The following is a 72,089-nucleotide window of genomic DNA, read 5'->3' as shown; positions in this document are numbered from 1 at the left end:
TTTTTCATGCTCCCATGAGATTCATCCATCCGCGGTTGGATTCACCCAGTCTTGTTCTTGCATCGTTATCTTGTAGATGCAGTCCAAATCATCATCGTTGTCATAGTCACCCACTGGCTTGGTGTAGCGTGATCCTTCTGCATGGTCCAAAGGTACAACTATGTGCAGAGACATTTTGCAAAAATCATCTTGCGCTTCTTTAGATTTATCACCCCATTCATGTCAGTGGCCCAATCTATTCCTAATAGCACGAGGTAGGGATTGTTGTCATCAACAATCTCTATTACTTCGAAGTCTGCTAGCACTCTTGCTCCTTCGATATCCACTATGATTCCCTGCAATCTCCCCACAGGTAGGATCTTTTGCTGGTTCGCCATTCGCAGTTGGATAGGAGACCACAATAGCGTAGGCCTTCCCATCCGATCCCATGTCTACTTTGGTAGAACGTTTGTGTCCGATCCTAGATCCAGAATCACTTGGTCCATCTCATATTCTCCAATCTACGTGGTCAATCTCATTTCCCTTCTCATTTGTGTCGTGTGATTTTCGAGCTTCTGGACTACACGCGGTTCTCTTGGCATAGTCCCAGCACATCTATTATGAGTTCCTGCAGCCCCTTTATAGCGTTACTGTCATGCAACAACTTCATGCATGTTTCCAGGAACATTGTGAGCACTAATGGGTCCATTTTTGGCTTCGGTCTGCCTTTCCTTCCTGAAGTGGAGGCATCAACGAAACTCTTCTTGGCTTCCATGAAGGTTTCCTTAGCGCTCTCCAAATCAAACTCTGGTTCTTTTGTTGGAGCCTTGCAAACCCAAGTACTCTCTTCAGGTTGCTTGCCTTTGTCATCCCCTATCGTGATTCCACTTTAGAGCACAATATTCACATTAGGGTCTTCCTCGCGCGACTTAGACCTCATCATTTGTAGGTTCTGAGTCGGGGGAGGTTGGAGCACTCATTTATCGCGCAACCATGCTATTAGTGTGGGACAATCCTCCTTATCATGATAAAAAAATGTACAATACAAGCATGATGGATGCATTGGATTCATACAATCACGAGCATAATGTCTCGGCCCTCTGCAATTGTAACATATCAGCTGTCTACGACTTCTTCTAGGTCCTCCTCCACCTCGGCCTCGCCTGCGCCCCTGAAATCTAGTTCGCGCCATTCCTGTGTTCTGGTCAAGGGCCCTGTTTCGGCCTAAACTCTGTAGGTAGGAGTCTGATCCATCATAAGCTCATAACTTCTACAGGTGTTCTCATCATGTCCACTGATCTACAAAAAGTACATAACAACTGTTGTGAATTCTATGTGTACTTCTGCAATAAATGACAGTTATATGTAGCATGCTTTCCTCCTATTTGACAAATCACGCACCATAATGCACATGCTGCGCTAGGTCCTGTTTGTGCCTCTGGTCTCAATGGAATTGGTCCTCCTCTCGCTAGGTAATTCACAAACACCAGGCAGTGGTCCTTGTCATGTCCCTGACCCTTGCACTTTATGCACCATAGCTCATTGCGCATTTTTGGGTGAGTTGTCCTGTCTTGCTTCAGACACTGCATCTCAAGGCACAAATTTTTCAACTGCGCTTGAGTCTGCTGAACTCCCAGGTTGGGATCCTATATCGGGGTCTCATGTAATCTCATTGCGATCTCCAAGGTCTGGGCCTAAGTTTTTAGCCTCTGTTGTGACAACACATTCCTTAGATGCGGCATTAACGATGCTACAAACCATTCGTGTCGTTGTGCATACATCAATGTCATGTTAGCTTCGCGAATTATGCACTTCAGTCTCTAATCCAACTCCCAAGGGATATCCTATGGTAACATTGTGATTTCCTTGAACCCAATGATCAACTATGCCTCTGACCTCAGCCTGCTAAATTCTTTGTTTAGCACAGTTTGGATATCCACGATCCCCACATTTGGATTGTCATTGGAATGCTTAATGTATCAGGTTAGCGCGCGATCCTGCAGAGCGCTAACCAATGTCACTTTCTTTATATTATCATTTGTAACACCTTGTGCTTCCCATACAACTTTTATCACGAACCAAAACTGGTTTGGATCTTCATTCCCTACTCCCTTGAACACTAGCAACTTTATCGCGCTCGCCATATTGACTCACGGTGGTGGCGGAGGTGGTATGGGTGAAGATGGTGAAACTGGAGGTGTTGTGGGTGGGGGTGGTATGCGCGGAATCCTATGCCTTATCAAATTGATCACACTTCTTGGTGAGCCCTTCGCGAGCTCTTCCTTGTTCCCTCGCAGAGGTGAAATTAAGGGGCTAGTCTCTAGTTTTGCACTACCTTCATTTCTGTAGATTCTCCCACTTTGCGGAGCCCTAAACATCAATTTATTTGGATAACCCACTTTTCACACAATAGCATTTTAATCCAAGTGTTCAAAGACTTAACGTACTTACCTCGCGGTCCTTTGAGGAAGCATCACTCTACCTTGCTATCTCTGACTGAAGTATCTACCGCGAACTCAGTGATGAATGCTCCTATAATTTGATTGAGCCAGTGATCAATAGTGCATGCGATCTTATCCTCCAATGCTTCCAATCTGTGCACCAACTCTAGAGTCCACACAACAGGTTTGTCGAGCTTGCACCTTCCTTGGCTGTCTGCTAGCTTCGCGATCCACTCATATAGCTCAGTAGGGAAGGATGCAAAGAAAATTTTGTTGATCTCTATGTATAAGTAGTAGTCTAACCACTCTTCTTTTGATAGTCGCGGATTCCTGTTCTCCTGTACCATGAACTCGTGAATCTTCCTATCCAATCAATCCTCAATTCCTTTCTTAGTTGGATTACAGTGATACGACATTAGACATCTCTATGCAGATCCTGATCCTGACAACAGAACCATTTGTTGTCTTGTTGGGGCTCGACCTAGGTTCAAAGTTAATTAGCCAAACAAATCCCTGTACTACTGGCCCTTTCGACAAAATTCCATGGAGCGTAAAATGAGGTCTCACCTGAAGTAGTATGGGGAGGTGCTGGAACCAAGTTTTCACACCCTTGAGAGGTTTGAGGTTTTGATGGGGTCTAACGTTAGTCCCTTCACGCACTTCCCTGTCCCTCGCGCCCTGATATACCTGCCTTCGCGTAGCCCTAACCAGGGATTGTGGGGCTTCTATGTTGTTGGAGCAGCGCTCTGCACTATTTCCTTAAGTCCCACCTGATATCTTACTTATCTTCCTACACCAATTAATTTTCTTCACGTAAATGGATGCCTTACATTATAGTTATTTATACAACATATTCATGAGTTTGCGCAACAAATAAACAATTAACTTGCAATTTATACACAATAATACATAAAACAGGAAAAGATACACTGAAATATGATAACACTTCTCTTTATTACTACTTCCAATGGTTACAGACTCGACCTGCCCTGCGCACTTAGTTGCAAGGGTCTGCGCACTCAGCTGTGGACTACTAGGCCTTTGCGCACACAGCTGCAGAGCCTTCTCCTACTCTACGACCGAAAGACACAATCTCCACTTTGACTCAATCTCTTATACTCATCATGCTTATATCTTTTCTTTCTTTCTTTCTACACTTAGAGCCTCGCTCTATTTATACAATTCCATGGTACATGGACCATGGGTAGGTCTATCAAGTCGACATTACATTACAAAAACAAGGGTGGACAACCCTATGACTATATTATGACTTTGTGCTTTGCGCTCATAAATCACGGAGCCTTTACAATGGACTTGTTCAAAACTTGGGCTTTAAGCCCCAAAACATGCCTTGGGGGGATTCCACGCCCAACACCTAGGTGCAATCCCTTTAGGGCCTACAGTAGGCCTTTAAGGCATTAGATCCCCAGGTCATAGGCCTTAGGGCTTCTTCTAGCTCCTCAACCCCTTCTTTCCCTAGGCTGCAACCTTATCAGGGCTTGTGGAAGGCCTCTAAGGCCTCCCTCCCCTTGACCGCAGACCTAACTTGCCTTGTTCCCTAGCCCCTACCTTTCATTGGCTAATTGTTGGCCTTCTAGCCTTCTTATTAACTCTCCTTTTCCCTCTTTCCATCTTTGTTTGGTTAGTTTGGTTTCTGAGCTAATATATTGGTGTTTACAATGATTTTTAAGTGAATATTTGAGCTAACATTGGTGGATGTAGATAGCCTAATCATTGGAGAAGTTGGGATTTTTTTTTTCAAGGCATTAAGGCCTAAGGTTTTGATCTCTAAACCCTACTGTCCTCATTGTTTGTTACAACAAAATAATCATTTCACAATAACAGTAAGAAACATATATAAGTGTCATAAAATTAATTAATAAACCTATCTAACACATTGATAAGTCACTTGAGCATATTTGACATTCATTGTTTGGCACATTTCATGATGTTTTCATGATTGTCATAAGCATAATAAAATCTGATATAAATAGTGACATAAGCTTTTTCTCATTTATTGCTTTCCATTTTAGGTTATCTCATCTAAGTCAAAGAGAAATTGATAATTTTGGGCATTGTTTTGGGTCTTTTGGGAACAAATAATCTATTGCTATCATAAAATATTTCATTATTTCTCATTGAACATAAGTGACAAAACAAGTTTCATTGTTTCATGCTTATTGTGTAAAGTAGTGTTTATATTAAGTTGTTTTGTTGAGAACTAAAATTTGTTGTCTTGCAAAGTTTCATAATTCCAAATTTGCACAAATAAGCTCACTCTCTAAAATCACTTGACATTAATATCTTGTTATATGATTGAGTATATTTTAAATTGATTTGTCTCTATCAATCTAATTGGCATTGAAGTAACTTCTTCTAATTGTGTTTGAAAGAGAATTAAATCATCTAAAATATAAGTGTTCTTAACTTGAGGATTTGTTGAGTATCTCTTGAATCATTGGCATTAAGGACTCTAATTGTAATTGTTTGGAAAAATTCTAATTGTATAATAACATTGATAATCTTGGCATATTTATATTGTCTCATTGGCTAATTTTTCAAATTTGACAAGTGCTCTAGCTTCTTTACTTGTTATCATTGTCATGATTTCTCAGTTAATATCTTTGTGGATGATAATTATATCTTGAGCCTATTGGTGATTTTTCCTTTAAGAGCATTTATCTTGCAATTATCTCGTCATTTACACTTACGCAATTGTATCATGGATATATCTTGTATCTTGTTGGCACTTGTTAAATTGGCACATACTCTTACGGTTGAGATTGTATTTTTTTTTCTATTTCTAAGTACTTATTGTCATAATTTAAGGCAAATCATAACTGAAGTAATTAAAATATTAACAATCTCACCTTAAGAAAACACTCAATAATCTCGCATTAGCATCCTAAGACTAGTTTTGCATTTAATAAACTTACCTCCAAGCATAAGCTTGGTTGATCGAGAATACGACCACCTTTCTCATCTAGCTTAGGGAGCCTAGCACCTATTTAGTGGTTAACACAGTGACCTTTCAATCATCAGAGCCACAGTCTCTATAGTGTTGAAGGCACTAGGTGGCTAGTACCTAAGGGGAGGTATCTCTTTCTCACAACCTACTCTAGAGACTAGCTTCAAAATAGTTAAGAGGAAGGATACACCTAGAATAGGCATCTAATTAAAATAAATCAAGATTCTTGCATCGCACCTAAATCATAGGATTTTCATAGCATATAGAATAGTTAAGCGTTCAGGCAACAATTTTTCATCTGGTCATTTGGTGTTTAATTGATCTAAAGGAAGTAAATTGACTCCATTAGTCACTGGTCTCATTATGAATTCAATCTAATATATAAAAGCTTGTTAAATCAACCAAGTGGCTAGGCCATTCAATCGTGTCTCCCAGACTCATTGATTTCCAACTTTTCCTTCATTTCCATCTTCCATAGGTACTACCCCCCATAGCCCATTGTTTGGAGACTGCTAGAATGGAGCGGTTAGGGATCAGAGTGATAACCCTTGACCTGATTTGTTGTCACACCTTTCCTGTACAATCTAAGAGACAACATTTCCTATCCAATTGTATAATTTTGGAATTACTTTTCTCTAGAGTGGTGTCGATTTTCTTATAAAATTACCATGGAATAACATTAGTTGAAGCACCAAAATCTACTAAATATTTATGCACATTGTGATTAAATATATCAAAAGTAAGTAGAAAAGGAAATGTTTGTAATATAGAATGAAATCCAATACTTGTTGTGTTAATTACAACCTTGCTAGTTTCTGTATCCTTGGTCTGAGAAACTGATGTGGTATTACATAGTGGACACGTTGAATGTTTGGATTATTAGCTCTCTTTGCTCGGAAAGTTGACCCATCTCATAGAGTGTTGCATTTGTTTGAGTCTTCTTCATATTCTCAAAAATGTTGTACTCCATTGCGCCACTTTCATTCTTACCTTTGGTTGCGTGGGTTGAAGGTGAGGCCTGAAAATACTTACTAGATGCTTTGAGGGCTTTTAAATTTGATTTTGTAGTTCTTGATACATCTTTGGTTGGTTGGTCACTTTTGGGTTAAGAAGCAAAATTATGATTGTGGCTCCTTGGAGGAAGTATCTGTCTTAACAAATATTTATCATTTAACTACTAGTCCTTTACTTCCTAATTTGTAAGATCTAGTGGCCTTAGTTGGTTGTGTCTCTACCATTGATACTTCTCCATTTTTTTGTGTCTCTTTGTCAACCACTGTATCCCACAATAACTTAGTTGAACCCATGTTGGATTTATCTTCTAATGGGGTAGATTCTTATTCCTTTAGTTATTCATATTGGTCTTTGATAGGCTAATCCTTAATTACCAGAGTCACAAAATTTATCCAATATGGGCAAGTTTTATCCGAGTGGTTTTCTTGATGATATGTGCAAAGATGATCCAATATAAGCTCTTCAATATTTAAGTTTACATTAGATCTTTGAGAAAATTTACCTAGGGAGTTATTTTTGCATTTAAAAAATAATTTGAAATTTTGATTCTTAAAGAAATTTCCCCAACATTTTTCTTCAAATCTAAAACTTTGTTGGTTAACTTCTTCATCATTTTAATGACACTCACTAGGTCACTAGCCTCTTTCTCATTTGGTTTATTCATGGTTTTTTAGGATTCTTCCCACTAGCCTTTGAATCTTCTTGTATGTGGTGTACACCAATAGAGAGCATGTCTTTTTAAACCACCAATGCTTTAACAAAATTTTATGCTAATGTTTCCTTATTATCCCTTTTCACAAAAAATGTTATTTTAGAATGTAGGGCTACTATATAATATTAAATAGCTATTGAATCACAAGGAGGTACATATGAAAGAAATTTATTTAGGATCATGGCTAAGCATTGGTTGAAATATTTTTCTATTTTTTCTCCATTTTCTCTTCTCCAAATTTATCTATAAATGCCCTTTGAAATTGCTCCCAATTTGTAATAAAACGCGCTTGAATATTATAATACCAAGTGGTGGCTTTATTCTTGAAATTGTAAGGAAATAATATGCACACCACATCCTCATATTGAACACTCATTAATTTTAAGGATGGGTAGAAATTCTAAATATGGCCTTCCATGGAAGTTTATTTATCTAGGTCAAATTTTGGAAGAAACTTTTCTAGATGCCAAGGAAAATCATGTAAGGGACCTTGAAGGTTAAAATGCACTTGATCCATCCAAGCCAATTTATTAACATCCATATTTTTGTCTAAATTCTAATCTTCACTTTCCAAATTAGTATGTTCTGCTTCACACTTGGGGTTTTCCACCTAGAGACTCTTCGACTTCCTCATTAGAGGGACTAAATAATTGAGGCTTTTCAATAGATTTTACTAGATCAATCAAAGAAGCGCCAACTAGGTATTAAATAAATTCAATTAATACACCACGACCAATTTTTGGTCTCCTTATTGCACGCCTGTGAGGTAAAAGACTAGAAATAAGGAGTACTAAGCTGTTTTGCATAAGACTAGGTAAAAGGTTTGAGAAATATTAGATATTCTTGTGTGATTTCATATAAATGTTCAAGACTCTTGGGAGGATGTAAATATTCAAGATTATGATCTTCGAATGCCTCAAGTTTATATTGAGGAGAAACAAGTTGATTTCTATCTTGATTAGATATTTTAAAATGATAAGAGTGGGGGAACCTACGATCCATGCAATTGTGACCCTCTTTCTAGCACCAAAAATAATTAACAAGGAAAAATGCACTGCCAATGGTTAGGGGATCTCCTTTGTATGAAGCCTCAATTAGAGTTCACATTTTTTAGGATAGGATTCCCATATGGAATGTTGGCTCGATTGTCATATCATGTTTGAGTGAGAATTTGATTTTGGACAGAGCAATAAAGATGAAAGGAAATCTCAATAAGGCTTCCGATGAGATGTAAGTTAGGAAAATTTGTGGAGATATCTTAAGCAGGAGATACAAATAATATTACAACAAATTAGAAAGTGGACATCAATCTAAAATAAAGAGTGATACCAAATTTTATTTAAGATGCATGAATAAATAAATATACTAGTTACCAATTGTGAATTAGTTCACAATTAATAATCAACTTGAAAACATATATAAAACATCAAATAATTCCAATAAAATACTGATACTTATTCTTTGAATAATTATTTTCTTCTTCTTTGTTATTTATCCCCTCTGTACACACACTGAATCGGTTTCCAAACCCAACAAGAACTCAGTGCCTTCTCTTCTCTTCAATCACATACACATACTCTAACTATGGTTAAAAATACATACATACATACATATATATATATATATATATATATATATATATAAGACCACAGTCATGGGACATGTATTCCAAGCTGAATGGTGCAAAAAAACGTCCTAGCGGGGTGTCAACTCAGTTTATTATGGCTAAGGAAATTGGCAAAGGCTAAAGCAAAGGATTTGGAAAGGTATGAGGCATTTATTGGCATTTTTTTTATGAAAATAAAGGAAATTAGGAGAAAAAGAAGGTGAAAGGTCACAAGTTGCATTTTAGGAGAAAATTAAACGAAAATAATGGAAAATGAGGAAAATAGAGGCCTCATTGATAAAAAAAAGGCTTCTGAGGATCAATTGGCAAGCTTTTTCTTAGGATTTTGACAAGCTTTCGTGGATCTCTCTTCTATTCTCTCTCTATCATACTCTTGGACACTTAGAGTTTTCTTGGAGCACTCTTGGAGGAGTGTGGCATACTTGGAATTTGGAGCAAGAAGGTAAAGGAAAAGTAGGAAAGCAAAAGAGGACATTGGGATTAATAGCTATGGTGGGTTTTTATTCCAGGTACCGAGTTGCATGTATGATTTCCTTGCTAATTTTGGCATGCATGGCACATGCATGTGGTTTCTTGGTTATGATCTGTCATTGACATGGAGGATTGCCTAAATTGATAGCGGTTTTTCCTAGCCTTATCATTTCCTGGATAGCCATGGTGTTGTGTGTTTTACTTTTTTCCTCTAGTTGGTTCTCATATTCCTCTGGCTATGGGTGGAGTTATTAGTTCCTAGAGCCTTGGTTGGACAAACGCTTTGGAAGCCCTGTAATGACTTGTGTTGAGTTACTAGTCTTGGAGCTTTGGCTGGAAAAATGCTCTAAAAGCCCTGTAATAGCTTGGGTTGAGTTATTAGTCATGGAGCCTTGGTTGAACAAACGCTTTGGAGCCCTTAGTGGGTTGAGTTACTAGTTTTGGAGCCTTTGTTGGACAAACAATTTGGAGCTCAATAGAAGTTGTGGGTTGAGTTATTGGTCCTGGAGCTAGGGTTGGAAAAGTGCTCTGGAGCCCAAAAATAGTCTTGGGTTGAGTTAATAGTCCTCGAAGCTGGGTTGGAACAAACTCTCTAGAGCCCTGGAAAATTTAGGTAGAGATCAATTTGGTGATGTTTAGTGATGTATGACCATGAGGTGGAATCATTGGTTGAGGGTTGAGGTGTTTTGGCCTCTAGAAGCCCTAGATTATTTTTATTGATGTGTTTTTGAGATCCCACATTTATGCTTGGAATATGGCACAGGGGTGACTGGCTAAAGAGAGACTTGGCTCAGCCAATCTATGTTAGGTGGAACGTGGTAGTCCCATAATGGATTGGATTTTGGATCATTAATATGAGGTTGTTTATCCTTGTTATTTCATGAGTATTATGTTGATTTCTATGTGGATTATATGGTTGTTATTTCCTTGGTATTTCTATTGTTATTATGCTGGTTATGCACATGTATTATGACAATGGCTATGTATGGCTCTCATTATCTTTTCACTTGTAAATGAATGAAAAATGTATCTATGGCCTAAAAGATGATAATGCAACTAATTTGATGAGGAAACAATGCCTCATAGCGAGTCTTAGATAAGTATGAGAACCTTACGCTTAGTTCTGCTATTAAGAGTTGTAGATTTCATATTTGTGATATGTTTGATGAAATGCCTATCATGGCTAGTAGGGGTCTAGTCTATTCCTTGTCAATATTTTTGCAAATGTATCATTTTTTTGTTGTATAAATTCATTTCTAAGCCTACCATTGAGTTCTGGGTAGTGACCTGGGCTCTGGACTTGAAAAGTCACATAAATTTGGGAGTCACAGGCATAGGTCTAAGGAGAAAAGTCCCTAGGTGCAAGCATACCCATGTTGTGGGAGCGTCTGGAGCCTCCTGGATGCATGCTTGTCTATATCAAGGGAGCTTCTTGGGCTTTAATGGTCTAAAAACTCAGTGGGATGTAGGGGCTGACTACCTAAGTGGTTGGGATGGCTCTTGAGAGTTTTGTTGTTGATGTGGATGGTTTGTATGGTGTGTTTTTGTCGATTCCACTTCCTTAACTAAAACATAAAGAGTTGAATAATATCATACTAACTTCTCGTTACATGTTTACCCTAGTTGGACGATTACTTGGGTAGATGTGGGGGGAGGGTGTTACAGAGTGCAATTAGAGCATAGTTCACCCCTTGGACTGGATGGGCGGTGTGTTGGTCATGCATTCATGTCGGTTGCATATGTGTTACTTATTCTTGTAATCCATGTTCTTGTTGCATTTACATGATGTCGATCATGGTTGTAGTGATGTCGCCATGTGAAGGTTGATGATGTTATTGTTAGGATTCTTTATTCATGAATGCATGTCATTTTTATATGCATTTGTTATGCATGTTAGTGTCCATATGTTATAAATGCATGCATTATCATGGTTATAGGTATACATGTATAGTAGTTCAAACATACTTTGTGAGGTCATTGTATGCATTTTAGGTCATCATGACATTGTTGGTTATTATGATGTTGATGTGTTGGATGAGATAGAGCAGGAGATGTAGATCACCATAGCGAGATTGCATCACTAAACTTTAGGGTACGGTAAAATTGTCATATAGGTTTGTATGGTGCGCATGCAGGTATATGGTTAATGGTTGTTATAATAATTAGGGTTACTTATATACATGTCATCTTATTGTTGTTATTCTTACATGTATGATAAATTCTAGTTGATTAGTGTAGTCATATGTACATGTGTCATATAGTCATGAATGATAGTAACCTATTGTTGTATGAATTGTGGTCATATGCATGATGGTTATATTCATTTCATTGAAGATATTTATGTTACACGTATCATGCTAACTTGGATTGGCCTATGCAAATTATTATTGTTATGGCATTGATGTATGAGTCGACTTATTTGTGACAGTGTGTTGTACTAATCTAGACTAATTATGCATATGTGATTTTTATGCATGAATGACAATTGTTTAGGAGCTTATGATATGAACATGACTATGGATATCATTACCTTATTTATGTTTGAGTTGATATGTTGTGAAGTTATATCGTGCTAATTTGGATTGATTGTGCAGAAAAGATGGCCTCCCCTAAGATACATTAAGGTATGAGTTTTATTATGTCATTTATTTGGTGTTTGAATGTTTGACTATTTCGTTTATTGGTGTTTGAGTGTTTGGTGTCTATTATGTCGTTTATCTATTGTATGAATGTTGGATTACTTGAATGATATGAGTATGTTTCAATAAGATTTCTTGTCGAAATGATCTTGTTTTAAGATGGTTTTACTAATACATATGTGTTGCGACAACCGATATGTACTTGAGTGTAAGTAGGTGATAGTTGTAGCATTATGTATTATGACTAATGAATGTGAGTTTATTGTTGAGTATGACATGGTTGTTAGACTCGGTAAGGGTTGATTTCAAATTAATATACATGATGTCTCGATCTTTGGAACGTGAGACTGACATGTGTGAGTAGTTGCAGTGAAGCATGCTTGGTATTAGCTTGACAAGTTAATAGTTGGGAGTTGTGACAGTGCATAGTAAGACCTAATTGAAGAAAGGAAAATGTAAAAGAAAGGAATTGGGTGAAAATTCTTTTGGATATGTTTGGAAACCACAATTCAAAATGAATGAGTGCTTTGCATACAAGAAGCCTTCTTAACATTGAATTTGTATGACATTATGAGAATATGTGTTATATTCATAAATATGTATTTGACAGGTGTAACAACTAGTTCTAGTTATGGCTAGATTCGTTAAAGTTAATTTTTGAAACTATGGTAAAATTTCACCTTGGACAACTTAAATGGTTGAGATAATTATTTTATTAGATTACTCTTTTTGAGAGGACCAAAATGGACCTAAAGATCACCCAATTTGGTCAAGCAGAAGTTGAGTTATGAATTATTTTATTCATACATGTATTATGGAATGGGTCGGCCCTAACCACATGTGTAATTGGGTCAGCCTTAACCCCAAGTGGACCCTCAAGAAAGCTTATAAATAGAAGATACCTCAAGCCCATTTGAACACATTCAATCAAGTTGTATTCTCTTCTCTTTTGTCTTGGTTCGTACAGGTTCGACAAAAGGAGTTCATGCAAGGGTTTGAAATCACAGGCGTGAGGTTTGCTCTGAGTTAGGGTTTTATGGTTTCTGCATGCTAGCACAGAACAGGGAATTTTAGTCCCTAGACTTTAGCACAGAACAAGGCATTTTAGTCCTTGGACACTTACACATAAGATGGCATTTAGTCCCTAGACGCTGGCACACAGTGGTCATGACAACGTCTAGAGAGCCTTAGACATTGGTACCGAGGCTTATGGGAGCATCTAGTGCTTTAGAGGTATATCTGAAGGTGTCGGTTCCCAGATGCTCTCATAGAGTGGTCCTGAGAGCATCCAGGTTGTCTTAGATGCATGCACAGTAACTACATGGGAGCGTCCAAGGGTTTTTGGGCAGATTTGATAAGTTGGTCCTTAGATGCATGCATAGAATGACCTAGGAGCATTTGGGTTGCCATAGACACTCGCATAGCTCCTCCTCTCTACATCTAAGACTCAAAGATGAGATTTCTATATTCCAAAGTTTCTGCTCAGTGACATCAGTATACAAAAGTTGACTTCAGCATGAGGGTTTTGATTTCAAGCATGATTAGGTCTCTTTCATGGATATCATAGTTGTTTTGATACATAGATAAAGATATGGATCATTGTACTCTCTTTTTCTATATCATTTGATGATGATCTAAGAAGAAGAAATTTTTCAAGGGTTTCCCCATAGTGGGTTTTTCCTTGGTCTCGAACCAATCTTGGTGTCTCTATGTGTGTGCATGATTTTCTTCTACTGTTCCTTTAATGTTTCAATGAACTGATGATGATGATGATGATGATGTTTTTCTTTCTATATAATTTCGTATGATGATGTATAATTGTGTACATTTGAATATTTTAATGATGATATGGGGTGAACTTAATGATGAAATGAAATTATCAAAGTATATAGCCCTATGAAAATTTAATAGTCAAAGGATTGGAGTCCCTTGAGAGATGACATGGATGTGTTAATTTCCAAGCAACGTGCTTGGAACAACAAGGTAAGCTAACTTGTGTATTGTTATGTTTATTTATGCACTGACAATTATGTATTTATGACAATATGATGTAGGGGATTGCATGGCAAAGATATTGCCATGAAATTCTAAAGAAGGCTTAGGTTGAGCTTTCCTTTGGAAGCACTAGGAACCATGGGGATTGAGTCATGGTTTTAGGTTTTAACCCTGTATAAAAATTACCTACAAATGAATTCTTAAAAATAGAAAATAAACAATGGCAAGAGCATAAAACATAAAATGGATATGCACATATATATTCCCTTGAATCCCAAAATTGGGACTACCAGATTGCTTTTTCATTATATTCCTTTCAATGTTACAATACATATATATACATGTCGAATCATCCACAAACTCCAATCCATTAATCCTGGATTAGAACATAATTGTAGTTCCCTTGACTAGATCTACAAAATACCATGGGCAAAAAACCATCATGCCCAAAACCATGTGCAAAATCCATGCACAAAACCATAGGTAGGTCATCCCATGTAATATAAGGTCCAAAAAAATTTTGGGATTGCACTGGACCCCGTGTAGGGGAGCTATCGACCCTTGCAAACCCCCCAATAGGGGGGATTCCCCCCCCCCTGTGACCCCCCACTATGCTAGGCGCAACGAAGGGGGGCTGACCACCCCCTCTCTAACCCCCCGGCTTTGTGCTTGGGGATAGTCATGGAAATAATATAACACACACCCCCACTTGTTGTTTTCTTTCCATAGGGGACCATAGGAGAGCTTAGTCATTAGTCCAACCCTACAACACCCATTGTTTCTCTACACCAAGAGAGCTTCTCAGTGCTCACATACTTTGTCAATCCATTTGCATTATTCTTTAAAGTGTCCACCTTTACCAGCAACACCCTTTTGTCCTACACCATATCCCTTACAAAGTGATATTGAACATCAATGTGCTTTGTCTTTGAATGATAAGTAGGGTTCTTTGCCAATAAAATTGCACTTTGGTTGTCATAGTCTATCCTTATAGCTCATTGTACTAACCCCATACTTGAACACAATCTCTACAACCAAATCGCTTCCTTGCTTGCATGAGTGGCTTCCATGTATTCTACCTTTGTAGTTGAAAGTTCCACTCCAGACTGTCTCTTACTCATCCAACTGGCTGCACCTCCAAATAGGTTAAACACATACCCACTTGTAGATATTCTCTGATTGAGATCTCCAGCCCACTATGCATCAACAAAGCCACAAATGTCCAAAAATTTAACCAATCCTAGTCCTCCTTGGTAGCATAGACCATAATCACTAGTGCCATGCAAATACCTGAAAATCTGCTTCATTGTTGTCCAATGATCCTTCCTTGGTTTTGACATAAACCTTCTCAATACTCCCACTGCATGTGCAATATCTGGTCTAGTATAGACCATTTCATACATTAGGATACCGACTGCACTTGTGTATGGAACACGAGACATGTCCTCTTCCTCTTCTCATGTCTTGGGACATTGTTTACCACATAACTTCACACCTACAGGAATTTGAACCTTCACTGGTTTACTATCCTGCATACTAAACCTCTACATTATTTTCTCAACATACTTCCTCTAGTTTAATCAGATCTTCCTTTTTGCCCAATCTCATTTAATTTACATGCCCAAAATATAGTTTGCAACACCAATATCTTTCATGTCGAATTTTGAGGACAAATGGGTCTTCAAATTCTGGATAATTTCTTTGTTATTTCCAATCAGCAACATATCATCCACATACAAGACCAAATAAATAACATAGTCACCAATTAATTTAAAATACACATAGTGATCTACTTTTCTTCTGGTGTAGCCAAGTCCTCGCATAAACGTATCAAATTTCTGATACCACATCCTTGGTGACTATTTTAACCCATACAAAGACTTTTTTAACCTCCATATCGGTTCTTTCTTAACCTTCACTGCAAAGCCTTCAGGTTGCTTCATGTAGATCTCTTCTTCAAGATCCCTGTGAAGAAATGTTTTCTTCACATCCATCTATTCTACCTCAAAATCAAAAGCAGTAGCAATAGATAAAAGTAATTTAATAGAAACTATCTTGGCAATAGGAGAAAAATATCACCAAAATCAAAACCTGGCACCTGGGAATAACCTTTTTCTACCAACCGATATTTGCATTTCTCCACCTTTCCTTTTTCATTCATATTCTTCTTAAACACCCATTTTATTTCAATGGGTTTCCTTCTAGCCAACGAATCCACCATATCACAAGCCTTATTTTTGTCCAAAGAGGTTATTTCATTAACCATGGTCTCTTTCCAGATTTTTCCATCCTCTGAATCTATTGCCTCCCTCACAATTCTGGGACCATCATTAGTAATAGATAAGGAAAAATTTGAATAGAAATCATATGGACTATACCTTTATGGCTGCCTTCTTTATAAAACTGATCTTCTCACAGTTGGAGTTTGTGGTTCTTTATCTTCTGATTCCTCTGCTGCAGTAGAGTATGATTCTTCCTCGTTTAGCTCAAACTCTATCTTCTCAGGTTCCTTTGGTAGGACGTCATGTTTAATAACAACTTTCACCTCTCTAAACACCACATGGTTGTACACAACCTTCCTTGTTTTCGGGTTCCAAAGTTTATAACCTTTCAAACCATCCTTATACCCAATAAAGATGCATCTTTGAAATTTACTATCCAACTTGGTTCTTTTCTCCTTTGGAACAGGTACATATGCATCACAGCCAAATACCCTCAGATGTGAAAGAGAGTGTTTCTTACTAGTCCATATCTCTTGTGGAGACTTATCCTCCAACATTGATGAAGGTGATCTATTGATCAGGTAACATGCAGTCTCCACTGCCTCTGCCCAGAATTCCTGTCCTAACTCGACACCACTAAGCATGCTTCTTGCCTTTTCAATCAATGTCTTGTTCATTCTTTTTGCAACTCCATTTTGTTGAGGTGTGTATGAAGTAGTATTTTTTTGTGCTATACCACACTTTTTATAGAACTCTTAAAATTATTTCTTGCAAAACACTCCACCATTATCTGTCCTCAACACCTTTATCTTCTTCTCTATTTGGTTTTCCACTAGAGCCTTAAATTCTTTAAACTTGTCAAAGACTTCAAATTTCTTCCTGGGGAAATATATCTATGTATTCCTTGAGAAGTCATATATAAATGATACATAATACATAGACTTACCTAATGATGGAACCGACACAGGTCCAAACACATCACTGTGCACAAACTCTAATATCCCTTTTGCCCTCTTAGCAGCAGAGGGGAAACTCACCTAATTCTCCTTCCCATATACACAATGTTCACAAAAATCAAAATACAGAGAGAAATTAGATATACCTTATACCATACCATTACCATGAAGTATTCGAAGGCCCTTCTCTCCAATATGTCCAAGCCTTTGATGCCATAGCATGGTATTTTCTCCAGAGACCACTATATTTTCTACTCCACTTTCAGGAACCACAAAATTGTTGCACCCATCAATAAAAGTGCTACCTAGAAGATTGTACAGAGTTCCAATCCAAACTCCCTACATTAATACCAGTGCTCTACAAACCATCTTGCAGATATCTTTCTCGAACACTATTTTTATACCTAGATCACCAATATTTCTTACATAAATAAGATTTCCGGCCAATGCAGGAATATGCAGAACACCTAGTAGTGTTCTAATCCTTCCACCTTGCAAATTCAGCTTGACATTTCCCCATTCGATGATTCTAGCATTCCTAACATCCCCTAAGAATACATCACCACCAACATATTTCTCATACTCGAAGAACCATTCATTGTGGGGAGTGAAATGGAAGGATGCACCTAAGTCAATCAACCATGCCTCATGATCTACATGTGTACTTGAAAAATAAGCCAAGTACACATCTCCACCTTCATCTAAGTTGGTTTTCGCCTCTACAAAAGGAGCATCATCGGATCCCTTTCTTTTCTTAGGAGCTTTAGATCTACAATCCTTTCTAAAGTGCCCTTCCTTTCCACATTTCCAGCACACCTTTACAAGTTTTCCTAGAGATTTAGATCTCCCTATAGATTTAGATCTCCCACTTGAGGACTTATTTTTGTTTATGTTATGGGACCGTCCTTGTAATGACAAGGCATCATGATTCTATCCCTCCATAACTTTCCATCTCATCTCCTCCAACAACAAGCATGAGACCATTTCATCAAATTGTAAGGTAGTTGTACTGCTACCTATTGCAACAACCAATCTATCGCATGAATCTGGTAGAGAACACAACAAACCGATGCACTTATCTTCATCTGAAATTTTAATATCAATAGATAAGAATTAGCTTACCACAGTATTAATGGTGTTCAAATGTTCTTTCACTGAGTCTCCATCCTTCATCATCAGGTTATACAACTTTTTCCGTAGAAATATTTTATTCACTAGAGACTTAGATTGGTACAAAGTTCTTAACTTGTCCCACAAAGCCTTCACCGAAGCTTCCCTTGATACATTCAACAATAATGAATTTGAGATACACAACCGTATTGTGCTCTTTTCTTTCTAATCCAACTTCTTCCAGTATTTATCGGACATTTTCATTGGTTTAGTACTCAGATCTACTGTGATCCACTGGTCTTTATCCAGTAGAAGATCCTCTATATTGAGTTTCCACAACTCAAAACTTTGACCATTAAATTTATCGATCTCTATCTTTCCATTTATTTCCATCTTCTTTCACCACAAGAATCGATCCTGTAGATCTCCCATTGAACAGGGTCTACCACAGGCCCGAGAAAAACCCCTCAGTAGCAAAGGTGTGCCCTTGAAGCCAAAAAAACTATGATACCAAATGTAGATTTTAACCTTGTACAAAAATTACCTGCAAATGAATTCTTAAAAATATAAAATAAACAATGCTGAGAGCGTAAAACATAAAAAAAATTTCACAAAGATTTTCCCCTGGATCCCAAAACCAAGACTACCAGATTGATTTTTCATTATATTCCTTTCAATGTTACAATACATATATATACATGTTGAAGCATCAATAAACCCCAATCCATTAACCCTAGATTAGAACATAACCATAGTTCCCTTGACTGGATCTACAAAATACCATGGGTAGATAACCATCATACCCAAAACCATGTGCAAAATCCATGCACAAAACCATAGGTAGGTATGCCCACCTAATATAGGGTCTAATTTTTTTCCCTAGGCAGTGCTTTGGACCATGTGCAAGGGAGCTATTTCCCCCATACAAACCCCTCTACAGAGGGGGCTACTGTCTCCCTTGTAACCCCCCCCACTGCACCTGGCGCAACGAACGAGAGGTTGCCCGCCCACCCTCTATTTCCCCAGCTTCGTGCTTGGGGTTAGTCATGGAAAGAATATAACACACACCCAAAAAAGATGTATGTTGAGTGTCTTGTGATTTCGATTCTAAGTGATTTGTTTTCACTTGATTTGAAGCTTTGTTTATGTCTAGTTTATGGCCATACCACTTTGCTCGTAGTGTCGTATTGTTATTGGTTTTCATGGTTTTCTTCTAGTTTGTGTTTTTTCTTGCCTTTTATGTCTTGAAGGTCTTGGGAATTGGTTGGGAAAGAGGAAATTTAGTGGAGCTCAGGGAGAGCTAAATGAAATCCGCCAACTAGACAGCAAGAGCCATTTCGCAAGTCAGCGGGAAAGCCGTAAAGCCATCAAAGCAATCCATGTCCTGCCCCACCCGGCGAGTAGTCAATAGCAAGCCAAGCCATCCAGCCAATAAAGCAAGCCAATAAAGCAATCCATCCAGCCAGCCATTCAGCCAGCCATCCTCTACAGCAACAGGAAATGTAAGACTCAGATGAAGTTGGTACATGTATAAGGGTAGTTGAAGGCAAGAGTATGATATCCATTTGGACTGGTTTGGTCCATTGGTATAATTGGACAATGACAAGGCAGTCGTGGGAAAGGTAATCAAGAAAGGTAAGGTGAATGTATTTGAGACATCATATGCCTTGGATATTTTGGGAATTATTGTTCTCGATGTTGCACATGTGTTGCACGCATAAAAGGAGTTCTCTTAACCCAAACCTTATGATATCTGGTAATTATGTTGTGATCATGATTGTGCTTATGTATATATATGTATACATGTATGCATGTATGTATGGATGTCATTATCTGACAGGATCATGATTTTTTTAAGATAATGTTTATGTATGTGTATCTATGTATCTATGTATCTATGTCACTGTCTGACAAGGTTTTTAGGGATCATTCTTGTGGAGGAATTATTTCTTATGTGGGTGAGTGGCATGAATAGATTCTTGGTTCACGGGGAATCAAGTGTGAAGAGTATCATGACAGATGTCTGAGGTCAGTATTGTGTGGATATGACTTGATATTATGTGATTATACTATGTCTATATTTATGTTATGAAAGGTTGCATGGTAGAGACAATTTGGTTTTGGATGTATAGTACTACTGTTGTGTATATGTTGTGCATGTTGTATATTCAGGGATTGTACCTATGGCGATCTGTACATGTAATATATGTAGTATTGTGTACATATGATGATGTGTGCCTATTGTAGGTATGGTCTTGTGTGTACATTGCATATGCAATGCTAGATATAGATGGTGCTATGTAAATGTCAGATATGCAGTGTTGTGTACATATTGTACTGAGCACATGATGGATATGAGGTGTTGTGTATATATGGTGTTGTGCCATGTTGGATATGCACCGTTGTATACATATGATGCTATGTTCATGTTGTATATGCATCATTATGTACATATGGTGTTGTGTGCATGTTGTACATATGGTGCTATGTACATATGGTGCTGTGTGAATGATTGTACAAGTGGTGCTGTCAATATGTGGTTCTGTGTACATGTTGTACATGTGGTGTTGTGTGCAGGTGGTGTTGTGTACATGTCGTACATATGGTGCTATGTACATGTGGTGACATTTACATGTCATGCATGTGGTGTTGTGTACATCTGGTGTTGTGTACATGTGTGTACAAGTGGTATGATGTACATGCGGCATTGTGTACACATTATGTAGGTAGTTTCGTGTACGTGTGATGTTGTGCACACATTGTGCATGTGGTGCTTTGTATAGGTGTACATGTTATACATATGGTATTGGTGTAAATGTGGTATTATGTGCATGTCATGCATGATGTGTTGCGGGCATGCGATACTATGTATGTGCATTGTGTAGTTGTGGTATCATGACATGTGTACTCATTGTGTTGTACTTTGTGTAGTACATATATTTTGTTTTATTGTACACCAGGTGTAGGTACATGTATTGTGTGGTTTTGTACATCAGGTATAGATGTATTGTGTTATGTTGTACACTAGGTGAAGGTACATGTATTGTGTGGCATTGTACATCGGGTATAGATGTATGTGTTTTGTTGTATATTAGGTGTAGGTGTATGCATCGTGTGGTGTCGTACGTTGTGTGTGGATGTATGTGTTGTTATGTACATTGTCTATGTGTGCGTGATTAAAGAAAAGAAAAAGGCACTAGGTGTTTTTTAGGTGTGGAAACTGATCTAGTGTGCGTATGGAATAAGGACAAAGGTAGAAGCTAAGGATTGATTAAAGGATAAGTATCCATATTTTATTTGGTTTTATTATGCATGTGATTTATGATTCTGGTCTATGATGATTACATGTGATATATGATTTTGGTTTATTATGGTTACATGTGATTTATGATGTTGATCTATGATGATTGTGTTTTGAGCTAACCTAATATTATATGTTTATACATGATGATTTGGTCAAAGATGTTAGTTTGACTTGTTGTGACATGAAGCAAACAAAATTGCAAGTGTACCTTGTCGACGGGCCACCAATGAGGTATGATTTGAAGCTATTTCAATTTATTTTGAATCTAATGGATGTTATGTGCTTTGTATAGGAAAGCATGAAATGCTCAGTTGGGTAGTTGAAACTGATGGAAAGAATTAGTAGCAACGTCAAAAGGAATTGGAAAATACAACAGTATGCTAGTAAAGCATTCAGGAGAAGGGCCGTTGTGGGACTCTGGTACCCAATAGTGTTCATTGATTTCCATGAGCATTCTATGATGGTATGATGGTTTGACTCAGGGATATGCCTTGGTTTTTGGAACTTCCAATGTAAGGAAACCTTGCCAAGGGATGGACTTCTCAGGATGGGGGTGCCAGTGGAACTTGGAAGGTGTGTGATTACACATAAGGGGGTGATAGGATTTCCATAGGGACTATGTAGCAGAGAAGGGAAGGTCAAGTATATATTTGTTTTGGTCACTAACATTGCCATATGGAATCAAATACACATTGGGAGTGTGCCCTGAAACAATGAACAGGTAATTTTTCACTGAGAGGACAAGTGGTGTAGGTTATAGTGCTGAACATTGGATGCATATTTGACCTTGCAGTGGATTTTGGACTTCCTGGGAAGGAGGTGAATCCTAGTATTACTTTGAGAGTGGATATGTGAGCCTCTGGATTCCCTTGTTGTGGATGCATGCATCATATCCTTTTATTTTCTGGTTGAGCAAATGTGCATGTGTGTATATGTATGTATTATTGTAAATAATGCATTGAGCTAGATTTATAAAGCTCCATAGACAATATGATTATTTGCTGGGTGAAGCAAATGTGTATGTGTGTATATGTGGATTTTATTGTAAAATACCATAATGAGATGTGTTATAAATATCCAATAAACGATATGTTTTTCATGATTTAGCAAATGGTCATTGTACATATTGCAACGAGCTATGTTATAAATCTCCATGGGCAGTATGTTTTGTTTTCAGTGGTCTTTCCAGTTATAAGTGTCATTGAACACCAAGGACAGTGTTACCCCAAGGGGGAGGGTTCTCTAACAACCTTGGTTAGAAATCCATGTAAAAATATATAAGACCACGGTCATGGGACACGTATTACAAGTTGAATGGTGGGAAAAACATCCTAGTGGGGTGTCACCTCAGTTTATTATGGCTAAGGAATTTGGTAAAGGAAAATGCAAAGGCTTTGGAAAGGCATGAGACATTTATTTATGAAAATAAAGGAAATTAGGAGAAAAGGAAGGTGAAAGGTTAGAGGTTCCATGTGAGGAGGAAATTGAAGGAAAATAATGGAAAATGAAGAAAATATAGGCCTCATTTATAAAAAGTCTTTTAAGAATCAGTTGGCAATCTTTTGCTCAAGATTTTGACAGATTTTGGTGGAGCTCTCTTCTATTCTCTCTCTCATACTCTTGGACACTTAGAGTTTGCTTGGAGCACTCTTGGAGGAGTGCGGCATACTTGGAATTTGGAGGAAGAAGGCAAAGGAAAAGTAGGAAATTGAAAGAGGACATCATGATCAACAGTTACAATGTGTTTTGCTTGTAGGTACCAAGTTACATGTATGATTTCCTTGCTAGTTTTTGCATGCATGGCACATGCATGTGGTTTCTCGGTTATGACCTATCATTAGCATGGAGGATTCCCTGAATTGACAGTGGTTTTGCCTAGTCTTACCATTCCCTGGATAGCCATGGTGTTGTGGGTTTTAATTTTGTTATCTGGTTGGTTCTCATATTCCTCTAGCTGTGGATGGAGTTATTAGTTCCTGGAGCCTTGGTTGGAAAAACGCTTTGGAAGCCTTGTAAAATCTTGGGTTGAGTTACTAGTCCTGGAGCCTTGGTTGGATAAACACTCTGGAAGCCTTGTAATAGATTGGGTTGAGTTATTAGTCCTAGAGCCTTGGTTTGAAAAACACGCTAGAGCCCTTGGTGGGTTGAGTTACTAGTCCTGGAGCTTTCTTTGGACAAATGCTCTGGATTTCGGCAAAAGCCATGGGTTGAGTTACTAGTCATGGAAACTGGGTTGGAAAAAAAGCTCTAGAGCCCTGGACAGCTTGGGTAGAGACCAATCTGGAAATGGTTGGTGATGTCCGACCATGAGGTGGAATCACTGGTTGAGGGTTGAGGTGGTTTGGCCTCTAGAAGCCCTAGATGGTTTTGATTGATGTATTTGATGATATCCCACATTCATGCTTGGAATATGGCACGAGGGTGATTGGATGAAGATATACTTAGCTCAACCAATATATGGTTGGGTGGAATGTGGTAGTCCCATACCGGGTTGGCTTTTGCATCATTAATATGAGGTTATTTCCCCTTGTTATTTCATGAGTATTATACTGGTTTATATGTGGATTATATGGTTGGTTTTTCCTTGGTACTTCTATTGTTATTATGTTGGCTATGCACACGTATTATGATAGTGGCTATGTATGGCTCTCATCATGTTTTTACTTGTAAATGAATGAACAATGTATCTATGGCCTAATAGATGATAATGGAACTAATTTGATAAGGAAATAATGCCTCATATCGAATCTCAGATAAGTCTGAGACCCCTATGCTCAGTTCTGCTATTAAGACTTGTAGATTTCATATTTGTGATATGTTTGACGAAATGCTTGTAATGGTTAGTAGGTGTCCAGTCTAATCCTTGTCAATGTTTTTACAGATGTATCATTGTTTTGTTGTATAAATTCATTTATGAGCTTGTGATTGAGTTTTGGGCAGTGACCTGGGCTTTGGGCTTGGAAAGTGGCACAAATCTTGCAGTCACAGACATAGGTATGAGGAGAAAAGCTCCCAAACACATGCATACCCATGATGTGGGAGCATCTAGAGCCTCCTGGACACATGATTGTCCATATCAAGGAAGCATCTGGGGCTTTAATGGTCTAAAAAATTAGTGGGACATAGGGGTTAGTTACCTGAGTGGTTGGGATGGCTCCTACGAATTTTGTTGGTGATGTGGAAGGTTTGTATAGTATGTTTCTGTAAATTCCATTTCCTTAATTGAAATATAGGGATTCAAATCATATCATAGTAACTTATCATCACATGTTTACCCTGGTTGGTTGGTTACTTGGGTAGATGTGGGAGGAGGGTGTTACAGAGTGGTATCAGAGCATGGTTCACCCCTCAGACTGAATGGGTGGTGTGTTGGTCATGCATTCATGTCAGTTTCATATGTGTTCCTTATGCTTGTAGTCCATGTGCTTGTTGAATTTGCATGGTGTTGATCATGGTTGTAGTGATGTCACCATGTGAAGGTTGATGATGTTGTTGCTGGGATACTTTAGTCATGAATGCATGTTAGTTGTATATGCATTTGTTATGCATGTCAGTGTCCATATGTTATTATGCATGCATTGTCATGGTTATAGTTATGCATGTATAGTATGCCAATCATGAATTGTGAGGTCATTCTATGCATTTTAGGTCATCATGATGCTATTGGTTATTATGATGTTGATGTGTTGGCTGAGATAGAGCAGGAGATGTAAATCACTAGAGCGATATTGCAACACTAAACTTCGGGGTAAGAGCGGATCATCATATAGGTTTATATGGTGGGCATGCGGGTATGTGGTTAATGGTTGTTATAAGAATTATGGTTACTTATATACTTGTCATTTTATTGTTGTTATGGTTACAAGGTATGATAAATGCTAGTTGATTAGTGTAGTCATATGCACATGTGTCATATAGTCATGAATGATATTAACTTGTTGTATCCATTATGGTCATATGCATGATGGTTATTTTCATTGCATTGAAGATATTAATGTTACACATATCGTGCTAACCTATATTGGTCCATGCAGATGATTATGGTTAATGTATTCAGGTATGAGTCGACTTATTTGTGATAGTGTGTTGTACTAATCTAGATTGACTATGCATATGTGATTGCTATGCATGAATGAAAATTGTTTATGAGCTTATGCTGTGAACATGTTAGCTAGTTATTGTTATGGATATCATGACCTTATTTATGTTTGAGTTGATAAGTTGTGAATTTATATCATGATAATCTAGATTGATTGTGTAGACAAGATAGCCTCCCCTGAGATACATTATGGTATGAGTTTTCTTATGTCGTCTATTTTGTGTTTGAATGTTTGACTATGTTGTTTATTTGGTGTTTGAGTATTTGGTGTATATTATGTCTTCTATATGTTGTATGAATGTTTGATTACTTGAATGATGTGAGTATGTGTCTATAATATTTCTTTCCCAAATGATCTTGTTTTAAGATGGTTGTACTAATACATATGTGTTGAGACAATTAATATGTACTCTAGTGTAAGTAGGTGATAGTTGTAGCATTATGTATTATGACTGATGAATCTGAGTTGTATTGAGTATGACATGGTTGTTAGACTTGGTAAAGGTTGATTTCAAATTAATATACACAATGTCTTGATCTTTGGAACGTGAAACTAACATGTGTGAGCAGTTGCAGGGAAACATGCCTAGTATTAGCTTTGCAAGGTAATATTTGATGTGTTTGTATAGCTAATAGTTGGGTGATTTGCCAATGCATAGTAAGACCCAATTGCAGAAAGGAAAAGGTAAAAGAAAGGAATTAGGTGAAAATTCCTTTGGCTATGTTTGGAAACCAAAATTCGAAATGAATGAGTGCTTTGCATACAAGAAGTCTTATTAACCTTGAATTTGTCTGACATTATGAGGATATGTGTTATATTCATAAATATGTATTTGACAAGTATAATAGTTGGTTCTTGTTATGGCTAGATTCATTAAAGGATTGGATTCCCTTGAGAGATGGCGTGGATGTGTTCAGTTGCAAGCAATGTGCTTGGCACATAGTAAGGTAACTGGTGTATTGTTATGTTTATTTATGCACTAACAATTATGTGTTTTTGGAAATATGATGTAGGGATTGCATGGCAAGAGACCGCCATGAAATTATGAAGAAGGCTTAGGTTGAGATTTCCTTTGGAAGCACTGGGAACCATGGGGATTGAGTCATGGTGTCTGTTGAGAGTATTTTGATTTTGATTCTTTGTTCTTTTTATCTACTTGATTTGCAACTTTGTTTATGTCTAGTGTATGGCCATACCAGTTTGTTCGCAATGTCGTATTGTTATTGGTTTTCATAGTTTCTTCTTGTTTGCATTTTTTTCTTTCCTTTAATATCTTGAGGGTCTTGGAAATTTGTTGGGAAAGAGGAAATTTAGTGGAGCTAAGGGAGAGTTGAATGAAATCCAATAGGTAATGTAAGACTCACATGAAGTCAGTGCATGTATAAGGGTAGTTGAAGCCAAGAGTATGACATCCTTTTGGACTGATTAGGTCCATTGGTGTAAACAGATGATGACAGGATAATCACGTGAAAGGTAATCAAGAAAGGTAAGGTGAATGGATTTGAGGTGTCATATGACTTGGCTATGTTGGGAGCTATTGTTCTCGACGTTGCGCATGTGTTGCACACATAAAGGGAGTTCTCTTAACCCAGAACTTATGATATTTGGTAATTATGTTGTAATCATGATTGTGCTTATGTCTATATATGTATACATGTATGTATGTATGTATGTCATTGTCTGATAGGATCATGACTGTTTTATGCTAATGTTTATGTATATGTATCTATGTATCTATGTCATTGTCTGATAGGGTTGTCAGGGATCATTCTTATGGAGGATGCGGGTGAGTGGCATGAAGAGATTCCTAGTTCATGGGGAATCAAGTGGGAAGAGTAGCCTGACAGATCTTTGAGGTCAATAACATGCATATATGACTTGATATTATGTGATTATATTATGTCTATATTTATGCTATGACAGGCTAATGCTGAGAGATACATCAGCGGAATGAAAACATCATGATTCGTGGAATGCTTAGATAAGCATGGATGGCAAAGAGACACTAGAAGAAAGGTTTCTTGGTAGAGACAGTGTGGTTTTGTATGTAAAGTACTATTGTTGTGTATATGTTGTGCATGTTTTATATTCAAAGATTGTACCTATGGTGATTTGTACATGTAATATATGTAGTATTATGTACATATGATGATGTGTGCATGTTGTATGTATGGCATTGTGTGTACATTGCATATGGAGTGTTGGATATAGATGGTACTATGTACATTTTGTTGAAGAATCCAGGGAAACTAGGTGTAGAGTGATTCTTCAGGACTAGATAACAATTTGTGAAGTCTTTTTATAGTTTGTCTTTGTTAGCTTAATCTTCTTGTTCTCTTATTAATGCATGTGTGCGCACTTCATCAAACTGCTATCAAAACATAAAACAAGAACACAAGATGTTGGCTCTTTCCCAGGGCCAGAACCTCTCTTCTCTTGAGAGGAAAACCCTTTGGTAAGTTTTCTCTTATTGAAGCTTCTTTTTTGATCAATTCCAAACCCTAGACCCTTGACTAGAAGATCCTCCAAGCACAAGTCAAGTCCTTCCTTTTCTTTGCAATATGTTTCCCCACACTTTGTCCACCGCCTTCTAACACTTTGTTCCTTGACACTTCGTTCTTCCTTCCAATGTTACTAGACCTTCTAGAAGAGATACTTATCTTTTGTACTTAGTGATATCCTTCACCTAAGGATACGCCTTCCTTCTCCTGATCAACCAAGTCCCTTCTTGATGTATAGTGGTCGGCTTAGTGTGATAACATTGCAGCCCTAATTCTCGCACGTGTGAGAGGTCTTGTTGATGTTATCAGTCTCCTCTTTCCTTCGCTTGAGTTCCTTCTTTCTTCACTTGGATAGGAGGCCTAGTAGGCCTAGTATGTAGCCCAAATTATGAGGTATGATGGGAGGTGACTTGTTGCTTCCCTAACCATAAATATCCCTTCCTTCTCTTTGAATGTGTGGTTGGTATTGGCCCTAAAACAATCCTAAAACATTCGCTCTTCCTTCTTGCTTCTTTGCTACATTATGGGCTCCTTCTTCATCCCTTTCTCAGCTTCTTTTTCGGTCCTCTATCTTTGTTGATTTCAGAGTGAATTTCTTGTCATTTGAGGGAGTGGACAACCTCTATATATAGAGGAATGTCCCTCCTTTAGGCTAACTTGTAGGCCGACTTGCTGCGTTAAGGCTGACTTGACTTCCCTTGCTTCGATGGGTGCTTTTAATGGTTCCATTGCTTCTTTTTATGGTGTCTTTGCTAGGAGGAGACTTGCCTCTGTTTAGAGGTGTCTTCTTTGACTCTTATACATAAATATACATAATGTAACATACCCTTAAGGTCTTCAACATAATTATTTTGGCTCTTTGACACACCTATAGCACTTTAGCATGTGCTAGACCTACTTCAATGAGAAAAAAATTCATTGACATATATTATAAAAATAACATTTCTTTTCTTGAATAAATACAAATATCAAAAGTAAATTTATGAAGACCGAACCTAGTTACATTTCCTCCAACACTCCCTCTTAACTAGGGAGGTATTCATACATCATTAAAAGGTTTTTGACTATTATCAATCTTGAATAATTAACATAAGAGAAACTAGATTGGAAATCCATCTATTATAGCATCATAATAACCAATATTGTATCCACAACAAGGCCTTGACTAACAACTCTATCTCTCAATAGATAAGAGCACAATGTTGGCGATACCAATGACATATAGACACCATAGTTATTGTCCCTCAAGGTACATACCCACCCAGGTGTTCACTGAGTATGACCTTATAGTACTATTCTTATCTTGGGTTCTTTTGAAGCCTAGAAATTCATTGCAAGAACATGGGGGATAACCACCAGGTTGGGAACTTGAATACCATCCCTTATCCATTTGGGTTGGTAGATAACCAAGTCCCACTTAAATTGTATATGATAGCGGTGGCGTCATATGGATGATTTAATTGGTTAAGCATCATAGGGCCATCAATTGACTATGTGATTTTACCAAATATGACCGATAAGCATCCCAATTCAAATTCAACAGCTGTCTGATTCATTGTTCTCTTGTTGCAAGACATTCATGCCATATTAACTGCAAATCATCAATCTTAGGAAAATTTCCTGGCGAACATCTTTGAATGAAACCTGCATACCAAATATTATCATTAATAGTTTCAATTATATTGTTTGATGTTTCTCTTGCACTTGAAATTGCCCTTTCAACCTATTTTATTTGGATTTCCCAATTAGTGAAGAGAATGTCCTTATGATATTCTTTGACCTTTGGCAATTATACTATCTTTCCCTTTGAATTAGCCTACCATGTGATCAAATTTGAGATTTTCTCATCTATTTCTTCAAAATTGATTTTAGTGTCGTTAAATTGACCCACTAATGTATCAACTTCTTGGAAAAATGGACTAATCCCTATTAAATGCTTACAGAAGATTGATTGTTGCTTTGATATCAATGAATTGATTTCTAAATATTCTTATATGAATTCATCCAATTTTGGGGAATCCTTTATTTGATCTGCAGTAAATCGCATCTACATGATTTCAATATCTTTAACATTTAATTCTGCTTGTCTCTGAAGTCTTAGGTCGTCAAAACTCTGTTGCATTTTTCAAGTTGTGATTTAATGTGTTCTTATGTATTCTCCTTTTCTTTTGTGAGTTGATCTTCCAGCGCTTTATTCTTTCCTCTTTTTCTTTGATCAAATTTCTCACTTCTTCTACTTTGTCAATTGTTGCAGAAGCATAAGCTCCTGAAAACTGAGATAATTTGGTCAAATTTTTAGATGGATCTATAGGTGTGTCCTTCCAAACAACATCCATTGGTTCATTTCCTAGCAGAGTAATAGAAGCATGGTCAATTTTCCTCTTTTTCCTTTGCCTCTTTATTACTTCTCGATGTTTGGGACTATTAAAAATATCCAAAGGAGGAATTTCCTCCACTTTCAAAACAATTTCTGAAGAAGGAAAATCAGGAATTACTTTGATATCTTTTGAAGTAGAGAGAGCTTTTTTTGAATATTTCTCGGGATGTTTTGGTGTTTCGGGAAAAGTTTGTGCTTGACTGATACCACCCTGTGATTCATTGATGATTTTTTCAAACTTCCCCCATTCTTTCTGCATTTGATCCTGATCAAGTCCTTTCTCAGTACTTTTATTGTTGGAAGGTTCTTCTATGTCTTTCTCTATAACATACTCTTTTTGTGATTCAACATCATTGGATGCTTTATTTGCATTCTCTTCTGAGCCATTAGTAGATAACCTTTCTTCCTGAGATTCTTGTGGGATTATTTTAAGAATATTCAAAGGCACATGTGTTAACCTTTGATGTCTGTATTCCTGAAATTCTGCTAATTCATCCGGATTTAGTCAGAGGGAAGCTAAACTCTGAACCTGTGAAAATTGTTCAGCTGCTAGAAAAAAGATCGTCAAAATGATCATCCTCATGAATAAATGCCTTGACCTTAATATCTATGGTAAAATCATACACAACCTTAACAGGGTCATATTGCCTTTCTTTAAACTCAATAATATTCAAACTGTGAATGTGTTTGAATTCAACTTGTGCATGTTTGAAATCATTTAAGAAGTAAACACCACACCGAGGTGGGAAAGTGGGCCAGATAGATTTTCTAGACTCTTTGATAGATTTGTTACACCTTTGGTAACTATTTGATATGAAATTTATCTAGCTAACACTTTATCAGGGACATACCATAGAAGTACATGTGGCGGAGTAGTACTTCCAAAAACTCTTATATATGTAAACAATTCTTCTCCAGACCATTTCACCACAGGTTGAATATAAACCCTAGATTCTTCTGATAACTTTGGATCTTTCTTGTCAACGATAGCTAGATAAATAGGGAGCATCACCCCTTGACAAATTTGATAGAAATGTTCATTGAAATAAGATTTCCAAAGATCTTTGGTGAGCTCCAGTATTGTAGCAATAATGCTACAACTCCTGGGGCTTCCTGTCTCTTAATTTTATCAACCTGGTAGTTCGTACAAACTTGGAAGCGACGGTGCTGTATGCACAAGTACTAGCTCTTGTCGCAGCTGTCACTTGGTCAGCTGGCACAAGTCCGCTAGGGCTCAAGCCAACTTCTATAGGCTCACAGAAGAAGCTTTATCAATGATGGACGAAAGCGAGCTCAAAGAAGACTAATCTACTTGGCAAAAATGAACTGAAAGCAAATCAAAACATGGAAACCCTAGGAAACCCTAATTTAACTAGTCTAACCTCTATGATGCAAAGAATGTGAAGGAAACTTCTACCAATGATGCCATTACCTCTAATAAGTGAAAATGCATGAATCTAATCTACTTGCATCTTAAAAGACATGTTTTTGTATTTTTTCTTTAATTGGATGGAGTGATTGTGATTTTGTGCTTATTAGGGTTTGGTTGTGCAGATGTGATGCGGAAGGAAGGAAAGCTTGGGAAAGGTTGGGGAGGCTAGGATAGGTCCCCAGAGATCCTTAGCATCAGTCCACAGAGGTTCCTCACGTTTAGAGGCTCAGCAACCGAGTGAGTGGCCTCCTACAGGATGTCTGCAGGGGATTCTACAGGAAACGCAGGGGTTTCTACAGGAAGGTCTGCAATTCTTCTACAGGATGTTCTGAAATGGGATGTTTGAGGATGGATGGTTGATGGAAGATGCATGGATGGTTATGGAGGTAGGATGGGGGTCTGAAGTGACCCAGGAACTGATGGATGGAGTGGTGAGGTGATGTGGAAAGCTGACTTGGCTTGAAGGTGGTTGAGACAACAATGGGGAAGAAGGTAAGGTTACTTGGCAAAAGAGAAGATGGGAGATGAGGGAACAGACTTGGTGATGGAGGAGCTGATCTGAACAAGGCTCAAATGAACGAGGAGGTGATGAAGATGCCCTGCATAGTGTTTACAACTGAACCAACAAAGACATGCAAGAAAACGAAGATCTAGTTATAAAACCTATGACCTAGTTACTTCACTCTAATCTGACCTAACAGCAAAGGAAATGAACAGAAGTTTATTTGCAGTGAAACCATGTGAAACAACTATGAAACTAAGTGATTATAAACCTAAACATGCATCCAAACTGATATCGAGTTCTGCAAATGAGATTCAAACACTAATGATTGCATGGTGAAGCAAAGAGAGTGTTTTTGTGGGCAGCAAGGTTACATTGGTCCTAGATCATTATCCCACTGAGGGAGAGGTGAGATCCAAGGTACTTGATGGCCTTTTTTTAGAGCTTTTCCTTGTCAATATCCTATCAATATATGCTAACATAAACAGCTACTTTAACCATCAAAAGAAATCTAAATAATAAAGCAAGATGTAAGTCTAAAGAGCAGATTTTATTTCAAGAACGCAGCAAACACATAAATATAAACAAGGGAGGTACTGGGCGCTTGAGATGGGCCCAACCCCAAGAACTACAGCCTCCCAAGAGCGATTTAGAGCTGGTGCAAAGCTGGATCCATCTTTATTAATCAAGAAATGAAAAGTACATCAAAACTGTCCACAAGGAGAACTTGAACATGAGATGAAAGCAAAGCTAATCTATTGCATAAAAATCGAACTACAAACTAGCTAACTAATGGCTAAAACAAAATGACTAACTAGCTACAAAATGACTAACCACTAGCTAACCAAAATGAGGCCCCAAGCCTTCTTATTTATACAATTTGAGGACCCAACAGTCCTCCTAAAAGTTAGGGACTTGGCTGCCCAAGACTTGTAGTTAACAGCAGTCCAACTTGACTTGCTTGGCTGCCCTTGTGCTCATTGATTTGGTGGCCTTTGAACTCCGAGTTGATGGTGGAGAATTCGAGGTAAGGGTCCATAAATGAGGGGGACACCTTCCTACAAATCCTCTAGCTTGTTCTCCCACGAATTTGGCTGCCAAGTGCTCATTAAGACCTTCAATTTTGTCTCCAAGTTGACCAACAAGGCTACACAAAGCACCCATTAGACTTGTTGGCATAATGACTAACCAAATTCACTCTATTAACATAAAAATAATCAAAAACATGCAATAAACAAATGAGAATGGTGGACTAAGCCAAATTAGGAGGTTGAATGAGCCCAAATAATTGTACATTTTTGGGGCTCATCATCACCCCCCTACTGAAAGTGTTGCTCATCCTCTGAGCAACCAAATCTCTCCCCTTGTCTTTGATGGCCTTGGTGACTTTCTTGGCTAGCATTTCGGCCGATTTCTCCTTTGGCTTCCCGCTTTTCAAACTTTCCTGTAGAAACAGTCTCTGTCTTCCTGTAGAAACAGTCTGATAACTTTTCTCTGTCTTCCTGTAGAAACAGTCTGCTAACTTCCTGTAGAACTGCCTTCACTGTTTTGGTCTGCGCGGCTGAGGGTGCCTTCTTCTCGAACTGTGCTGCTGCTCCACTTGTTGGGAAGGATTTTGCTGTTGCATATGAAGATGGTGTTGATCCAGCTGTTGTGACCACATAATTTGAGGTTGATACAATTCTGACTGTTGGGACTGTGGAATACTGAATTGTAACTGATGTGACTGCAATGCCTGTTGGGCTGAATTCAAAGGCTTGGTTATGTCACTGCTCCCCAGTTTTTGTAAGGTAGCAGCAGCCATAGGACGATAGTAATCTGGCTGGATGGCTGAGTTTATTATATCAGGTCTCTGATGCATGTTCATCCATTGGAGTAAACCAACACCAGGCATTGTAGGATTTTGAGAATTAACAATACCAGTCTCCTCCCCAAACCACAGTGAAGATCTCTTGATGGCACTCTCTATTTCTGATTCTTCACCCAGCATTCCTGGCTGCCGTGGGCGCTTGGTCCTGAAGAAAGGCGGAGGACAAATGAAAAATGGAGTGGCAACAGGCTCAATCTCCCAGATAGAAACTCGATTCTGCCTTTCACCAGCAGTTGATTCATCCCACCCAACCTGGATATTACGCCACTATGAGTTTGGCCATTTCATAGAATCAAGGTCACTGATCCCTGTAATGGTACCCATATATCTGCGCACGCCTGATTCCTCAGTTTCAAACATCATCCTGAACCGCATGCCAAGTGAAACCTGGGTGCCATAGATTGCTTCGTTGTACTTAGACAGAGGAATGACAAACTCTGAAGGGCTTGCCCTTGGATTGTAGAAAACGGTAAATGGGCTATGGTTTGAAGCAGCATGCGCTGCTACAGCAAGAACGCCAATATGCATGCTGTCACTAGACAGGACAGATGACGACATAGTTGCTTGTTGCCGATTTGCACGCCTTATACCCAGAAGTAGTTGTGATTTTTCATCCCTTATAAAAAGGACAGAGTCACCAGCAAAAAGTCTCTTCGCACTCACAAATACACCCCATCCTGTTGTTAGAAGATGCCTCTTTGGCTGACCACGATAGATATGTCTGAATGTCCATGCATGGTTATGCAAATCTCTGGCCACAAGTTCTTGAGCTGGTGGTTGCATCGTATAATCTAGTGGTGGAAATGAAACAAGAGGTCCCGCGCAGGCATGCCAAAGTTCAGAATTAATGCTCCTCCTTTCCCCTCGTTTTGAGCTTGAACTTTTCTAAAAATCCCGTGGTTTCTTTCTGCAGGGCTGTTTTCTGCCTTTCCTGTAGACGACATCCTGTAGAAAACCTGTAGGATGTCTCTGCGCCTTTGAATGATCTTTTCATGCGGGAGAATTTTTAACAAGCCCAAAACTTGATGAAGGACGTGAGTTTAACATTTGCAAGTGTAAATGAACAACAGTTAGCAAGTGTACCTGAACAACAATTACGTGAGTCTTCAGCCGAGCGTTCCTTTATTCACTGCGTGATTTGTGGTGAGGTGGCAAAAAACATGCGTGCTGGCTTTTTCGAACTGAAGTAATGTCATGAACTGCTGTTGTTATCTATTTGTTCTCTGCTTGTATTCAATTCCATTAGTTGCACTAGAGTTTAGTTAATCCCCAACTGACTGTGTTTTGTTTTGAACTTCACGTGAATGGCTGATCCATGCATGCGTGATTTTTGCCTTGCTGAGTGCAATTGAACGTGGCTCCCTTCTTGGCTGAATCCACTCATCTCATTCATTCATGCAGTTCTCGAATTACATTCATGAAACAGAGGAATTAAGTTAGTCACGTACCTGCAAGTTAAACGGCTGATTGTGAAGCGTGTTGCTGCATGCATGTGTTGATCTTCATTCGCTGCATGTATGGTGGCTTGACTGATGATTTATGGCTGTTTTTTTCTTGTGCAGGTGCCCTCTGGACGGATCTAAGCTGCACGCGTTCATTTCCACGTTCAACTCTGCCTGTTCAAGCTGCTGCTGCTGCATGGTCACAACCAGAACTTCTTTTTGCCATTTCTCCCAAACGGTAGATCGGTTTGATCTGAAACTCGGTGAGCATGTTCACACCATCATTATGCATCTCCCATAGCAAATTCGTGATCAATGGATGCACGGATTTCGAGAAAAATGGAAAATGGCTGAAGATTTCAGAGGTCGATTTCTCGGAAACCGTGCATCGGAATTGGCTGAAACTGCTTGGGTAGGCTACTATCACCCACGTGCATCTCCCCATGAAACAGGTTTTGAAACGGATGCACGGTTATGGAGAAAATGCAAAAATGGCTGATGGTGATGGAGGCGGATTTCTTGGAAACCGTGCATCGGAATTGCATGAAACTGCTCAGGCATGTTGTCATCAACCTTGTACAATTCCCCATAAAGCGGTTCGTCAAATGGATGCATGGTTTTTAGGTTATGGCAAAAACAAATTCTGCTCTATGGATTTTTGCCTCAAAGCTTTTTGCATGTGCTTGCATGGGATGACAAAATGAGTTTTGGCTGTGATGCAGGTATGGAGCTGATGGAGGAGGAGTTGGAAGACTGCATGAGGACTTCTGAACCCTTGAGGAAGCCAGCATGTTCGCCAAACCACTTTTTGAAATGCATGCCTAGTTTCCCACAATTTCTACAGGAAGTTCCTGTAGAAGCACAATGAGAAGCACAAGGAGGTGAAAAAATGATGGATGAAGGCAAGGGATGGACACACAAGTGCTTGCAGGCCTAACCAATAGACTCCCACCATCAGATTCACTTTTGAAATTGGATTTGGCTCGTCCAAAGGTTCTACAGGATGTTTCCTGTAGAAATACAAAGCTTCCTGTAGAAGGCACAAGAAATTCCTTTGACCTTGATTTGAGTGCTCCTCCTGTCATGAAACGTCCTTCTATAACCTGCAATGTCATTGCTGCAACATGAAATTATTCAATGGAGATTAGCTTTATTTTTCTTTTTCTTTTCCTCTTTTTTTTTGAAAAACAACTAGGGCGCCTCATGGAGGTTTTCACCCTAATTGCCTGCCTTGGGCGCCTCCAAGGGAGGTTTTCACCCAAAGATATTTTTCTATTTTCTCTTTTTTTCCAACCCATTGACCGCCTCATGGAGGTTTTCAATCAATGAGCCAATCTAAGGCGCCTCCGAGGAGGTTTTCACCTTAGATTTCTATTTTCCTCTTTTTTCAATTTTTTTTTTTTTTTTTTTTTTTTTTTTTTTTTTTTTTTTTTTTTTTTTTTTTTCTACCCTATCCTACTTGAAAAACAAACTCATTTTCAAGTATAAGAATACTTCCAATGGAGCCATGTGCACATCGAGATCAGAGACAAAATGATGTGGAGGCTCGAAATGCATGCTCTGACAGGTATCCAGATCTCAGAGACCAAATGATCTGACTTTGAAGGGATCAAACATAGTTGAGGAAGAGAGTACTGCTGCAACTTAGTGACTGTCTGGAACCATGTCTCAATATAGCTTTGATATCCTTGGTCCTTTTGCTGATCTGGATCATTCTTCATGTCACCTTCTATCATGACCTTCTGATCTTCCTCTTTTTGTTGATCTTTCTCTTGAATACATGGAAGATTTGATGGTAACCATGAGGGAACTCTCTCGATCTCTGATTCTGATCTCTTCTCTTCATCAAGTGCAGCCCATGGTTCTTTGATCTACTCTTTTCAATCCTCTTTTGCTGGATGTGATCCTTCAATGCTTTCAAGATGATCTCTTTTTTGCAATGCTTTTCCTGAGCTATGGTGAAGATCATTGAGCTCAAGAGGAGTCATTTGCACATGTTGTGCCTCAGCTTTGCAATTGGGTTGAGCTACTCCATTGTATGGCTTTGGAAATGGTACGGGTAGTTGAGTGGAGGTGTGAAATTGAGATGGAGATGGATGGCATTGTGGTTGGGTAGGCATTTGGGGTTGCCTTGGTGGAGGAGGAGGCGATGGTTGTGGATGAGCAGGTGGTGGAGGAAAATGAGCGGGATGAGAGTTGTACTGGGGCCTCCACTCCTAATAAGGTGCATTCCACTGAGGTTGTGGCTGAGCATAAGAGTGAAACGAATGAGCAGCTGGTTGGGCATAATATGGATCTGTGAAGGAATAAGGAGGAGGTGTGAACCAGGAAGGATGAGCAGGGGGACCCCAAGAAGGCATGAAGGTGGCTTGGTAAGGGTCATAATAGGTCTCGGGTGTCCCTTGTAGTTCCTGCTGGTACGGTACGGGTCCATGTGGCCTCCTTTGGTTCATATAACAGAGTGATTCAGTGGCTCCCTTGGCTCTTTGATATGTAGCTTTGATTCTGGGCAAGGAAGGGCACTAATCTGTAGGATGGTATTCTTCACAGATGAAACACACTTCTAGGGAGTGCATTGGACATTCGTTCCTAGGATGCTTTTTAAGGCACCTAGGACAAAAAATGACCAAAGCCCTCTTGGCTTCCTCTTGCTTCTTCTGGATCCGCAAGGTATCCAGTTGCATGGCAAGAAACTGCCTCATATCACTCTTGAAATCTTCGATTTGATTTTCAAATTCATCTTTGGACAAGATGTTGCTCCCAACATCTCTACCTATAGCCATTTGCTCCAGAGGAATGTTTTCTTCTTCTTCTCCCCTAGGGGTTCTTCAGATATGTCTTGATGTCCACCCAGGGGTTCTTCAATCACAGCCATCGAAGAAGAGAGAATCTTGGCTGTGTGAAGCAGTGGGGGTGTTGTGCAATCATTTTTCTAACTTATCTCTACTCCTACAAGACATGAAATGAAATCTTTTTGGTTGATTTTTTTCTTTTTTCTACTTCTACATGCAAAACTGAAATAGATTGAACTGCAACTAACTATCTTGCTAAAATGAAAATGCGGAATTGAAATGAAAGTAGGAAAGGACTAATCTATTTTGCTCAAATGAAATTGCAGGAATGAAATTCTAGGCTACGCTTGCGGAATTGAAATGCTAATCTACGCTTGCAGAATTGAAATGCTAATCTACGCTTGCAGAATTGAAATTGCGGAATTGAAATGCTAATCTATGAAAGCGGGAAATACTAATCTACTTTTGCATAAACGAAATTGCATAATGGAAATGAAATAAACTACTTAGAAGAAGATTGTAGTAGAAAATAGAAGAAAAGCGACAATCACCAATACTCTGACGCTTCCCCGGCAACGGCGCCAAAAAGATGGTGGGCTCCAGTATTGTAGCAATAATGCTACAACTCCTGGAGCTTCCTATCTCTAATTTTATCAACCCGGTAGTTCGTACAAACTTGGAAGCGACGGTGCTGTATGCACAAGTACTAGCTCTTGTCGCAGCTGTCACTTGGTCAGCTGGCACAAGTCCACTAGGGCTCAAGCCAACTTCTATAAGCTCTTAGAAGAAGCTTTTTAACTGATGGACGAAAGCTAACTCAAAGGAAGCTAATCTACTTGCGGAAAGAAACTGAAAGCCAAAAAGAAACGCAAACCCTAGCAAACCCTAGCAAACCCTAATTCTACCAACTAGTCCTACTGATGCAAAAATGAGAATGCAAACTATGAGAAGAGATGCCATTACTTCTAGGAGGGTAAAATGCATGTGTCTAAGTTATCACTATCTGAAGAAAACATCTTTTTGTATTTTTGATTAAGTTGTTGGAATTATCATGCATGTGCTTCTAACTAGTTTTCCACTGTGCAGGGATGGATCAAGGGATGAAATGCTTTGGGAAAGGTTGGGATGGTACAGAGAGGGTCTAAGGGATCCCTAGCATTCTTTCTGAGAGTTTCACAAAGTATGGAGGCCATGCAACCGTGTCTATGAACTTCTACAGGAAGTCTGCAGGGGTTTCTACAGGAAGTGCTGTAAGTCTTCTACAGGATGTTCTGAAATGGGATGTTTGAGGATGGATGGTTGATGGAAGATGCATGGATGGTTATGGAGGTAGGATGGGGGTCTGAAGTGACCCAGGAACTGATGGATGGGGTGGTGAGGTGATGTGGAAAGCTGACTTGGCTTGAAGGTGGTTGAGACAACAATGGGGAAGAAGGTAAGGTTACTTGGCAAAAGAGAAGATGGGAGATGAGGGAACAGACTTGGTGATGGAGGAGCTGATCTGAACGAGGCTCAAATGAATGAGGAGGTGATGAAGATGCCCTGCATAGTGTTTACAACTGAACCAACAAAGACATGCAAGAAAACGAAGATCTAGTTATAAAACCTATGACCTAGTTACTTCACTCTAATCTGACCTAACAGCAAAGGAAATGAACAGAAGTTTATTTGCAGTGAAACCATGTGAAACAACTATGAAACTAAGTGATTATAAACCTAAACATGCATCCAAACTGATATCGAGTTCTGCAAATGAGATTCAAACACTAATGATTGCATGGTGAAGCAAAGAAAGTGTTTTTGTGGGCAGCAAGGTTACATTGGTCCCAACTCATTATCCCACTGAGGGAGAGGTGAGATCCAAGGTACTTGATGGCCTTTTTGTAGAGCTTTTCCTTGTCAATATCCTATCAATATATGCTAACATAAACAACTACTTTAACCATCAAAATAAATCTAAATAATAAAGCAAGATGTAAGTCTAAAGAGCAGATTTTATTTCAAGAACGCAGCAAACACATAAATATAAACAAGGGAGGTACTGGGCGCTTGAGATGGGCCCAACCCCATGAACTACAGCCTCCCAAGAGCGATTTAGAGCTGGTGCAAAGCTGGATCCGTCTTTATTAATCAAGAAATGAAAAGTACATCAAAACTGTCCACAAGGAGAACTTGAACATGAGATGAAAGCAAAGCTAATCTATTGCATAAAAATCGAACTACAAACTAGCTAACTAATGGCTAAAACAAAATGACTAACTAGCTACAACATGACTAACCACTAGCTAACCAAAATGAGGCCCCAAGCCTTCTTATTTATACAATTTGAGGACCCAACAGTCCTCCTAAAAGTTAGGGACTTGGCTGCCCAAGACTTGTAGTTAACAGCAGTCCAACTTGACTTGCTTGGCTGCCCTTGTGCTCATTGATTTGGTGGCCTTTGAACTCCGAGCTGATGGTGGAGAATTCGAGGTAAGGGTCCATAAATGAGGGGGACACCTTCCTACAAATCCTCTAGCTTGTTCTCCCACGAATTTGGCTGCCAAGTGCTCATTAAGACCTTCAATTTTGTCTCCAAGTTGACCAACAAGGCTACACAAAGCACCCATTAGACTTGTTGGCATAATGACTAACCAAATTCACTCTATTAACATAAAAATAATCAAAAACATGCAATAAACAAATGAGAATGGTGGACTAAGCCAAATTAGGAGGTTGAATGAGCCCAAATAATTGTACATTTTTGGGGCTCATCAATCTTTATGCTACACATGGATTGGCGTGGGATCTTGAAGAGTCCACTTCCATCCCATAATTAGAAAAGGAAAAAAGAAACATACAACATCCATGACATAGGCAGACATATAAAATGGAGGAATGGTCATTGTAGTAACATAATGATTCCTTCTATATTTTATGATATGGTGGGCTAAGTTATTTGAAAAAATTGTGTTCCAATCCATGACTATAGAATTAGAAGCGGTATCAATGAGAAGCACCCATTCCACTGAAAACTTGGTAGCATCTGCGTACTCAAATAAGCTACATAGAATTGCAGAAATGTATAAATAAGGAGAAGCGAGAGAGGCTACTGAATACATACCAGTTCTATCCATCTTTTGCTTGCTCTGATTTTCCCTACATTGTTTTACAACTTCAGAAGGTTCTTCATTTTCAACAACAAATTTTTCCACAAATTTTTTATCATAAACCTTATGTGACAGAGGTAAATGATACATTATTCTGATATCCTCTAGTTTAATGGAGTTGATGACCACTTGGATTGAGGTCATGAATTCTCTGTCCTCAATATTCACATTTTCAATAATCCATTTGACCATATCAACATAAGGTAATAATTTGGGTCTAGCAGCTATATTATGCAAGATAGAGCATGCAACTTCAAGATAAGAAGCGTATGAAGATTGCATATCATCTATCATGGACTCCTTCTATATTTCCCTCTTGAATAGGACATAAACATTGTTGGGATGGGGCCCCCTAGAGAAGTTTTGGGGCAAAAGCTCAATTTTTTATGTAAAAATATGTAAATTCTCTGCAAATTGTGGATGCGGAGCACGCAGTTAGTTAGGAGTCAAAAAGGGTTTTTACTGTTGTTCATGTAAAAGTTAGTTTTTGAGATCTACCCATGGTCCATGGAGCATGGGATTGTATAAATAGGTGTGTCTTAGAGAGTCTAAGGGAGATCTATGTTTTTTCTAGGGGTACAAACGAAGAAGTCTAGTGCAGAGAAGTAAGTATTAGAGGAGAAAAAAGATCTGCAGCTGAGTGTGCAGAGGCCTAGAGTAGTGTTCGGAACTAAGTGCATGGACCCCTACAACTGAGTGCGCAGGGAATTATTGAGTCTTTAAACCTATACTGAAGATCAATAAAGAATATTGTTGAAGAAATTCCTGTGTTTTATCTCTTTACTTCTATTATGTATGATTGCAATATATGCTGTGATAAATGATGCATTTATAAAATAATGATGTATTGATGTGTGAATTTATTTGATCTGTCTTATTATTTGAATGAAATTAATGTTAAGTGATTACATGAAGATCATAACATTTTATGTTAAAGTTATCGAACACTTAGGTATATATGAGTAAATATTGATCTAAGAGTAATATATGGTGCATGTAAGTAGCTAATTTTCCTATTCAGGGTCCACAAAAGCCAGTCATAGACCTTCGCAGAGGTCTAGAGTCTGATTGAGGGGAGTTACAATGCTAAGCCTTAAAGGCTTAGAAATCTGCTTGAAGGTAGCTCTAGGTCATAAAAAGACATCACACTGATATTTGGATGCAGAAACTTGGTTCTAGCATCCCCCCATACTGCTTTGGGTGAGACTTTAGTCTGTGCTATGCAGATTGATGCTGAAAGGGCTAGTAGTGTAAGGATTTGTTTGGTGCAAATAACTTTGAACCTAGATTAGGATCCCCTAAGCCAATTTTTTTCCCCACGATCCAGTACCACACTCTGGTATACAAGTTGTATTAGAAAACAAAGGTGATGACTCCAGTACATATTTAGCCATGGACTGTGTTCCCTTTCCCTTATTCATCTTGATCATCCAGTCGAATAATCAAGTCTTTGTTATAGTCCCGTCATCACAAAGAAGACAAGAGTGATATTGCAGAGAATGAGAAATAGAAGTACAACAACATGCAAATACAAAAACCTTATTCAAATTAATGAAACTAAAAACACTTAAATGCATCCATAATGGTGAGAAGATATTGAATTTCTTGAGTGGAAGAATCATACATATCCATAATCTGAAACTATATTCGTGTAAGTTTTGGATTAACTCACATTATGCTAATAATCTTTTCGAAGTAGGTCATTAAAACCTGTTAATGTAACAACCTTAGTATGTGAAATATAACTTTAATGACATGTTAGTGGGTCTGTATATCATTGCAAATCAGCGATTCACAATGTCACATGATATGTTTGATTTCCATTTTTATGATTTTGTGATTTGTGAGATTGCGATACAACGGATGCAAATAGATTTTTATATTACAATTAATTCATTTGTCAGGTCCATTATGATATCACAATATGTAAAGGAAGGTTTTTTAACATGTTTTATTGCTTTTTTTGTGATTCGAAAAGTCTGACCTGATTTGACCGAAAAAGAATATTCTTAGATCATGCGTATATCGCAAATCAATGATGCTTCAATTGGCAATGTTAACTACTGCACACAAGACTTTTGCAAAATACAAAATATGATTTAATATTTGGAGTGGGGTTTTGGATTTTTGTTTAGATTTTAATGAATTTTAAATCAGATTATTTTCTAAAGGGTCCCCATTTGTTATCTAAAGGATTCTATCAAATGGGGGGTTTTTGTACAATGCAATAATTGGCGATTCACTGGAAGAACCAATTATCTCTAATAATTTTGAAATTTTGGAAACTTTCAAAGTAAACATAGTTAAGGAAATAGAAATTGCATGAAATTTTATATCAGTAACATTTCTATGAATAATAAAAACAAACTCACTTAATTACAATTCATTTGATATCCTCTTAAAGATGAAAATTCCTTTGTCTATATCAGTCTTTAATTAGTTTTAAAAATAAAGTAGGTGGTTTTTGTAGATCATATTTTTAATGTACTCATTTGTCGCAGGTAGAGTCTCTGCTACCAGAAGGCATCCATAGCCTCGACAAGGTTACCTTTTAACCAACAATGGTTCAGTACCCCGTCGAAAAAAGAATGCAATTTTTATAGATAAATTCAAAATCATATACTTATTTTCTTTTTTTCTTTCAAATAGTTTATTATTATTTTATTTTATTACTCAAAAGTCATTGTCTTGGTTTGGTGTCCAAATGATGACAATGCCACTCACTAGTTGTAATTCAACTAAACAAGCTGGTTCGTGATGAGACCCCTTGTCATAAGATTAAAATAATCTCAGGCCACTACCCTGTTTTGGTATGGAATCTTGGTAATGTTAGTCTTATTATGTCCCTATGAACATGGTAAGAAAGCTCTTGATGAGACCTCTTATCTTTTAAGTTTTAGTATATTTTAGAATTACACTCTAGAAAGAGAAAAGTTTACTGGATGGAGAGAACCTTTGACTCCTTATGAGTTATGGATGACAATTATATAGTTGGAGATGCTTATCTACAAATAGTCTTTACTTTGTTAAAGAGACCTTTCCTGACTGATAATAAAACAAAAGTTTTTTATAAAGTTGGATGTTTCTCAAAGAATAAATAATTCTGGTGGACAAAGAAATTTTATAGATTCATGAAACTAAGCTAATTTTCAAATATTATAATTTTTTCCTTACCAATCTCTACTTTTAAAAGCGAAAAATCAAAATATTTCAAAAAAATTTATTGTGAGGCCAAAAGTAAATGCTATTCAACATTTATTTTCCTAGAAAGCAAAATAATAAAAAAGATAAATGCCATAATGTACAATTAGGAGAGGTTTTCCAATAAGAAAAGATTTTTTTTCAATGTAAGCCCATTAACAGGAAGATAATCTCTTCTTCCTCATAAATCTTGTAATATGAAGGTTGATGGAACTACTTGTTCCATAATTTGAAATGGACCGAGCCACAGCCTTTGGAATTTGGTGTGTCTACCCTTTTCCTCATGTGCTTTGTCCCATTTCAAGACGAGATCTCCAATTTGAAATGACTTTGTGGAAACTAAATTGGCATCAAAAGAAGTTTTAACTAACTGTTGGTGACGAACATGTGTCATCTTTGCTTTCTTTCTTTCCTCCTCTAATTTGAGAATCTGATCATGCCTTAATTGTAATGAAGAAGAAGGATTTTCTTGAATGAATTGAACTAGGGCTAGAGATGGAATAACTAGATTAGATGGAATGATAACTTCTTTCCCATAAACCAAATTAAATGGAGAAGTGCCTATTGAGGCCTTCTTAGTGATTCTATCTACCCAAAGAGAAAATGTCAAAGATTTGTGCCAATTCTTTTGGCTTTGGTTGACAGTTCATTTAATGATTCTAATGAGATTTTTGTTAGTTGACTCTACTAACTCGTTCCCTTGAGGATAGTAATTGGCAGAATAATTTAATTTAAAACCTATTTTTAGTGCAAATTCAGTCATACTATTTCCAGAAAAATAAGATGCATTGTCAAACATGAGTGCATTGGGTGAGCCAAATCTTGTTATGAAGAATTGATCAATGAATTCAATAATTGCATCAGAATTGACTACTATTAGTGGAATTGATTCCACCCACTTGGTAAAATAATATGTTGCAGTAAGAATGTATCTATGTTGTTTTGAAGATTTAGGAACGATCTCACCTCTGACATCCAATCCACATTTTTCAAAAGGTTGTTCAATGTTGACTGGTTGTAAGGGAAATGTCGGTTTCCTTTGTATTCCAACAATTGTTTCACATACTTTGCATTTTTGCACATATTCATGAATGTCTTTGAACAATGTTGGCCAATATTAACCAGCATGAAGAATTTTGTGTTCTGTTGTATCTCCTCCAAAATGTGCACCAGCTAGGCCATCGTGGAGTTCCTGCAAAAAAAAAAATTGCTTCAGATTTCTCGAGGCATCTTAGTAGAATGGAATAATAATTTTTCCAAAATAAAAAAATATTAATGACTTGATATTGATTATATTTTAGCCTTAAATCCATTTTCCTTTTATGACTGAGTTTGGGAGGAGCAAATCCCTTTCTCAAATAGAAAAATAGATCAGCATATTGGGATTCAGATTCATTTAGATTTACCTAAAATATTTGCATAGTATTGCCTGAATATTCATCTGCTGATATGTTGGAAGCTCCTACTAGAGTTTTGCAAAAACCTTGACCTTTGATGATTTTGGCTGGTCTAGTTTCAACTCCATATTCTTGCAGTGATGTCATCCAATTTCCCTTTTCTCTCCTAATTCTCTTTGCACTATTAAATTTCTCACGAGAATGGAACTTTTACTTCAGTGTGTGTTTTAAGAAGAAAAGGTCTGAAATGCTTTATTGATTTAAAAACAACGAAATGCTGCTTTTCAACCTATGAGTAATTCAATTCATCACCTTGCAAATTGGAGCTAAATAAAGAGATTGGTGCTTCAATTTTCTCATCATTGATTTGTGTCAAAATAACTACATATGATGTTTCAGAGGCAAAAGTATATAAAATGAATTGATTAGAAAAGTTTGGAGTTGCTAAAGAGGGAGCATTTATAATTACTTGTTTGATGAGATCAAAATCTTCTTGCTCACTATGTCCCCATTTAAAAACTGATTTTTTCTTAATCATGGAGTGCAAGGGTAAAATAATTCATGAAAAGTTAGGGACAAATCTTTTAAAATTTTTTTATCTAACCTGGGAAGGACTGCATGGATGTTTTGTTGTGAGGGAAAGAGATTTCAGAAATTTCTTTTATCATATTAGGATCTATGTGAATTCCATCTTTAGATACAATAAATCAGAGAATTTTACCTTCACTTAAATCAAATGAAGACTTCTTTGGGTTTAGAGAAATTCCATACCTTTTACAATGTTCAAAGATCTATTTTAAGTCCTTTAAATGATTACTGTGTTTCTTTGAATATACTATTATATCATCTAAATAAATGACCACAATTTTATTCACCAAACCTTTGAAAGCTATATCCATGGCTCTCTAGAATGTTGCACCAGCATTGATTAATCCAAATGGCATCTTTTGATAGACGTATGTTCCCCACTTGGTTCTAAATGTGGTTTTTAGTCAATCATCTGGATGTACGAGAATTTGATTGTAACCTGAAAATCCATCCAGAAAAGACATTAGTTCTGAGCTTGCAACTAATTGTAGTACCTGTTCCATAGGAGGCAGTGGAAAGTTGTCCTTCTGACAAGCTTTGTTGAGATTGCGAAAGTCTATGAAAATTTGAATATCACCATTATTTTTCCTAACTTTTACTATATTAGAAACCCAACATGAATGTCTAATAGGAAAAATGATTTTGGCTTTAAGAAGTTTATTTAATTCAGATTTGATTTGATTTTCTAGATTTGGATAAATCTTTCTCAACTTCTGTTGTACATGCTTTTCATCGGATATCATAGGAATAATGTGTTGTATGATAGAAGTATCATATGTCTTAAGATCATCATAATTCCAAGAAAAAACATTTTTATATATTCTCAACAAATGAATGAAGGCTAACATTTCGTTCGGTGTAAGACCAAGACCTAGATTAATATTTTGTGGTTTAAGATCGGTTCCAAGATTTACTAATTTAAACCTCAATGTTGAACTTTGAAGTTTTGAGTTAGTTGGTTTCTTGAATCTGTCTTTAAGATCATACAGATCTTCCAGCTTAACTACAGATTTTGGTATAGGATTTTCACTTGTCTTTTGTTTGAGTTGGCTATCATGTTGGTTTTCATCTATTATCTGGTCATCATATGAGCCTTTGGATGTTAAAAAGTTTATGATATCCAGATCATCATTAAAAGCTATCCAATTGGTGATATTATCAGGAATAGAAGGTCTAAAAATTAATTATATAGAAAATCGGTAAGGACTATAATCTTTTGATGGTATGAGTTTGGATGCAATGCTAGCCAAAAGATCAACACTTGCATTCTGAAGTCTTAGAATTGGAGAAATATTAAATGCTAAGAAATGTGAGGTAAGGTCCTAGACTAATGATTGATAATGCTTTAAATGTCCAGAAAGGCAGTGAATAGTGTTCCTTACCTGTTTGATCACGATTTCAGAGTCTCCAAATACTTGGAGGTATTTGATATTAAGGCCTATGGCTTTGTACAATCCTTGAATTAATGCCTCATACTCAACAATGTTATTCGTGCATTCAAATTCAAGTCTGCATGCCAACATAGTTTTCTCTCCTTCAGGGCTAACTAATATGCAACCTGCCCCTGCTCCATCATTAGATTTAGATCCATCAAAAAATAGTTTCCAAAATAAATAATTAACTATAGGTTTATCTACAAAATTGATACATTTGGAAGAATCTGTTTGCGAATAATTTTCGATCTGTGAGGTAACAAAGTTCTCCAGAAAAGGTGAAGTTTGTGCATTAAAATTTCCCAAAAATGATTCAATAGAATAATTTCCAATGATATTATTATTGTATATGATGGGCTCATTTTCTCCTTCCAGTTCAGTCACAATATACTTTAAATTCTTTTCACGATCGACCCTTATTTGATTTGGCTTACCATTGTAAGGAAACCACATATGAGACCAATCTTTTGCAAAATAGTTGTGAAGCTTTTCAGACTAGTCTCTGCTGAGGATTAAGCCATAAAATTTAGGAATATTAGCGACTAGTACGTCAATTACTTGACATACTCTTGGATTGGATGAGAGTTTGATGTTAACTGAATTAATTTCTCCTATGACTTCAACTTGTGTTCGATCTAAATGTACAATATGAACAATAAATTTCTGGGGTAGAACATTTAATTTCATGCAAACTATTTTGGCATAATGTTGGATGAAGCCCCATAATCAACTAAACAATTGTGCAAATTATTATTAAATATTTCAAAAGTCAAAAGAAAAGGAGGAGTATGAGAATTAGATCTACCAGCAATTAAAGCAATATCAGTCAATTTCAATTTATTTGATAAACTACTGGGAGGCTTACCCATTCCTTGAGAAGCCTGAGAAATTACAGCAACAGGAAGAGGAGAAGTGGGGACTTATTTTAATTCCTTGAGAAATAGCTTTTGTTGATGTTTAAGCTTGCTAAGCTCATATAGCGCAATATTAGCTATGGTCTTATTCATGTCTTCGACTATGTTTTATTCCATATCATTATAAACTAACAAGGTTTTGGAAAAAGGTTAAGAATTAGATTGAGAAGGAGATGTCTAAGTAGACTTGGGAGAAGATTTCTTACCTATTTCTTTTTCTTTGACAGCAGGAGTTGATGATTTCTATTTTTGACTTGTCTGTGGCAAATCAACAGTGATCTTGCTTCTGGTGGCGATAGGTAAAGCTTCTTATTCTTCTTCATTGTCTGACAAAGGAAGAATGAAATCCCACATTCCATGTACTTCAACTAGCTCTTCATCATCGGTTTGTTCATCTACTGTTGATACTTATTCTTCTTCCAAATTTGATTCAACATTTGATATTGTATTTGGAGGTTTAGGATAAGAGATGGGACTTATTTTAAAATGTCTAAAGGGTTTTCTAGAAGAAGTTTCAGCTACTTGATTTTTTATGTCAACCATTTCATTGGACATGGTTTTAAGTACTTTTTGCAGACCTTCAAGATCGAAAGGATCTTTAGGTGTTTTATTCTTGGGTTCATCTTTGAAGGTAACCCTTTTGGATTTTATTTCTTCTAATTCATTTTTCTTCTCTAAAGAAAAAATTCGTTTCTCTATAGCTATAGCTTCTTTCATGTTTTCAGCGAAGGTTGGCTTAGCAGCTCTATCAACAAAAATAGCTACATTTGATGGAAGAGCAAAAATGTACCATTCATTTTGTACTTCAGCACTTGGCTTGGATGCCACTAGAATTTTATTTAATAATTTGTTAAAATGTGAATTGAAATCCTTAACTGGATCTCTAGATTCAGCTTTTAAGTTGGAGAGATCATTAAGAAGAGTACTTGTTGAGCGGTTATCTCCAAACTTAGTTAGGAATTGTTCCTAGAATGCGTTCCAATTATCAATGGAACTAGATGGTAATGAAAAGTACTAGGATCCTACTGATCCTTGTAAAGTATAAGAAAATATTTGTACAACAAAATCTTCTTCTACAAATCCATTTAAATTTATAGATAGCTTGAAGTTGTTTATATGTTCTTCGGCAGGAAGATCATCAACTGGATTAGAGTTTGGCAACCATTTTTCTGGATGAGCAGGTAATGGATGTAATGGTCCTACCATTTGAACGGCTCTTAGATTTTTCCATGGTATTTGAGCCATTACGAGTATCTGTGTGGAAGAAGATGCACCAGTAGTAGAACATGATTGGGTGGAGGAAGATTGTGCTCCTGCACCAGTGTAAATCACTATCTGAGATGGTGAGGTGGATGATTGGATAGAGTGAGTTTGTGATGAAGATGATGGAATAAATGAGGGATATGGTGATGGTTAAAGAACCTCACTATGAGTTTTAGACTCCAATTTCTTAGTTTTCCTTCGAGGAGGAGGGAGAGGAAATTCAAATGGAGGTATTCCAAATTTTTCACTCTGGGATCTGGTTAATATTTAAGAGGAAGGAAAATGTGAAGAAATGCTAGCTTGAGATAATTAAAATTCTTCTTGAGATAGACAAATCCCTTCTAGTTTATGAATTAAATATTGTACTTCAGGAGTTTCTACAGACGAATTTTGATTTGATTTCTTTGGGGAAACACTAGTGGATTGTAAAGACTTTTTCACAACTTCACGTTTGGGATTTGGAGATCTAGAATGTGACCAATAAGTTAGAGGTGACGGTGAGGGAGTTTTACTATTAGAATGGATTTTTGATTTAGATTTTCTTGTCATTCAAATCCCTAACCCTACTTCTAGTGCCAAAATGTTGAAGCCTCAAAATTCGTTGCGACAACATGGGGGATAACCATCCAGTCAGGGACTTGAATGTTGTCCCTGATCCGTTTGGGTTGGTGGCTCCAACTAGATTTATGGGACCAGTTTCCCAATCTTTGAAAACGATGGTAGGATGGGGTATGCATTTGATTATCAAAGCTAATTTGGTAGATGAGGGTGGTTTCAATAGAAAAAATCAAACTAACTATATTTACTATTTACCTGGGTTTAAGTAAATATTTGTGCAACCTAGATAAATGACTACCTTGAACGATAATGAATAGTATTCACACAAGAAGTATAAAACATTCATAAAAGAAATATTTCGATTAAATAGTTAATTGAAATGGTTGATTTTAAAACGTATCGCATCAAATATGTAACATAATTTCACTTATCAAAATTAAAAAAGATGACAGCTTAGCTATAGTTCAAAAGTGAAGGAATAACAGGCTGTATTAAAATATAATTGACAAACAATAAACATAAAAAGAAACAACTTAATCATTCATAAAATAATCACTACGCAATGATAAAAATACCCGATGTGAGATGATTGATCACTAGACAATAAGGCTACAACCCATGTGTTTTCTCCAAGATTGATCACAGAAAAGAAAAAGTGTGTTTCATAACAAACTTTCTCAAATAAATTTTCATGGAGTAGATCTTCAAAAATTAAAGAAAAACTTTAAAAAGTACAAAAGTGCATGTTTTAAAGAGTTTCAAATAAAATTATCAAACCCCTTTATAAATACATGAAAGGAGTTTAAATATTAAAAAATATTACAAAAATAGATAAGCACTAAATCCCAAGGAGTGAAACAACTCTCCTTAGAATTAGTGCCAAAAATGAAAAACTAAGATTGATTTAAAACTTAAAAATCTGATCATGATTGGTGTTGGCTCCTCATTTTCTTCCACTTTTCAGAGATATCCATCATAACTTGAACTTCTGAAGGCTTCCTAATGCTTATCTTTATTTGTCCTGCATAAATTGTACCTAATAGCGGTGGCGTCATATGGATGATTGAATTGGTTAAGCATCAAAGTGCCATCAATTGACTTTGTGGTTTTACCAAATATGACCAATAAGCATCCAAATTCAAATTCAAATAGTTGTCTGATTCGTTTTGCTCTTGTTGCAATACTTTCATGCCATATTAATTTCAAATCATCAATCTCAGGTAGACTTCCTTGCGAAGATCTTTGAATGAAACCTGCATACCAAAGATTATCATTAATAGTTTCAATTATATTGTTTGATGTTTCGCTTGCACTTGAAACTGCCCTTTCAGCCTGTTTTATTTGGATTTCCTAATCAATGAAGAGAATGTCCTTATGAGATTCTTTGACCTTTGGAAATTCTACTATCTTTCCCTTTGAATTATCCTATCATGTGATCAAATTTGAGATTTTCTCATCTATTTCTTCAAAATTGGTTTTAGCATCATTAAATCAACCCACTAATGTATCAGCTTCTCGGCACAATGGACTAATATCTATTAACTACTTACATAAGATTGATTGTTGCTTTGATAAAAATGAATTAATTTATAAAACTTCTTTGATGAATTCATCCACTTTTGGGGAATGCTTTGTCTGATCTGCAATAAATTACAACTACACAATTTCAATATCTTTAACATTTAATTCTTCTTGTCTCTAAAGTCTTAGGCTATCAAAACTCTTTTGCATTTGTTCAAGATGTGATTTAATATGTTCTTGTGTATTCTCCTTTTCTTTTGTGAGTTGATCTTCTAGCTGCTTTATTATTTCCTCTTTTTCTTTGATAAATTTTCTCACTTCTTCCACTTTGTCAATTGTTGCAGAAGCATAATCTCCTGCAAACTAAGATAATTTGTTCAAATTTCAGATGGATCTATAGGTGTGTCCTTCCAAACAACATCCATTGGTTCATTTCCTAGTAGAGTAATAGCAGCATGGTCAATTTTCCTCTTTTTCCATAGCCTCTTTATTACTTCTTGATGTTTGGGACTATAAAAAATATCCAAAGGAGGAATTTCCTCTTTAAAAACAAACTTTGAAGAAGGAAAAGCATGAATTACTTCGACATCTTTTGAAGTAGCGAGAGATTTTTCCAGAATATTTCTCGAGATGTTTTGGTGTTTGAGGAAAAGTTTGTGCTTGATTGGTACCACCTAGTGATTCACTGATGATTTGTTCAAAATTCCCCCATTCTTTTTGCATCTGATCCTGATCAAGTCCTTTATGAGTACTTTTATTGTTGTAAGGTTCTTCTATGTCTTTATCTATAACATACCCCTTTTGTGATTCAACATCATTGGATGGTTTATTTGCATTTTCTTCTGAGCCATTAGTAGATAACCTTTCTTCCTGAGATTCTTGTGGGATTATTTTAAGAAGATTAAAAGGCACATGCGTTAACATTTGATGTTTGTATTCTTGGAATTCTATTAATTCATTTGGATTCTGTCCGAGGGAAGCTAATCTCTAAACCTGTGAAAAGTGTTCAACTGCTAGAAAAAGATCATCAAAATGATAATCCTCATGAATAAATTCCTTGACGTTAATAGCCAAGGTGAAATCATACACGACCTTGACAGGGTCATATTTCCTTTCTCTAAACTCAACAAGATTCAAACTGTGAATGTGTTTAACTTCGACTTATGCATGTTTGAAATCATTTAAGCAATAAACACCATACTTAAGTGGGAAAGTGGGCAAGATAGATTTTTTAGAATCTTTGACAGATTTGGTTACACCTTTGCTAACTATCTAATATGGAATTTCTCTAGCTAACACTTTATCAGGGACATACCACAGAAGTACATGTGGTAGAGAAATACTTCCAAAAACTATGCTATATGTAAAAAATTCTTCTCCAAATCATCTCGCCACAAGTTGAATATTAGCCCTGGCTTCTTATGATAACCTTAGGGATTTCTTTTCAAAGATAACCTGATAAATATGGAGCATCACCCCTTGACAAATCCGATACAAATTTTCATTGAAATAAGATTTCCAAAGAGATTTATGATACACATGGATTGGCGTGGGATCCTGAAGAGTCCACTTCCATCCCATAATTGGAAAAGAAAAAGCGAAACATACAACATCCATGACATAGGCAGACATATAAAATGGAGGAATGGTTCTTGTAGTAACATAATGATTCCTTATATATTTTATGATATGGCGGCCTAAGTTATTTCAAAAAATCATGGCCAAATCCATGACTATAGAATTAGAAGTGGCATCAATGAGAGGCACCCATTCCACTGAAAACTTGGTAGCATCTGCATACCCAAATAACCTACATATCATTGCAGAAATGTATAAATAAGGAGCTGCGGGAGAGGCTACTAAATACATACCAGTTCTATCCATCTTGTGCTTGCTTGGATTTTCCCTCCATTGTTTTATAACTTTGGAAGGTTCTTCATTTTCAGTAGCAAATTTTTCCACAAATGCTTTATCATAAACCTTATGCGGTGGAGGTAAATGATACATTCTTATGATATCCTCTGGTTTAAAGGAGTCGATGACCACTTGCCTTGAGGTCACGAATTCTCTTTCCTCAATATTTTGGGTATAACTGCTATCTTATGCAAGAGAGAGCATGCAACCTTAGGATAAGAAGCGTCTGAAGATTGCATATCATCTATCATGGCTTCATTCTATATTTCCCTCTCGAATAGGCCATAAATTTTTTCCCAGGAGCTAGTACCACACTCTGGTATACAAGTTGTATCAGAAAACAAAGGCGATGACTCTTGTACATCTTCAACCGTGGATTGTTTTCCCTTTCCCTTATTCATCTTGATCATCTAGTCAATAGGTATAGTCTTATTCGTCGCTAGCCGGGAGCACTCCCCAAAGGTAGTAATGTACCAAGGGGGTGGCTGGGCTACTTGCCGGGATTAGTAACCAGAGGTGCATATATATGCAAAGGTGTGCCGCTTTACGGGTGCTTTTCCTTGCTTTCCTAACGTCAAGCAAGCAATAAATTTCAATTTACTTATTGGGTGGGGGGGCGCTGGTCGAGCCCTCTCCTTAATAGTCGAGCGTTCGTACCTCACCCTGCCGGGGGCATGATAATCAAGTCTCTGTTATATTCCTGTCACCATAAAGAAGACGAGAGTGATATTGTAGAGAATGAGAAATAGAAGCATAACGACATGAAAATACAAAAACCTTATTCCAATTAATGAAACTGAAAACACTTAAATGCATCCATAATGGTGAGAAGACATTGAATTTCTTGAGCTGCGGAATCATAAATATCCATAATTTGAAACAATATCCACGTAAGTTTCAAATTAACTCACAAGATGCTAACGATATTTTCGGAGCAGGTCATTAAAACTTTTTAATGTACCACCCTTAACACGTGAAATATAACTTTAATGATGTGTCAATGGGTCCGTATTTCATTGCAAATTTGCTATTCGCAATGTCACATGATATGTTTGATTTGCATTTTGATGATTCTGTGAATTGCAATATTGCGATACAATGACTATGAACAAATTTTGATATTACAATTAATTGATTTGTCAGGTCCATCTTGATATCACAATACATAAAGGAATCTTTTTTAACATGTTTAATTTATTTTTTTGCGATGCGAAAAGTATGACCTGATTTGACTGAAAAGGAATATTCTTAGATCATACACATATCACAAATCAATGATGCTTCAATTGGTAATGTTAACTACTTCACACAAGAATTTTCTTAAATGCGAAATGTGATTTAACCTTTGGAGTGGGGTTTTGGATTTTTGTTTATATTTTAATGAATTTTAAATAAAATTATTTTCTAAAGGGTCCCCATTTGTTATCTAAAGGATTCTTTCAAATGGGGGGTTTTTGTACGACAAAACAAGTTCCTAGCCCTCAAATAATATCATTCCTCTTGCCTACTCTTGTCTTGGATGCCCTACACATCCTCAAAGAGTATCGGATGCCAGATGATTACCCAATCCTCCAATTCTTTCTTCCCAATTGAAAACAAGAATGTTGTGTTTATCCCTTTCTCTAGAATGAGTAATACATGCCCAAGTTTCCTTTGATAGGTAAATTTCCCAAGTTCCTTCGGGAACTTGTTAGAACTCCCTCTTAGCTAGGGACTTGTCCATTCATTAACAACTTCTTCTTTGTGGGTCCTTCAACTGCTCGATCTTTTTTTTCCTTTGATGTCATGAAGTCTTTTTTCTAACTTCCTCTTGGTAGGGCACCATCCATCGATCACTTCCCTTTCTAGCTTGACATGTCATTGCTTCATGGAAAGTGGTCTTCTTGTCATATATCAAGTTCTCTTGTCATTTGGCTACTCCTTTGTCATCTTATCCATGCTTCATAATAATCTTCTCATGGATTCTTCATTGAGCTTGCTTTTTCCCATGCTTTGATCTAGTATCCCTTCATGACTTCATCCTGATATCGTTGCTTTGCTTTTGTTGGATGGCTTCTTCATCATATTTGTAGAGTAGAATCAATTATCTGCACCTTTCATATCTCTAGGCCTTCATAGGTGTCAAGCATCCTTCCTTCATTTGTTAGAGTTGTCATGCCTTCTTTCGGGAGATATCTTCAAAGTATCTTGTCAGATAGTGATTCTCTGTGATCATGGTGTTCTTCACATGATTGATCTCTTTCTTCATTTTCTTCTTCTTGGATAGATTAGTCAACCACCTTATGCTCCTTGTGGGAGAAATTCTTCATTGCTTTCTTATAGGAATATGATGAGCACCAGTATTTTAGCAAGAATGTTGCAACTCCTGGGGCTACCAACTTTACTTTATCAACTCGGGGTTCCTACAAACTTGGAGTTAACAGTGCTATGTACACAAGTAAAAGTGATGGTTCTGCCTTTTGTCATTGTTCAGCTGGCGAGAGATCACTAGGGTTTTCAAGCCAGATTTTTATGGATTAAGAAGAAGCTTGATTGTTGATGATAAAAAGAGAAATATACTCTAGGAGAAAGCTTGTCTACTGCAATAAGGAAAATGATTGAAATCCTATGCTAAAAACATAGCATTCTCTAACTGACTGTTGAGAAACTATGCTTTACAAGAATTCCAAGCTAACATGTATGAAATGATACTGTCGAAAGCATGGAATTTCAAGACATTAAACATCACTATTGTGCATGTAAAGGACTGAAAGAAATTTGTTTTGTTCTTTTTATTCTTTTTATGGAAAATCAAGTGTAAACCCTAATCTCTTTTGGTGATGTGGCAGCTGGCTTAGTGATGCTGGTGGGTGGTTGGGAGGTTTAGGAGATGGTTGGAAGGTTTGGGAGACCCTTGGGTTTCCTGGTGTGGCTTCCTAGAGGTTTTCACTCAATTCGGCCTCAAAACATGCCACTATAGGAAAACCTACCAGATGTACTATAAACCTATAAGATTTCCTGTATTTCTACAAGATATAGCTGAGAGAAAAAAATGGTTGCTAGAGGTAAAGGAAGGCTTAGGAAAGGTGGTGGATGGGTGGAATGGATTGAGAAAATACCTATGATCACTCAGAACTCAAAACCAAGGTTAGGAGATGGTTGTATTCACTCAACATGCTTGGAGGAATTTCTATGTAAAATGATGAGATTGGTGAAGGTCTTGGTGAAAGAAAGGAATGATTATGGATGGATGAAGTTGGAAGGTGGTTTCCTACTATGATATATCTTTATATTTCTGAAGCACCTACTCTGCATCAAACATTTATAATTGCCCAAAAGTCATGTAAATAAGAAGAATTCTAACAAGCTAGAAAAGAAGAATTTAATGAACTAGATGTCTACTTCATGCATGATGAAAATTGCTGAATAAAATGTAATCATGGATGAGATCTACTGTAAGACAAAAGATGGAAGATATGGTAATTAAATCCTACACTTATAAAATTGATCAAATTCTGGTTGTACAGTAAACTCTAAATATTATGAGAAAATGGAAATCTATCTTTTTGGGGCTACATAAGGGTCTTTTCCTCAAATCATGATCCCTGAGGGAAGAGGTGAGGCCAAGACACCTACTGACCGCTTTGTGGTGCTCCTTTGATCCCTTCTAACCTGCTATTGAAGGAAATAACAAATGGAAACAAACTAATAAACGACTAATCAAATCTACATTACTTGCAATGAAACACTTCTAAAGACAATTCAACCATGAATATATGAAACTAAGCCAAGAATATAGATATAAGAAGAGGAACCTTTGCTGCTCGGGTTGGACCCTAACCTGAGAGCTTCATCCCTCTGAGTTAACTCAGTGTTGGATCAAGAAAAAACTCATTTTCATTATCAAAACAAAAAAGTACATTAATGTCTTCCACAACTCTGGAGCTAGAAAATAACTAGTGTTTTTACAACAAAAATTCGAACCCTAATGAGGCTCTAGGCCTCTCTACTTATACAAATAAAGTCCCAAAATAACTTCCTTAAATCCAGGGAGGCTCAACTCCCAACCTTGAGATGAAGTAAATCTTTGTCTATCACTTGCTCAGCTGCCTTTTGATCTTCATGACTTGGTTGATTGCACTCCGAGATGGTGTGATAAATGGAGGAATATTCGAATGGGGGAGGAGTAAATGAGGAGGATATACCTCCTACAGTCTCTCTCTCTTGTCCCATTTGAGTTTCAAACCTTAGTATTGCCAAAATTCCTTGATTTTCTCTTCCAAACCTGCATTCAATGCATATTAGTCCACTAGGCATAAGATATCACTTTAACTCATCTCATTAAACAAAATATAATAAAAACATATAATAAATTGTGAGAAGAGTTGTTTTGACTAGCTAGTAGGTGAATTAAGGTCCATATTATTACCTAATGATGAGGCTCATCATCACCCCCTGTTGAAAGTGTTGCTCATCCTTTGAGAAACTCAATCAATATCCATGTCTTTCATAGCTCTTATGGCCTCCCTGACATCACATACTTCTATTGTGGTTTCCTCTTCTTGTGCATAGAATCCTACCTTGTTTTCTACCTCCTCCCACTGCTTTCTTTCTTCTTCTTCATTCCTTCCTTATAACATCCCCAAGAGTAGTGGTGGATTGAGTCTCAAGCCAATCCAATTGACTTGGAGCCTTTGTATGGATTTCTTGTACATGGGTGTCCTGTTTAGTGCTTCTCTCATCCTCTGAGGAGAGTGGTACTCTCTGATCTTCAAACTATATGGAAAATTATTCCATCTCCTTAGGCATGCTTGCATGTTGTCATCCCCTAACAATTTGAACATGTCCTTAAAATGTGTAATGTCTTGCTCTTGGGCAGCAAGATACCTGGGTGCAAGTTAAGGATCATTTGAAATTAAATTATGCGTGCTAATGACAACCATTGGAATGGACTGCTTGGCTCTAATCATAAGAGGCTCTGTTTGTTCCCTTGCCAATATCCTCTTCATTTCTCCAGCCCTTACTTCCTCATGGTTCATCCATGATGCCAAAGCCATCAATTGTAAATCCCCTAGCTTTTCATTAGGGTCCCATGCATTAATATATGTCAAAGCCATGTTATGCAAGTAGAACTTAGACATATTATCCCTATCTTCCAATGTGCTTTGATCACAAAGATCAATGAACTGTCTATAATCCTGGAATGGAATAGTGCCTCTTTGTGCTAGGGTCTTGATTTGGAACTGCAACCACTATTCCTTAAGTTATAATGCATAGAACTTAGCTAGAATCCTGCATTGGTTTACTTCCAAAGATAGACTGGCCATGGATTCCAATTGATTCTCTCTTTCTTGCAGTTGTCCTTTCAACCATGCATTTTATTCCTCGAACTGATTTTTTATTATGGCCTCTCTATCCCTGAAGCTACTTAGCTCCCTTCCCATCTCTTTGAGATTCTCCTCCATGTGACCAATGTCCTCCACTCCCTTGGACTTGGAAATCTAGATCCATCTATGAGTTCTGGCTCTTTATTTCTCAAGCTCAAAGAATAATTGAATGACAAATTTTTGTGGAATGGCCCTACCCCCCTCAATAAATCTATAGTAGGAGTCAAGGTTAGTTTGAGGACTCAGTCCCCTTAACTCTGGGTCCTCTCCCTTTGTTTCTATCTGCTTACTTCTTTCCTCATCCAACTTTTGAGTTTCCTATAGGTTTAGCAGAGTTTCCTATAGGACTACCTCAGCTTCCTGGAGGGCTTTTTGTGTATTTTGTAGGATGCCTTTTCCTTTGGATGAGGTAGACTTGGTTACAGGCCTTCTCACATAGGTGATAGGAGACTTAGGGGAGGTTTATGATGAGTATCCTTCTTCTTGAGTTTTTATAGGAGGATCCATCTTCTCCTGCTATTTAGATGAGTCCTCAATAACAATGGGAACCTTGGTTGGAGTTTGGGGCTTTCCTTGCCTTATCATTGTACTTTTCCTTGTTCTAAAGTATAAGGGGGTTTGCCTCTGTCTTTTGCCTTTTTGTTTGATAGGGGTGCTAAGGGCAGTGAGGGTAGCTATTGCCTCTCTCAGTGGGTTCTAGAGACACCTTAGGTGACTCCTCCTTGTCTTCTTCCTCCTCTTTTCCATTGCCCTTTTTACCTATGCCTTTCCCCTCTTCTTCCCCCTTTAGATCCTCATCTTGTTTATCAGTGTCCTCCTTGACATCTTCCTCTATTTCTTCATCACCTTCTTTCTCTTTCTCTTCCTCTTCATCATCTTCTATCTCCTCTTCATCCTTCTCTTCTTATTCTCCATTTGTTTCACTCTCTTATTCATCCTTTTCACTGACATTAGGGCTAATATCATATGTGAGGGATTTCATATCCTCATTTGTTTTCATGTCTCTGAAAATTTCCCATTGGATAGGAATTCTGAGGTTTTGGAGGGCATCTTCTATGATGATTCTAATTAACCCATGGTGGGCTACCTATTGGTAGTTTCCTTCCTGCACCTTTATGCTTGTATCTATCAATGATTGTAGAAGGAAGTATGGTATGTTGAGCCTGCGGTGAGGAGGTGTTTCTACTCCAAACCTCAATTCTTCAAGGAGCCTAAAGTGATAATCGCAAAACACACTATACCTACCTTCACATGATATGTATTTTATAAGGTGGTAGCTTACCTCATTCTAGGGGTATGGTAGGCTTGTTCTCCTTACTCCATTCTTCTCCTCAATGGGCTCCTCTCCCTCTAAAAACAATTTCTTCTTTGCAGTCTCTCTATCTCCCTTCTCTTCCTTTATCCAAGGAACTCCTAGGGGAAGTGTGGTAATTATGCTTATGAGTTCAGTGGTGAGCTCTATGGAGAGGCCTCTCACCACAACAATGGCATGGGTTTTGGTTAGTGGAATGATGGAGAGAGAAAAATATCGAGCCACTTCATCATCATACCCCCTCAATTTCTCAAAATACCCCATCCAATTATGCCTCATGAAGATTTCTAACATAGGAGGGTTTTGTTGAATCCTCATAGTGCTAATACACTCCCTTTTGTTAAACCCCCTTGTCATTTTGTCTGGTGAATTTTAAGGAGAAGATATGGTTGATACAAATTTTAATGCAGGAGGAAATGTGATTGAAATACTTGAGGAGACAATTCCTTTACACAATTATCAAATTCACTCAAACTAGGATATTTTTCTTTTTTATTCACTTGGAAAAATGGAAGGAAATGCAGAGCCTACCTCCTCATGCTATTTGTTGTAGCCAAATCTTGCATTTTCCCTTATGAAACTACTCTCGGCCAATCTTATAGACTGTCTGATGTATCCTATAGGATTCTTGTGTAATCCTGTAGGAATTCCTGTGTAATCCTATAGGAAGTCCTGCACACGAGAAAGATGGAATTTATTTATTTATTTATTTATTTTTTCTATAGGTTTCTTGGGTACGAGAGATATTTTGCTAGAGTGAGCCTTGAGGAGATGAATGCATGAGTGTATGGGGATCAAGGTTTATTTCCTCTTATGGTCGAGTTGAATGAGGTGGTGTGTTGGTAGCTAAGGTACGATTCTTTCTATTTTTGGACCGTTGGTCCCCACTACCACCTCATCATTCCCCTCTCCTCGTAATCAACTCCCACTTCGGGCATCCGCAGTCTCAACTACTTTTGATCTCATTCTCGTTTTCTTTGACTTGACTGCTACCATGTGTGTGGGGACTAACTATTTTGTCGTCGCTGACAGAACGAAGGTGGCAAAGTTAACTAGCCACCTTTCACTTATAAACCAACTCGCTCATAACCTTTACATCTTTTGACTACGTTATGCAAATGAGAGAGTCAAGCAAGACACTTACCTGTGGTGATAATACCTTGCTGCAATTTGTTGAGGACATGAGGTGCTTGTTGTGTGTTGGTTGCATGTTATTTTTCCTTCCTTTTTAATTGCTCTATGATGATTCCCTTGATGTGAAGGTACCTACTGTTGAAGATGATGGTGTTGCTACTACTCTGGAGCTTATTCTACCCTTGGATCTTCATGCTGGAAGCTTGCTTCAACTCATGATTTTTATTCTGTGGGATAGGCTGCTACAAGATTTCCTACAGGATGTCCTGTAGCTGCTTCTCCCTTATAATTTTTGATCATTTCCACTACTGGGACTTTGAGGCTGATGACATGGATAGAGAGGAGGTCTAGGATTGTGAATAATGAGAAGTACACTCAAGTGTTGTTCCCTTCTGCTCCATGTTTCATTTTCCTATGTGTTTTCTTTTGAAGACCGTGAATTTTTTTTGAAATTGATGTTTTGTTATGATGGATGCAGGGGTGATCATGGTGGAGAGAGGTATCATAATGAAGTTGTGATGTTGGGTTTTTTTATTTTTTGACATGGGCAGGTCATTTCCTTGCCCTAGGGTTACTCATTTTAGGATTCCAAAGCCACTGTAATTCCTACAGGATCATCCTGTAGGTTTACAGGGAATTTAGTAGAAAACACAGTACCCTTGCAAACTAAGGCAAATGAGTGAAAAAAATGAAATAAATGGTGGAGTGATGAATGATAATGGATGGGAAAGTAAAAATATGAGTGAAATAGGTCCCTTTTTTATTCCCCTTTGTTCCCTAATCATCCTCCTGCTGACCTGCAAACAATTTTTCATGATTTTTTTTTCTCTTTTTTTATTTTTTTTTTTTGAAAATGAATAGCCTGCCTCCAAGAGGTTTTCGTTCTAGCTTCTTGCCCTAGGCACCTCAGGATAGGTTTTCACCCAGAGATATTTTTATTTCTCCTTTTTTTTGACACCATTGGGCCACCCCAAGAGGTTTCAGCTCAATAGTGGGACTCAGGCGCCTCATGGAGGTTTTCACCTGACTCCTTATTTTTATTTTTCTTTTCTTAGTGACTTGATGAGGTAGGAGCTAAAACTTGCTCCACCACCATCACTCTTTTATTGATACCATCAATGAACTCTTGCTTTGACAATGGCCTCTTGTAAACTTTCAGTTTGTGCCCATTAACAAGTAAAGGAATGGCCTCTACATCTATGGTTCTGATCTACACTGAACCATTATCATGACATCTCTCTATAACATAAGGCCCTAACCATATTGTCCTTAACTTTCCCTTAAAGTCTTTATATCTAGAATCATATAACAAATCCAAATCACCTTCTTGAAATTGCTTATCCTTGATGTTATTATCATGCCAGATCTTCCTCTGAAGTTGAGTTACCTCTGTGTGTAGGAGGGCTTGCATTCTGAACTCATCTAAACCATTCAACAAGAGAAACCTCTCTTTTTGTGCATTGTTGAGATCTAGATCTAGTTGGGCTTCCATCCTCAGTGTGTTATACTCAAATTGAATGGATAGTAGGGCCTTTATCCTATATTCCATCTCATAGGGTGTGAATCCAGTGGTGGTCTTCTAGGTGGTATTATAGGCCTAGGTGGCCTCAACTAGTCTATCTTCCCAATATTTCCTGTTGCTGCTAACCACTTTGGTAAATATGCCCTCCAATGCTCTATTGGTTACCTCCACTTACCCATTAGCTTGTGGGTGATAGGAAGTAGAGGTCCTATGCTTGATCTTGTGCTGGTTGAGCAAGTATTCAATCATGTTGGAGGTAAATTGGTTGCCTTGATGAGTGACCAGTTCTCTAGGGTACCCGAATTTGTAAAATACATTCTCCGTTGAGAACTCAGCCACCTTCTCCTCTGTTGCTGCCTTAATTGCCTTGGTTTCAGCCTACTTAGTCAGATAGTCAGTGCACACAATGATATACTTCTTTTTCTTGGAAGGAGGGTCAATAGGTCCAATGAAGTCCATGCCCCACTTGTCAAATGGCTCAAAAGTCACTTGAGGTTGCAGATGCATTTCATCTCTTGGAGTAGGCTTTCCCATCCTTTGGCACCGATCACACTAACTAGTATATCTTTTCACATCATGATGAAGAGTGGGGAAATGTCAGCAAACCATGGAGAGAGAACTAAAATGGAAAATAAGTGTTCATATGGTAACTGATCATCAACCATTCCCTTTTCACCTGCAGGAAAAGTTAATCTGGACAAACAATCTGCAACAACATTTTCCTTACCATGCTTATCAACAATAGTTAGATCAAACTGTTGTAGTAAAAGTAGCCATCTAATTATCCAGGTATTCACATCAGGTTTATTCATTAAATATTAGATTGCAGCATGGTCAATATGTATGAATGTTTGATAGCCTGTAATATAATGCCTAAATTATTTCAATGAATGCACAACAACCAGGAGCTCCTTTTCGGTCACTATTTAGTTCATTTCGGTCTTTGACAGATTCTTACTGATAAAGTAAATGGCATACGAAAATTATTCATCTATCTTGCCTAGGGCTGCTTCTATGGCTTTGTGTGAGGCATCAGCATGAATATGGAAAGGAAGGGCCCAATTTTGGCCTCATAGAATCGGTGCAGTGGTTAACTTGTCCTTCAAGGTGTCCAAGGCCTCTTGATAGCTTTTTGAACATACAAACTTAGAGTCTTTGGCCAACAACCCAAATAAAGGAGAAGCCAACTTGCTGAAGTATTTTATAAACCTTCAGTAGTATCCAGCTAACCCTAGAAAACTTTTGACATCTATCTGCTTTTGTGGAGGTGGGACCCTTTGGATGATAGCTATTTTGTTTGGGTCTATAGTCCCTGGTGAGATATTGAATGACTTAGCACAGTCCCTGTATTCATCAAGAATTCACATTTTTTGGGACTGAGAGCCAGGTTCATTTCAATGCATTTGTGCACAACCTTACTTAAGTTGGACAGAGCCTCCTCAAAATCACCTCCATAAGGTGTAAATTAATCCATATAAATTTCTACCATATCATGGACTAACTCGACAAATATACTGAGGACTTATCTCTGAAAAGTGGCAGGAGCATTGTATAGGCCAAAAGGAAGGACCTTATAGGCGAAAGTATCCCAAGGACAAGTGAAGGTGGTTTTATCCTAGTCTTCTAAGCTAATCTTGATTTGATTGTACCTAATCCATCTAGGAAAGAGAAAAAAAATTTCCCTGCCAGGCCATCTAGCACTTGGTCGATGAAAGGTAGAGGGAAATGGTACTTCTTTGTGGCTTTGTTTAACTCCCTGTAATCGACACAAATCCTCCACTTACCATTTTTCTTTGGAACCAACACCAAAGGAGAGACCCACTCACTATCTGAGATAGGGTAAATGAATCTTGCATCTAGTAGCTTTTGCAATTCTTCTTTGATTATATCTTTAAGAGTTGGATTCATCCTCCTTTGGGGTTGTCAGATTGGCTTGCAACCTTCCTTGATATAAATATGGTGAGTACACATCGAGGAGTGCACTCCCTCAATTTCTTTGTGTTGGCTTGTTGGGGCCTGACCCAGGTTCAGAGTTAATTAGCTAAAAAAATCCCGGTACTACTGGACCTTTCAGAAATAGTCCACGGAGAGTGGACTGAGGTCTCACTTGAAGTAGTATGGGATGGTTCTAGAAATAGGTTTCTGCACCCTGGAGATGTCTGATGAGTTCGACTAGTCTGCGGTTTTTCCTTGCGCATAGGTTTCTTCGTGCACTTTCCCATTCCTCGCAACCCGATATACTACCTTTGTGCAGCCCTACCCAGGGGTTGTGCGTTGCACTCTGTGTCAAAACCTTTCTTATATTCCAATATTAGTTAATTATCTTTACCTGCTTGAGGGCTTTAAGTTATACTTAACAACTTAGAACCTTCATACAACTGTGCGCAGTAAATAAACAGTATATTCACAAATTATATCAGTCATGCATTAACCCAAGAACAGATACACATAATTATAGAAAAACTTCTCTTAGTTGATTCTTTCCACGGTTACAGACTCGACTTTCCCTACACACTCAGCTGCAGGGGTCTACGCACTTAGCTGCGGACTACTAGGCCTCTGCGCACACAGCTATAGAGCCTTCTCCTACCCTACGACCCAAAGACACACTTTACACTGCGACTCAATCACTTAGACTTCTCATACTTCTCTTCTATCTCCTCTTTTACACTTAGAGCCTCGCTCTATTAATACAATCCCATGGTCTGCAGACCCTGGGTAGGTATATCCAGCCAACATTACATTACAAAACTAGGGTGGAAAACCCTATGACTCTATCATACTTTCGTGTCCCATGCCTACAATTCGCGGAGATTTACAATAAGATTCGGTCAAAACTTGGGCTTTAAGCCCAAAAACATGCGTTGGGGCGATTCCATTCCCAACAGGCCCCCAACACAGACATCGTGACTCGCCCTCGAGTCACTCTATCAGCATGACAATCTTTGCATAGAGTCCCTCCAACTATTCTTGAACTACGCAAAGGTCAACAATGCATTGAGCTACTACTTGCTGGATTTGTTGCATACGTTGTTCCAAGACCTCTGTGTCAGGAGTGCTTCTCTGCATAAATGTGTGCATCCCCTGCATGTGTATGAGCTTGCCTTCGATTTTTGTCGTGATGGTGAAGGTCTTGTCGATCCAAGGTTGAATGCATACCTTCAGGATTGCTTCCTTATGTCATGTTGCGTCCACTTGCTCCTTTAGTACTTTAGCCTGCTACATCCGTGCAAGCCTCTGAGTGAGGACCACCGTCTACGCAGTTCCTCGGACACTATCGTACTGTTGTTGGAGTTCTTGTGCCTTTGTCTCTAAGTGGTGGATGTTGGGGTCCTCCTGCAGATTTGAGAGGACCTCAAATGATTCCTCCAACATACTGGTGCAGTCTCGCACTGCACCTCCAATTTCCTCCAATCCCACTGTGATAGTGCTAGTGTGCTATTTTATGACTTCCAGGGGAGTGGATGGTTGAGCCTTTAACCACATCTCGATGATCTGAAGGTTCAGCTCCAGCTGAACCTTTTTCATTTCTTCCCTCGCCTCGCGGAGCCCTGCTGCTACCCTGTGGATCCGCGCCTCTACTAGGATGGCTAGCTCTGGGATGCTTTGGCAAGCGTCATCTATCGCCTGTACTAGCTATTGATTATGTGACACCAATTCATCATGATACAAGCTTAGTTTTTCCATATTTATTCTCTACTTGCTAAGGACTTGGAGCGCACGGCTCTCCCTAGCTCGCAGATTTGCAGTTATCCCATCCTGCAACACATATAAGGTCTCATGCGGGAGTGCTGCTAGATTGATACCGAGACCTTTCAACACACTAACCAAAGTCCTATCGACCTCATTTGATGGCATTAGTGCTCCTTTTGGTAGCACTATGGTATTTTTCATCCATGTGCACACCATTTGCTCTGTTGTCGTGGATCCGATTGCGAGGTTGGTCGGAAGGGTACCAACCTGAGGGGGCACACCTGTAATTCCTGCAACTACACTCTGAGGGCCCCCAACACAATCTAGTTCTCTTACATGAAATCTTGGAGAGCCTCATTGGTGACCTCACGCACCATTTCATTGATGTCATGCAGATCACCCTCAGTTAGGGTGATTAGGTCAATGGGAAATTTCGAGTCCTTGACCTTCTTACGCGACCCTGTCTGTTCTATTAGGTGTTGGCGCTTCAGCTGCATTGACGTGGTTTATGGGTCCGCACCCCCTTCTTCTGTTTCTACTTCCTCTGCTTCCTTCCCCTGTGTCGTGTGGCCCTCACCCATCTTCGCAACGGCCTCTTGTGCTGCTACTGTTGCTGCGACCTTTTCCTGCTTAGCGGCTTTTTGTGCCACATCCCGCACTGCTCACACTTTTGCTGCCACTGCATCCTTCCTTCTCTTTTCGGTCAACTGTGTGATGCACAACTTGGCCTTGTCTTTCTTCCTTTATGCCACTGAATTCTCAATCTCTGCGATGTCTAGGGCGCTTAACTCCAGCGGCCATGCCTCTAGTACATTAAAAATGACATCGTCTGTGGCTACAAAGGGTAGCTTTACCCACTGCTTGATTGGGTCCTTGCGCGCCCTGATGTAAATATTATGCATGTCTACTTTAAATTATGCAAAAATTTACAAATTGTTGTAAACAATGGGTGACAACCATGACTTACGGTTGATCCCCATTTTGAGGTTCATCTCCATGAACACCCAGAAGATTTTTTTATCGCATATCCTCTTATCATCCTTTATGGCCCAGAGCAAAGTGTACTTCATGGCCTCTGGTAAATCCTTGTCAATTATGGGTAATTGAATATTTTCCAGCAATTCCCCAACCACGATCACTATGGACAGCAATAGCCATGCATAGTGGAAAGTTTTTCCTTGTTCCTGGGCTTCGTGGCAATTTTCTAAAAACTCCTTGCAGAAGAACTCAGACCAGTTAAACTGGACCCCCTCCATGCACTGCTCAGCCAGTGCTACCACTGATGTAGGTACTTCGTCACGCGGCACTTACACATGACCTTTCTTGCCAGGATTTGGGTCGCCACGTGCATTGCTTTCTCCTTGATGCTGGAGATGGCATGGCCCCTCTTCTTCTCTAGCTTGTACTTTTTCTTCATGGCCTATGCGATGGCCAAGTCACTGCCCTTCCCTTCCAATATGTCCATGGGGTACTCTCCTTTACATGGAAGCCAGGAGATGCAATGAATCAGGTCTACTGTGATGGGGACGGGCTCCTCCAGCCATAAACACCCATCATGCACCAGGCAAAGCAGTTGCCTGATGACAAAAATGGTTATTGGTGTGCGATGAAAGTGCGGCACCCAGAGTAGGTTTAGTAGCCCAGCCTTTTCCACTCCGCGCAACCACTTCCGTGACTCTAATTCTATCACCCCTACTGTGGTGTTCTGTTTGGGCTTCAAAAGGTTCCTAGTCTCAAGGTGAGGGAACTTCTCATGGTCAGTGAGGTCCCAATATTCAAATTTTAGGCTCGGAACTTGTACCAGTTGCGTACCTTCAAAAATAAATTTTTCTAGGAGGAGCGGGGTCTAGAGCGAGCTCTTGGTCTCGTCCAGGTCCTTGGGCACTTTCACCTTCCCTTTTTGTGGGGGGACATAGGTAGGCATTTTTCTCGCAACGTGCACAGGCTGAGTGTCCTCCTCCATGCCTTCATCCTCCTCCTCTGCAATGATAAGATCCTCTAGATATTCTCCTTCTTCATTAGTCTCTATGGTGACGGCTTCCCCTTCTCCTCCATTAACATCTTGGTGTGTAGCGGGTTCCGTGGGGACACACGTACGAGAACCATCGCTTGTTTGTCCTTCTTAGGTCTTGGTGTGCACGAGGATTTCAGGATTTCTGCTACAATCCAAACTCCTTCTGGAGCATCTCCCACAGCTAGGGCCTGCGCGGCCTCTCTAGCGGTCATTTCAGTTATCTCCATAATGTCCTGAGTAGTTGCCATCATATTCGTCCCAAAATATAGCACTCGCAAACTCAGGGGCTCAATCAATTCTCAACTCACAACAATAAGGGATCTGCTCAATTTCTCAATTCACAAATGACCAAGTGTTTTATGCTGGGTAGTGGTTCATTAATGCTTCCTTGGCGACAAATTTTTCCAAATTTTGCCCATAAATCGTGTCTTAAATGCATGCCACCCACTCCATTTTGCTGAAGTCGAGCATCCCATCGTGAATAGTGACTTCAACGATCACTTTCTTGCCAACCCACACGGTAGCACAACACCCCATGCACGGTCCCGGACCTTGTGACTTTTTGTTTCTACGTGCAGATCCAACCTTGGGTAGCTTCCGGGTAGAGTAGTTTATAGTCTGCACTTCCTTTCAACTGCTTGGAGCACTAAAACTATTCCTCCTTCGGCTAGTTAGGTGGTCGTGCCACCAATGTGTGGTTTCCTCTGGTCATCCAGCATTATTCCTAGGAAATACCTACCTTTTACCATTATTGGCATCGTCGCGCACCTTATCATTTGCAGGGCACCACCCTGGTTAATTCTCTTAGTAATATTCGGTCCAAGCCAAGGCATTAGACTGATCAATTCATGGCGATAGTGGTCAAACTTGTCAGTATGATCATGCACACCCTGTTTTGTTACCGTGGTCTTATTATCGAGAAAATCATTCCTTATTTCATCTTCTAGCTTCTTGACTTTTGCTTCTACCAAAGCACTTTTCTTCCTTAATCGCACCCTTTCTTTTTCAAGCTCTTAGAGCCTAAAATTTCCTTGTTGGATTTCTACTTCTAAGGTTCTGCGAACCATCGTATCTATTGGCACGATCATGCATGGTCTAAGTTCTCCAAGTGTTATAGGGCTTACTTCAGTTTCTTCATACTCTAGCCTTGGTGGTGCCTGTGTGGTTAGGGTTTTGCACACGGTCCTATATTCCCAGAGAACCGTTAGTACGTGGAGGTCCTAGTCAGCCCGCTTCACATGGTGGACCATGTTCAGTGCTTCACTTACTTTGTCAAAAGATTATGCGTGAATATGATTTTTTGTGCTTGGTATTACCATACTTCCTGGTCTCAAACGGAGGGGTCATTTGTGCCATTGTCTTTCCTGCACCAGTGTCTCGATTATGTCTCCTACTGTGAGTACTGTGTGTATTCCTGCAAGTTTTGTACCATATTCTTGTACCCACCTGGAAAGGTGGGCGCACGGGCCGATTTGTTTGTCATACTTGTCTTTTAACCACATCTGAGGCTTCCTAAACCATATTCACATATTCCTTATGCATGTGCTCCAGTCCTCAAAACTTCTACGGTGTCTACCCCACCATATTGCGGGCATAGCTCTTAGTACCCATTTCAGAGCATCGAAATGTTGTTGTTCCGGTACTTCTTTTTCAAATTTGTTTAGGAAGTCATCCACCTTGCTTAACTCATCATACATAGGCAGGTCTCTTACCTCCATTGCTACGCAGGGCAGCAATCTTGTTATCATGTTGCAGTTGAGCATGGTTACCTCGTGTAACCGGTTCTGCCATCTTTTTATCTCTTCGCCAGAATCTGACGTATAAGAGCTTTCGCTCTCCCATGAGATTTGGCCATCTGCGGTTGGATTTACCTAGTCTTTCTCACATGTAGTTATCTTGTAGATATAGTCTATATCATTGTCACTATCATAGTCATGCACTGGCTCTGTGTAGCGAGATCCTTCCGCAAGGTCTAAATGTACCACTATGCGCAGTGACGTTTTCTCAAAAATCATCTTTTGCTTCTTTAGATTTATCACTCCATTCATGTCAGTGGCCCAATTTATTCCCAGTAGTGCAGGGTATGGATTGTTGTCATCAAAAATCTCTATCACTTCGAAATCTGCTAGCGTGCTTGCTCCTTTGATGTCTACTGTGATTCCCTGCAATCTTCCCATAGGTAGGATCTTTTGCTAGTTCACCATTCATAGTTGGATAGGAGACCATTGCAACACAAGCTTGTCCATGTGCTCCCATGTCTACTTTGGAAGGATTTTCATGTCCAATCCTAGATCCAGAAACACTTGATCCATCTCATATTCCCTGATCTGCGCAGTCAATATCATCTCCCTTCCTATTCGCGTCGTGTGCTTCCCGAGATTTTGGACTACACGCAACTCCCCTGGCACAGTCCCAACGCATCTAGTTATGAGTTCTTGTAGCCCCTTCATAGCCTTGCTGTCATGTAGTAGGCTCATGCATGTCTCCAGGAATGTAGTGAGCCTCGATGGGTCCATTTATGACTTTAATCTATCCTTACTTCTTGAAGTGGAGGCATCAGCGAAGCTCCTCTTAGCTTCCACGAAGGTCTCCTTAGCGTGCTTCAAATCAAATTTTGGTTCCTTTGTTGGAGCCTTGCAAACCCAGGTACTTTCTT

The 72,089-nt window shown here is 38.3% G+C and overlaps 1 pseudogene; it reads right to left on the bottom strand.

The window, feature by feature from the left end:
* Nucleotides 1-33,890: 33,890 nt before the first annotated feature.
* Nucleotides 33,891-69,684, bottom strand: LOC149151412 (auxin response factor 19 pseudogene; annotated as a pseudogene).
* Between the last annotated feature and the right edge of the window lie 2,405 nt (nt 69,685-72,089).

The sequence above is a fragment of the Pinus tabuliformis genome, chromosome 9, assembly GCF_031772625.1.
Source record: "Pinus tabuliformis cultivar Carrire ecotype Pingquan chromosome 9, CPIR1, whole genome shotgun sequence".
In the NCBI taxonomy this organism is placed as follows: domain Eukaryota; kingdom Viridiplantae; phylum Streptophyta; class Pinopsida; order Pinales; family Pinaceae; genus Pinus; species Pinus tabuliformis.
Note: the sequence above shows the minus strand (reverse complement) of the source record. Positions and strands in the feature narration are given on the sequence as shown.